Source organism: Lissotriton vulgaris, chromosome 11, assembly GCF_964263255.1.
Source record: "Lissotriton vulgaris chromosome 11, aLisVul1.2, whole genome shotgun sequence".
Lineage (NCBI taxonomy): Eukaryota > Metazoa > Chordata > Amphibia > Caudata > Salamandridae > Lissotriton > Lissotriton vulgaris.
The window spans coordinates 290,124,418-290,196,506 of record NC_141699.1 but is presented as its reverse complement, the minus strand read 5'-3'; the positions used below and the strand labels follow the sequence as shown (position 1 = coordinate 290,196,506).

At 49.0% G+C, this 72,089-nt stretch overlaps 1 protein-coding gene across 1 annotated transcript; it reads left to right on the top strand.

Annotated features, from left to right (window-relative positions):
- Positions 1 to 42,008: 42,008 nt before the first annotated feature.
- On the top strand, positions 42,009 to 62,996 carry TBX3 (T-box transcription factor 3). The gene is made up of 8 exons (XM_086943258.1): positions 42,009 to 43,016; positions 49,135 to 49,402; positions 51,516 to 51,662; positions 53,408 to 53,484; positions 54,621 to 54,778; positions 56,287 to 56,951; positions 59,523 to 61,481; positions 61,524 to 62,996. The coding sequence occupies exons 1-7, from the start codon at positions 42,625 to 42,627 to the stop codon at positions 59,982 to 59,984; spliced, it is 2,169 nt and encodes a 722-aa protein (XP_086799384.1). The 5' UTR covers positions 42,009 to 42,624; the 3' UTR covers positions 59,985 to 61,481; positions 61,524 to 62,996.
- Positions 62,997 to 72,089: the final 9,093 nt, after the last annotated feature.

Sequence of the window (72,089 nt, the reverse complement as noted above, 5' to 3'; positions counted from 1 at the left end):
TTCCTCCAGTGTGATAGGGCCGTCTAAGGCATTCCTTTGTTCTAAGTTTAAAACAGGAAGAGCAATCCCAGATAACCAATCCCTTGCTTGGCTGGGTTGTACATTCTTATCCTCATGATATATTTCACTGAAGAAACTTCTAAAAGCTCCACTAATTCCCTCATCTGTAGAGTGTAATACTCCATCCTTGCTGATAGAACTAATATTGTTTCGGACCCTATCTGTCTTCGACTTCCAGGCAAGGAGCTTGCCGGCACCTTCCCCATATTCGAAATGGGCAATTTGCTAGCCTCCCATCTCTCTAAAACCCGTGCACTCAGAACTGAGGAGAGATCTCCTTTTAAGACCATTAATCTGTCTTGCAACTCCACTAATCGGGACCCTGATGATACTGGGTTTGTGTCAATCTCTTCTTGAAGTCCTGCTATCTCCAATTCAAGAGAGGCTACTGCATCCCTATAGGTCTTGTTTTTGTATGCTGATATATTGGTTAGATAACCCCTTAAAGTAGCTTTGAATGCGTCCCAGGTAGTCCCAGGTGGGTCAGACCCCTGATTGATCTCCAAGAAGGACTTAACTTCATGATTTAATGCCTCTAGGATGTCGGGAGAGACGAGTATTGATCTGTCAAAAGACCAGTTTCTTAGAGAGGGCCTGGATGCTACCTCAAGCTCAAGAAGGATGGCTGTATGGTCAGAGAGATGAAAAGGTAAATGAGAGACTGATTTTACCTGTTTAACCAAAATATGGCTAATCAAAATGAAGTCAATCCGAGACTGGTGGTGAAATTTGTAGTTCTTAAATGTGACCCCCCTTTGAGACCCATGAAGTGTCCTCCAGATGTCATTATAGTTCAATGCTTTCATGTTATTTAACAGAAACATCCTAGTCTTAGATAGAGTTATAGCCCTTTTGGAAGATGACTTATCCAATATTGGATCCAAGACTATATTGTAATCGCCTGCTAGAATAACCGGCTCTGGGAATAGATATAGTTGCGAAAAAAGTGTGACCAAGACTGATGGATCGTCCTGGTTTGGGCCGTAGTATCCTACTATCGTAAATGGTGAACCCAAAATAATAACTGAAGCTATTGCCCATCGGCCATACGGGTCTACCTGTTTAGAGACTAGCCTTGCCCTGATAGATTTTTTTAAAAGAATAACCACCCCCCTGATATTTGAAGTTTGTGATGTAACAACCCCGAAATCTATCCATCTATTCTTACCCAACAAGTTTTGCATTTCGGTTTCTGCCAAATGTGTCTCCTGGAGCACTAATACTTGCGCAGCAGAATCTCGTAGATATTGCATGATGTTATTTCTTCTTGGAGAAGTCCGAAGACCATTAGTGTTCCAGGACAAAATGCGTAGGTTATGCATTATACTGAAATTTTTTTTTACAAGAACCGAAGGCCAATTCTGCCAAACTCTGGTAGATGAGCTATGTATTAGCTGACTCCTGTCTTTCCCCTCTAAGAAGTGCTTTAAAGGACGTTTAAGAGGACAATTTTTACTTTTTTCCCTCCCTCTAACCCCCCACCCACGGGAAACCCCCACTCTATCTATCTGGACTCCCAGAAAGATAGCACACCGCTATGGACCCCTGCCACTACCGACCAACAGCCAAATTTGGGGGAAAAGAAGGAAAAGAAGGAAAAGAAGGAAAAAGACCTAAGTGAGATTAAGTGAGATTAAAGTGAGATGATACCCTAGAATAAGACCCCTAAGTGAATGTAAATCCTGTCACCAGGTTTAACAGGAATGTGTTAACCAGTGTGAAACTGTTCCACCTATTTTTTATTTAGGTTTTTTTTTTTTTTTTTTCCTTTTTCCTTTTTGTTTTCTTTTTTCACCTTCCCAACACCACTTTACTCTATACTATAAGTCTCATAGTTCTTCAGAAAACATAAATGCAGATTCTAAACCTTTAAACAAGTTTTTAACAAAGTCTAAGTTGACTTTTAGCAAGCCAATAGTGAGCTCGTCAGAAACCTGGAGGGGAAGGAGGCAGATAACTAGCGTGGACCCAAGAACAGATGAAGTAGAAAATAGACCCAAACTACTTAGCAGACTCCGACCTCCTACTCATACTCAGCAGGAATTCATCAGCAGCCTGCACTAATCTTATGTTGTGCATAGTATTCTTATACATAACTCTTAGTGCTGCTGGAAAAACCAACTGGGCAACGGCCCCCTGATTCCTGAAGGCTTCCAACCTCTTACCGAGCTCCCATTGTCTATCGAGCGTAATTCTAGAAAGGCCCGATCTAATCTGGAAGTTGAACCCCTTAGCATTTACCACCTTCTGTTTCAGCGCGATATTCAGAATAGTTTCTTTAAGAGAATATGTGAGAAAATTGACCAAAACCTTTCTGGGTTTTGTTCTCTGGGGGTTCCTTCGAAAAGGCTCTCTGTGGATGCGCTGGATATCCATGGCAATTTCTTGTCATGTCTAGTCGTAACGCCTCCTTTAACAGAGAGACCACGAATTGTTTAATATCTGAACCCTCTTTCTCCTCCTGTATATTCAAAATTCATAGATTATTCCTCCGGGCATGGTTTTCCAAAGTCTCCATCCTGTCGGACAAACTCTGATTTTCTTGTCTAAGGTTCATTAGTTCTGCTTTTGTGGCACTTAAATTGATGTTCACTTCTGTGACAGAATCTTCAAGAGTTTCTGTCCTGGTGGTGAGAGCACCAAGCTTACTATCCAAAGATTGGCAATAGCATCGAATGTCAGCTTGATTTGATGCAGAAGTCTCAAAGCCCTTTTTAATGTCTGCAGCCAGGGTTGCAAACATTGCCTGAAAAGAAGCCTGCAATGTGGAGACCAGATCAGTATTCAAGGCATGAGTGGTGTCATAGGCAATGCTAGGATCTCCCCCGCCCCTAGTAGAAGCTGTTAAGCCAGCTTCTTGAAAAACCGACTGCAAACTCAAACCAGATGCTACACTCGGAGGAGCAAGAGGTAATGGGGGTGCCAGTGGGGTGAACAGAACCAAGGAAGGCACAGATTGCTCCAGATTAATGGGCATATGATAATCTACTGGATCCACTTGACCTGTTCCTCCTAACATAGGGGAGAGCAGTTGGTCCAAATTGCTGTCATCATCTTTCTTGCCCTTATCATTGTTATCATTGTTATTATAGTTCGCAATATTGCTGTCTTCGTTAGGTTTGGCAGTGGCGGAAGTACTGATTTCATTTGGCCCCTCTACATCTTCTAAAGTGAGATCCAGTGAAAAATCAGAAGTGGGGACATTCGTGCCCGCCGTTTCCTCCATAGGAAGTCCTTCAACTTCTTTAGCAGCCATCCGTACTTCTGGTATAGTATCCCCTACCTCCTGACTCTGTAGGGGGGAGAGGGGGTTATTGCCCAACAGCACCACTTGAGGGACCACTTTAAAGTAGGAATGCAATGAGGGAGTTATTTTTGAAGTGGTGACAAAATTCTTTGACTTATTTTTTGCTGACTTAGGAGTATAGGAACGCTTTGCCTTAACCTGGCCTGTTAGATATGTCGACAGTTTTTTATTGTCAGTACCATCAGTAGTACCAGCAGCAGTATTATTATTAGAGCTAGTATGAGCTTTTAAGCCCTTTAAGCCCGAGTCCCCCTCTCCAATGCTGACACTAGTTGATTCCCTCAAATCGCTTGTATTTATAGCTGTATCTGCTTTAGAAGCGGGAAGCTTGCTTTTAGATTCAGGTTTATGAAAAAAAGATGCCTTGTTTATTTCTTTTTTACCGGTGGTAGTGCATTTCCCTTTCATGCGCCCTCTCACCCTCCCTTTTCCTCTGCCTCCCCGGGTGGTCTCCCCAGTACATGCCGATGCGCCCTCAGAATTCAAGCCCACTAACTCATCCCCACTACTCCCTTCACCACTGTTGCCACTGTTACCGCTGGATCGTTTCTTGTTCTGATGCCTGCGATGTCTGTGTTGACATCGCTGCTGGGATTGGGGCTGCCTCTCCTCCAGAATCTCTCCCTCCTCACACTGCTCCGCCTGTGACGCTACTGTGGAGCCATACCGCCCAAGCAGAATACCTCGTGTACGGCAGCCTCTCCTGAGCTCCAGGGCGGCCAGCGACCAGATCCACCCCCGCTGGAAAACGCGGGGATTCTTGCACCGGCTGTCTTGCTGCTGCGGTATACAGTGGCTCCTGCACACCGGCCGGTGCTGAGAACGCTGATGCAGACACTGCGAACTCCGCGATCTCCGCTGCTGCAGACGCTGTAGTAGTCTCCTCCCCTAAACACATGGGAGGCAGAGGTATGGCGGAGGGACGCCGCCGTTACCGAAGTGGAGCTGAAACTTAGTTCGATCGGCAAATTTTGCGAATGGAATCGGCGGAAAAGTTATACGCCGTCCCGCAATAAAAGCATACGGGATTATGCCCAAAAGAGGTAAGTTTAAACCCCCGTTTTCAAAGCACTGCAGGAGCCCATAAGCAGAGTGCTGCCGCGGCTCAACCAGCCGCCGCCATGTTTCCCCCGTTAATTTGTAATACATTATGTAATAATTTTAAATATTATAGTACATTTTTAAATATGTTTATTACATTTATAAGTATTATTTTGTTAATATTAGATTTTTATTTTTATTTAAAAAACAATATTTTCCAAAAAACTATATTTCTGTCATTCTATATATTTTTTTCGATATATTTGTACTTACCTTGTTAGGGATAGGATTCCTATATTTTTGACTTCGATATTTTTGTTCTGATATTTTTGTATATCGATATTTGTGTTATCGATATTTTGTCAGATATTTGTCCTGATATCTCTTATCAAACATGAATTTTCTGTGTGGGATTTCTTTCTGCAGCCTGTGTTTGAATACTACTATTTGACCAGGGTTATTGCATTTTCCTGTAGGGTAAGGGCTGTTGTACCTTTCTATAAAAAAGGTTCGTAAAACCTCTCCTGCCAGTTTTAAGCAAATTGCCTCACTGGAGGCAACCGGGAAATTGTTTCCCAAGAGTATACTTCTTCACCTTTAGGATTAGGCGTTTGGTAATAATATTGTTCCAGTGGAGCAGGCCGATTTTTGCAAGAACTGTGGAATTTCAGATAATATCACGGCCCATCAGACATTGAAAGAAAAATACGCTGTGGGTTTGGGAAAGGCTTTATACTCTGCCTTTATTGATTTCTCCACAGCGTTCGATAGGGTTGATCATGGTACGATTTGAGTAAAACTGTCTACACTGCGGATCCATGCTCATCTGCTTAGACTAATCATTGCCTTGCACTTGTCTGCTTAGTCGCAGGTCTTGATGGAAGGAAATCAGGGTTTGTCTACGAAGTAGAGACCCACAATGGCTTAAGCAGGGGTGCTTAATTGCACCTCTTCTATGCTCCCTATACACCCACGATTTACCAGGCAAAGATGGACAGACTAAAGGGGATCCCCCTAAATTAGGTATTATGGAGTTTGAATGCCTACTATAAGTTGATGACGTATTATTGGATTTAACCCTGATAAGATTACAGAGCCATCTCTCTGTGTTGGGAAGTTATGCTGATGAACACTTTCTAAAAATAAACATTTCTAAGAAAAAAGTTATGGTTCTCAGGTATGTAGGTGTAGAGTTAGGCAAGATTTAAATTGGTTCTTGGGGAACAATAAGTTGGAAGTGGTGAAGGTTTAGCCATACCTTGCCAGGATTTTTTCCAGCAATTATTTAAATGAAGACCATATTAGCCAGTGTAGAACTAAGACATTGTCTCAAGCCTCAGCCATTCGAGGATTATATAAATGTTGTGGGCAAAGGCACTTTGCACATGGTCTTGCAGTCTATAACATTAAAATCAAGCCATCATTGAGCTATACCTGTGAAGTAATCGAGGAGCGGAATTGGTCCTTTTTTTAGAAGGTCGAAGGGCGTATTTGGCTCCAAATCTGTAACTTGAATCATTCAGCTGCTCCTTCCACCCTCCAGCTTGTTTTTGGGCTCCTCTCCATAAATGTGTTTTTTTATGCCAGCTGTTCTAAGATGGGAGAACAATTTATTGAATAGTGACCCTGGTTCTATTTGTGCTTCACTAAAACATTAAATATTTTATTGATTGAAGGGAAGAAGCACCCTTTTTTCAAATTATCTTAAAACACTTTTTGATTGTTCAGAATGAGGTGGCACCTCTCCCCAATCTTCATTTAAAAAACCTATTTAAAACATCTGGTCATGAAGTGAGACAGAAAAGGGACATCTTACGTTTACCAATCCTATATGCCCAATAAATTTCCATACATAAAGGATTATGATCACTATCAGAGGACTGTATAACCTCCATATCTACTAAATCAGTCCAGGATTGAGTGTCCAAAAAGATGTAGTCAATTCTAGAGGGGCAACCTAACCTATTATAGGTCATTGCCCGGTCCCTGTCTGAGATGGTTCGCCCGTTTAAGGCCCGTAGATTATGTTCAAGAGCTAAAGCATTCAGCTGGATAGCTCTGGCTGACCATTTCTTAATGGGGGAGGGTTAAGGCAGGTATAATCTGTCTCCAGTCCTCTGGGCTGAAACCTAGTTTATCATCGTCGTCTAGGGGTTCGAATGTGCAATTAAAATCCCCACCCACCAATATTTTAGAAGTAGTTGGAAGGTCGGACAGTCTTTCATCCAACAACTCTATTGTGGGCGAGATTAGGCCGCCCTGTATGCCTCTTGCGTAGACACAAAATAGTTCAAAAATTGTGCCCCCAGATGGACTTTTTAAAGAAATATGCAAGAGGTCATTTGAAAGGACTTTATAGGGAGTAACTACACAGTTCAAATTCACCTTAACCCAAATATGCATGCCACCTGAAGGGCGGCCTTTCCCCTCCGTGACTGCTGGCGTAAAGTAAGTAGAGTATCCATTTTTGTATAGTGGGGACAATGACCAGGTTTCCTGGAACATACATATGTGAAAATTATTGATGAAATTGTTCCAGTCTGGGTTGTATTTGTAATTTATATTTATATCTCGCATTATTACCAACGGTCTCTAAGCACTTGCTTTGGGAACCCATCCTGGTTCTTCCCTGTGAGATAACCCGTACTGGGCACCCCCAAGGTGAAAGCCAGGCATCCCGCCACAGGGGGCATAGTGGAGATTAAGCAAGCTATTGCCCGGAGTTGCAGAGTGTGAACCCGTGATTCGAGCAGGCACCGAAGAGAGAATTATCGAGTCCGTGGACACTTTGGGCTCAAGACCCTGCCGCGTCGGGAATTGAACCCTGGTCCCGGGTCTGACCTCTGCTTCATGGTCTGCCTCTTCTAACCATTGAGCCACACTTCGCAAGATTTTTTTTAGCCCAGCTATGTTCCAAGATAGAATCTTAATAGAAGAAGGGGTATCAGGTAGTTCCTTAATTGTGCCTGGAATACTAGATTCTATCACTCCCAAACTAGATCTAGTGGTCCCCAGGCTGGTTGTGGTCTCTCTACGGCTTTCACAAGGGGCAGCTCTCACCACACTATTTTCCATTTGTCCAGCAGACTAGGTTAGGAGTCAATCGACTGCTTCCAGTCCACTGAAATGGTTATGGCAGGGGATTAGAGGGTAGTTAAGCTGTGGACCGTGCCAATCCCCATTAAACTGTCTTTCACCTTGGACAGATCTCCCCGCTCTTCTCCGTACTGTGTTCCAGCCTCCATCGTCACCCCGTGCCCAATTTGTTGCATTCCAGGTTCTCGATGGCTCACCTCTCATCCCATTCCTCATGGGGTTAGGAACTCTCAACCAACTCCACCTATTATCTTGATGTTCTGCACGTGTGTAAAAGTATGACAAGGGTTTGCCCCTAATCGTAGAGAAGTTGTTACTTGGGGGGCCAAAACATATATGGTCCACCAAGCGTGGGTCCTCAAATATGACAACAACGCAGTCATCGTGTAGACTTTTCTTATTCTCGCCCACCCAGGGTGCTCTCTCTACCATTAGAATTTTACTATTAATGTTGGGAGGGGGGGAGAATTGCTATTTAACCAATGACAAACTTTGTTTTTAAGAGCCCAGAACGATTCATGAATTACAGGGGCAAGCTCGGGAACACCAGTTAGAACAATCACATAGGGACAAGCGTCGGGTGGAAGGTTAATGTTCCTACATGACCTCGGATCATCAGAATGGGAAGCGATGGAATTAGGGATGGAGGTGGTTGGGCCATCTATAATCTGGGTGTATTGATCACATTGGTTGCTGGCTTGGTAGTACTGACTTTGTTCCCCTTGGGGGTAGGGTTTATAGTAGAATGAGTTTTAGAGAGACAGGTCTTGGGGGTGGAGATTTTCGTTGCAGGTTGTTTCTTAGTGATGGGAGGAGGATTACGAGCAGGGACCGATGCAACGGGTGCACTTTGGATATTATTGCTATTCCGAGATTTTAGTTCTTGGTGAAGGGACTTCAGCTGTTGCTCTATGCCTTGGAGTCTACTCTCCAGTGGCATGAGGAGAGACTTCATAGGATCAGATAGAGTGCTTATGAGCGGGCCATACTCATCCTCCAGATCTTCTGACGTTTCCTCTAGGCTACTATCACCAGGAACACTACCCAAACTACTATTCAAAGTTATATCATCTGGAGTACCTAGTGATTGAAGGCCATGTGCCTGCTGTACCTCTTCTCTCCTAGTACTGATTCCCAAGTTATCCCTCCCCCTCCTCAGTGCTACCACTGCCACTAACCTTATCACTTAATCGTCCTGGCATAGCTTGGTGACCTGTATTGATGGTAACACTTTTCGATTTAGGAATTGCTCCCTCAAGTGTACCTCTTTGGGTACAGATGTTCTCATGACGATCGACAATAAGAGATGACAATGAGTTGTTATCCTGAGAGGTCAATATATCAGAGGACGGGACAGGGGGATCTAAGGTGACAGTGTTGATAAAAGGGGTAGAATGGGTCACATAATCGGCCTCCGTAGACTGGGTTTCAGGGATAATTGGGGCTTTAACAGGGGTACGCGCAGAGGCTATGTTGCCTAATGACGACCTTTAGGCTTGCGCTAAATCCAGAAAGACTCTTCTTTCCATAAGTACAATGCCTTGATCTATTAGGGAATTAGTACGAAGAATGAAGTTATCCAATGTGCCAGTCAGTTTTTTGGCTCCCGCCGCAGCCTTGCTACGAGTCTCACGTGTAGACATTGGCAGAGCCAAAGCAGTGGCAGACTAACAATAAGGTGGGGGCACAAGCTGCTAGCAAGAGGAATACAAAACAAACTGAGTACCTAACGTTTCAATGCCCCTCAGTAGGTACAAAAGAACATGCATACAAACAGGAAGAGAATAAGGGGTCAATACGATAATAACCACAGCTAAGGGGGAATGCTTGCTATATCTGTGACTTTGGAGTGGTTAGTCAAGGGGCCTGGCCCAGTCCAGTCTCTGCCGGCCTCGGAGGGCCTCAGAGGGCCCGCCCTTTGCCCGGGCTTCTCCCCGAACGCTCCCACGAGCTTCCGCGCAGCAGTATGCTATGCTGCTAATAAGGACTAAGTGACACACTGGGGGCGGGACTTGCAGGGAGAGCAGGCCAGGTGTCGACAATTGGCCAGGCAGGGACTCCTGGGAAATGGAGTCCCTGCAATAGTGCTCGCAGCCCTGCAGCGATGCCCCTCAACTCCCCTGCTGCCACGCAAAGTCCAAGAGCCCCGCTGCCTTCTCCGATGAAGCGGGACCCGCGGAGCGGGTCCGTAAAACAGTTGGTGCTAAATCCGGGGAACAGCCCAGCTCGAAATCCAAGGGAAAAGGGTCCTCTCCTGTCCAAAATCAGAAGCACTGCGGTGAGCAACCCACCAATACAGGGGCTAAAAGGTTCTTTAAAACTACCTGTGTACTGGGGGCGGGGCTTGCAGGGAGAGCGGGCCAGGTGTCGACAATTGGCCAGGCAGGGACTCCTGGGAAATGGAGTCCCTGCAATAGTGCTCGCAGCCCTGCAGCGATGCCCCTAAACTCCCCTGCTGCCACACAAAGTCCAAGAGCCCCACTGCCTTCTCCGATGAAGCGGGACCCGCGGAGCGGGTCCGGCGAACAGTTGGTGCTTAATCCGGGGAACAGCCCAGCACGAACTCCAAGGGAAAAGGGCCCTCTCCTGTCCAAAATCAGAAGAACTGCGGTGAGCAACCCACCAATACAGGGGCTAAAAGGTTCTTTAAGACTACCTGTGTACTGGGGGCGGGGCTTGCAAGGAGAGCGGGCCAGGTGTCGACAATTGGCCAGGCAGGGACTCCTGGGAAATGGAGTCACTTCAATAGTGCTCGCAGCCCTGCAGCGATGCTCCTAAACTCCCCTGCTGCCACACAAAGTCCAAGAGCCCCGCTGCCTTCTCCGATGAAGCGGGACCCGCGGAGCGGGTCCAGCGAACAGTTGGTGCTTAATCCGGGGAACAGCCCAGCACGAAATCCAAGGGAAAAGGGTCCTCTCCTGTCCAAAATCAGAAGCACTGGGGTGAGCCAGAAAAGGGACATCTTACTTTGTGCCCAGTATAATCAGAATGGAATTGCAGTTGAAAGAAGTATTTGTAAAAAAAAAACTTGTGACCTTTGTTTGAACGGTGTCCAAGATTTAAATCATGTGATCTGTGTGTGTTCCTTCCTACACTCATTGCAATGCCAAATGTTAAGACCATTGTTCATAAAGTATCATTTAACTTTCTGCAGCAGAAGCTCATCCGTGTCCTTTTGCCAACCCCCCCCCCCCCCCTCACCCTCCAACAAAACAGATTGCACAAAATGGTTTCCATTTCTTAAACATGTTTTAATTATTTGTAATGTGTTTTATTTACTGCAATTTTAGTATTACCTGTATCTGACTTTGTACCTGTCTGAATAGGGTATCTTTAAAGTCTGTGTGTCCCATAACAAAAGTATTGTATTAGTATTGATTTGAAAAGTCAAATTAATTTATGTTCTATTTGTTCAGCTATTCCCATGCCATTTTGCACATTTTATCTATTGTAAATCAAGGATGCATAAGTTCCTGTATTGTTCAAGAATTGCATATTATTGTTTAACTGATTCCCTTGGGTATCTGATTTGGGGGGTTTGAAGCAGAGCACGGTACCAAGCCGTATGGCATCTTTTGTACTTGTAAATGTGTGTACATTTTATTGAATGTGTCACTGGATTACATATTCACTTCTCATTGTGGACCTCTTTTGAGCTCCAAATCATAATAATTAAATACTGAAATACTGGCTGGACATTAACAGTTACTGTGTGTGTACTAAATGTGTCATTTAAGTTGATGAACCTTCGCATCACTTGCTTTAGCTATGACTGCTCAACCTGAAGAGTCAAGGGGGCTGTTATTTATTTTTTATTTATTTAGTTCCTGCTATTGCCCAGTCAAAATAGTGTACAAAAGGGTGTCAAGATGCTTTATATGTTTCAGAGTGAGAAACAACCAGTGTGCGTCAACACAATCAAGTCAAGTCAAGTCAATAAAACCTTTATTTCGGTCGATATGACCTTAAAAGTACAATTAACAGTACATGCAGATGCATTCAAAACTACAAGGAGAGTTGGGTGCATGTAATGAAAGGCAATTGATTAAAACAAAAGTAGGCATTGCTTGACACCCTGGTTTGTAGATGGAGATTGCCTGCCACCGTTTTGAGATGCCCTCTGTTCAAGTTACTTCACCAAGAGATAATAACATTAAATATAGCAATGGATTGATCAAAACAGGAGACAGTACTCACATTTGAAAGTGCATAGTGCAAAGTAAATAAATAATTTTAAAAAAATCACTTTGTCCTAAAACATAATCACAGATACTACCTATAAAACATTTGATTAAAACGGTGCTAGGCATTGCCTGGCACACATGTTTGTAGATGGGTATTGCCTACAACAGTTCTGAGGTGCCCTCAATTCAGGTTACTCCACCAAAGGATAATCACATCTGATATAGCAGTAAAATGTGCAAGGCTGGAGGCAGTACTGGCATTTCAAAAAGTGCATAATGCATGGTGAGTAACTAATTAAAAAGTTATTTTCTCCTAAAGCATGGTTACAAATACTACATATGTAACTCAGATACAGCTAGTCATTGGGCAATAGGACCAGGATGTTAAAAAGGTCCATGGATGCATACTATTTGCAGATAGTTGGTGATATAAATTGGTCCAGGAAGGAGCCCCATTTTGTTTGTGCAGAGCCATAATCTATACTTTTTAAGATGGTTTTAAATGTGCTCTGCGGGTACACCACATAGAGAATAAGAAACCTGCTACTGAGTATACTATTGGGATGCTACAGTCATGTTTCAGTATCATGAAATCTACGGAGCAGCGCCTAGTTCCCAAGTTTCTACAAATCTGTACCAACCATCGTTTTCTTTTCTTATGATAACCAGGGCAGCTGAAGAACACATGAAGGACTGACTCTACAGGGCATTTGCATGCCGGGCACTTTAAAACTTGCAGACCCCCCCACTTGTGTGTAAAAGAGCGAAGAGGCAAGGCCACATGTCTAAATTGTAGATAGAACTTTCTTGCAGCTGCCGGTTTAATATCATCCAGGGCCAGCTCAAGGCTGTATCTATCTTTAATTTCTAAAAAGGCTGAGGTCAACTTGCCTGCTAGGGGGTTACTATGAAGCTGTGCTAGTTTGAACTCCCCATAGTGGTCCTTTAGTGATTTCCTCAAAAGTGAGGCGCAAGAGAGCCCCGGGTCACCTCAAACTAGCTGTCATGTGTTGTATGCATGCAAGCCACTGTAGTTTGCCCGCTCCCCGTAGATTCATCACCTCTTTTAGTTCCTCCCTGTATACTGCAAGTTCTGAAGTGACCCACAGGCGCCGCCAGTATAAAAGAGGTCTGAGATTAAATTCGTCGGCGATTTCCCTAACTCCCAGGTCTAGTCAGAGCGGGGTGAGAGGGGTGCTCCGTTGGAGGTTGAACAACTGCCTGAGAAAATTGTTTTCTGTCTGGGTGAGGCTCTCAGGCTCCCAGAGCTACAGTGGCCCTAAAATTCTGCGCCGTATAACGCCCCTCCCCTGACTTGAACCTTATATATTTCGATAGCAGGGCTGACCGGTTTGTGACTGGACTTATGAAAAACCTTCAGTAGGCCACCTGACGATTGCACCAATTTCAGAGTTGATTTTTGATTTGTGCCCCCCAGTCCATAGTCTCTGTGATGGTGATGCCGAGATAATCGAAAGAGGACACTCTCTCGAGGGGTTTACCGTTTAAGGATGGATTTGCTCAGGTACTTTTGGTGGTGTTAAACGCCATAAATATGGTTTTCTGTAGATTGATTTCTAATCCTCTTTCGCTACAGAACGCTTCAAATCTGTTGAGTACCCTCTAGGTCCACATGGGTGATTTAGATACTAGTAAGGTATCGTCAGCAAACACCATTGCTGGAATTTTGAGTGATGCCAACTTAGGGGCATCAAGGCCTTTCTTTGCAAGCAGAAAGTCTACTAAGCCATTTATGTACAGGCTGAAGAGGGTGGGGCAAGCACACAACCCTGTCGGACGCTGCGTCTTATCGGGATGGGGCTGTTAGCTTTCCCTCCTTGCTGAACCTGATTTGGGAATAATTATCCTCATGGAGCCACTTTATGATTTGAGATAGGTATGCTGGAACCCCCATCTCGTGGAGAACTGCCCACAGCTTTTCACTTGGGACCAGATCAAAAGCAGAGATCAGGACTACAAATATTAAGTAGAGGCTGCCACCCTTCAGACACACGGTCTTCCAGTGTAATATTTGTAGCCTTAGGATTTGGTCCAGTGTGAACATCTTTTCTCTAAACCCTGCCTGTAGGGGGGTGAATATCTTCTGTTCCTCCATCCAGCTATGCAGCCAGAGCAACTGCACACGTGCAAAGATTTTTTGCGTAATGTCTATGAGGCTAATCACCCTATAATTAGTTGGCAATAGCGGTGAGCCCTTGTTGTGGATGGGGATTATTTCAGCTCCAGCCCAACTGGCAGGGATCTTCATACCTTGGAGTATGGCATTGAATAATACCCAAAGGTTTTGGTGCCCATACAGTCAGTTCGCTATGAAATAGATCCCCAGCGATCTTATCTAATCCGGGTGCTTTGCCTGGAGCTATTTTAGAAAGAGCGAACAAATCTCGTTTAAAGTTATACTGGGAATATCGCCATCATAATTTCATTGGTATGCTTTGTTGCGGTCAAGTGGTCGGAACCCACAGGGCATCCCTTGGTGGTCTCATCTTCCAGTGTCTCTCCCCTTGAATAGAGGGACTCAAAATGGTCCTGCCCAAACCTCTGCCTCCAGGTGCTGCTCTATCGTTCATTTGGCCCCAGAGCTTCCTATATTAACAACTTTCCAAAAGTTCCTCATGTCCCTGGAACCCAGAGAACTTCTCAAGGTATCCCACTTATCAATTTCCCATCCTTTTTTAGCCTCGGTAACTGTGGCCTTATAGGCCGTTCTTGATGTTTTAATTAGGGAACGGTCATTGGCCTTGATGGACAGTACCAATGTTGTTTTAGATTTGTAGCAATGTTCATTATACCAAGGATGGGGGGGCTTCCGGTTTGGCCTGATAGTTTTTGTGGGTTAAAAAAATCTGATGTGACTTCTCCTAGCTTGCCATGGTTCTTGGTAACCATTTAAGGATCAATTCTATCACCATTGGGAGATATTGAGTTAGATGCAGTCAGAAGCACCGGAATCATGGCTTCGTATAGGGCGCTGAGTCTATCTTGTGACTAATATCTGACCATCGCACTCTTCTCCTACAGTTTGAGAGTGTCAACCTGTCATCAATGGGGGAATATTTACTTATGACGCTCCTGTGATTAAGCTCATTTATTTCAAGTACTAAAGCATTATGGTCACTATCAAACCGTGGCATAACTTTAAAGTCAATTAACCTGTGCCAGGATTTGGAGTCAATTAAAATATAGTCCAATAAGGAACTTCGCTCATTTCTATCGACGGTGTAATTACTAGATGTATCAGACAGTGTTCTACCATTACAAGCTCTTAAGGAGTGTTTCAGGACAAGACAGTTCATCTGCATCACCAGAGGGGACCATTTTTTAACCGGTGGGCACCTAGTCTCCGGGATAGCCCAATATTTATCCTCATCATAAAGGCTATAATATAGCATTCCCTCCAGTTGCTCAAACTGACAATTAAAATCCCCTCCTATGATCACCATGTGATTATCTGCAAAGGTCGCTAGGAAGGTCATTAGATCTTCCAGTGTTTTTGACTCCTTGCCCTGAATAGCTGTTCTGGAATACACATTTAGAAGGGCTATAGAGGTCTTTGGTGGGAAATCCAGAATGACACACAGAATATCGTTAGATGCTGAGTCAATCTGTTTGGCCGTACAGCATAGAGGGACTCCCACCCATGTGCTGAGCCCTACCGATGGTCTCCCTTTTCCCCCTGATGTTGCAGGAATTTTAAAAGTGGCAAAACCCAATTTTGAGACATCCTCTCTAGCCCACGTCTCCTGGAACATGCAGATCTCATGTTGATCAATACAAAGGCCCCAATTGGGGTCATCTATTTTGCTATTTAGACCCGCTATATTCCACGATAGGAGGACCTGTGTCCTTGGGCCATTGGGGCAGTTGGATTTATTAGCCTCTGCGGGGGTTAGTTGTGATGGGGCCTTACTCGGTCCGATGTTTTCCTTCAGATCGGTCCCTCTGGTTAATGGAGGTTTTTGATTACCAATCAGTGCCATTTCACAGCCATCGTGGGTGGGACCTGGGGAGCCGGTCATGCTCCCACGAGGTTCTTCTTCCCCACACGGCATGCAGGGTCCTGTATCGATAACCCTGTCCCTAATTGCCATTGGAGAGGGCCGTGGTTGGGCTTTAATATTGGGGGCCTGGTCCTCAAGTCAATCTACTCCTTCTAGGCTACTGTACCGATTTGCTGTAGGAATGTTAAAAATAGGTTGCCTTGGCCAGTACTGACCTGGGGGAGCTAACTCACAGTTGTTGGTGTCATCTCTCCAACCCCGCCCATAGTACTTTATATCTTGGTGGACCCTATTAGGGAGATAAAAATAACCCAATGGGAGGACTTGGGTAGTGCCTGATTGTCTCCCATCCTCTCTAATTAAAATTTCTTTGGCCATCAGAGGATTTCTAAAATTAATCACTATGCAGTCTCCATGCAGATCCTTAGGTCACCTGTCTATTTAACCCACTCTACATGTGGTTAAAATCTCTTCCACATGTTCATACCTGAAGTGCCTGTGATTGACAAGCCAATGTACGCATTTATTCTTAAGTTCCTGATGTGATTCAAATTGGTCCCTTCTAAGTTTGGGTATGTGTGCAAGGATTAAAACATAGGTAGTTGATGCAGGAGGAAGGTTAATGACTGGGAGAGGGAGGTTGTCTTTGGTGGCTTCAGTACGTGTGGAGGCATCCGCCCCTGCCTGCTGTCTATTTGGCTGCCATTGTCTTCTGGGTTGTTGAAGTAAAGTTCGACAGCTGGCTTGGTTGATTGTGGCAGTGGGTGGCCTCACATTACTATCTCTAGTAGAAACTACTAGTTGCTGTCTCTCTGTATTAGATACTGGTAAGGGGGTACTCAATGAGTTTGGGGTCAGGAATGGCCACTGCTGTAGTTGCAGTGGTCTGGTCTCGTATTCTAGCTTCGGGACCTACGTTACTGGGTATTACCCCCCTAGTGCTTGTCCAATCATTAAAAAGTAGAGTCAACTAATCAACCCTTTATAGAAGTGGTTTGAGTTTATCCTTGACTATATCCCTCATTTGAATCTGCAAGTCAACCACTAACTTTGTGACCCACCCTGGCTGTTCGCTTGTTGTTTCTATGCTATCTTCTAAATCACCAGTCCCAGACTTCCCATTGTCAGATGTCTCTCCTGCTGCCAGTTTGGCTTTTGGTTTAGGTTTCCCTTTTTTACCAGGTTGAATGGGTATATCTGCCCTAATTTGGTCAGAGTTGACTACTTCGACTATTGATGTTTGATCCCTAGGAGAGTCGGTTATAGAGATTTGTGAAGTGTTGGGTCAGTCATTGGAATTTCTAAGTTTGGTGTCAAGTTTAGTCGTCTCTCTGTCCACTCGATTTGGGTGGCCACAGCTCCTAAAGCCTTTTCTAGCATCCTATTGATAGAAGTGGGTTTGGTATGGATTTTAGGCATTGGTGGGGCCTGTTTCTTTTCAACGCAGACTCGTCTCCCCATTCTACAAGGTCTCAAAGTTATTTAGTTTGGGCACTGGCGTTGATTAGGAGCTCAGAATGAGAGTGGGCACTGGTGTTTGATATTGAAAATATCCACTGCAAAACTCTGTGGGAATACACAACCAGTGTACACAAGGCTACTGGACAGAGATACCTATAATAGGGGGCTCTATCTGAGACCTACGCGCTTAAGGCACCCGATTCTATAGACAGAGTATTTCAAGTCCAATGTGGGAGGCCAATCATAAAATGTAAAATCAATACATAACTCAATAAGAAAACACTAAAACATATGGAATCCAAAGCTATTCAATTTCTCCAGCGAAAAAAGTTTAAAAAATAGCAATGGGACTGTAAAAGGGATCAAGCGTGCGCATACAAAAATAACTGCAAAATGCAAAGTCCAAATTTGTTAGCAGCATACAGTCATTTGGAGTGCAAACTGCAATTGGGTTACATGCTTCAATGTGTATCAAGGTTCAAGGGGTTCAAATGCCTACAAATTAGCCACACTCAAAGGGCACAGTCACCGTGCCTTACTCGTTAATCCCAGATTGATCCCGGGACTTGAAAATTAGAGGGATGGCCCAGCCCAGCCTCCTCCGGCCTCTGACGGGCACAGAAGGGCCTGCCCTTGGCCTGAGCTTTGCCCGGGCACGCCAGCGCGCGTCACGCGCTTGTGAATCCTGGGCCGATAATTGTGAACATTACCTGCGCCATCTTGCCCGATGGTCCCTTTCTATGAGCGCATAGGCCGCAGCCATTTTGATCGACCGCAACTATTTTGTGTTCTGTTGTTCACCTTTGTTTCACCTGCAATCCCACAAGTATCTGTATAAACCTCTGACCGACTTGGTATGTGTGCTAAGGGCTATAATCTAGCGGGCATGCCCACATTTGATGTTAGCTTCAAAGGGACATTCTATTGCCACCACAAACCTCTGCCCTCCTTGTTCCTTCCAATCCCTGTGCAGATAATCAAAGATTGTAAATAGCAAAAGACCCGGCACTAACCTGGTTTATTGCACCCCAAAGAATGCACCTCCCGATGGACAATAGAACTTGTTTTACTATCAACAGTAAAAGACGTTAAAACCTGACCAGACTAACATGTTTTCGACCCTGAGGCAAAGGCCAGCTGCCCGATAAGCATCATACGTCCGACTGTTTATGATTGGGAGGGTACGAACTAACTTGTCCGGAATGTATGGCATCTTGTCCGGGGCGGGGGGTACTGAGTAAAGATTGTATTGTCAAAACACTGTATAAAAGTGGTCCGTTGAAGAGATGAAGTTGGAACACCTCCCTGAGAAACATCCCGGTGTCTGCAATAGACGTGCTCCCCTCTTGAGAAATAAACCTTGTTCTTGTCTTTCAGTTTCCAGCGCCTCGTTATTTTCATAGAATCGAAGGTGAATTAGAGGTGACAAGCCAAGAAGTTTCGGGGGTCTCAAAAGAGGCTGCTTTTCCATACGCTGCTGGAGAGCCTCAGTGATTATGAGGGCCTTTGGGGCCCTCGGGTGACGTGCTTCACCTGCGCCGAGCGGGGCCGTCTGGGGATTGTGGTTTGCTTCCGTCTTTCGCCTAGCCCTTCCCCTCAGGGTGGTAAGGTGATACAAACAGCGGGGCTCCAATGGCCGTTCCCCTTGCGGCGGAACGGAGCAGGACAGATGAGTGACAGGCCGTTCCCCTCACGGCAAGCTGGTAAAAGAGTGTTGAGTCATTACAATCAGTTTCAATCCTTGTACTCTCACAAAGGATGACATATCTTACATTTTAGGGCATGGAGGCCGTCAATTCCACCGGCAGTCTTATTCAGCTTGTTTTACTATCAACAGTAAAAGACGTTAAAACCTGACCAGCTTAACATGTTCTCGACCCTGAGGCAAAGGCCAGCTGCCCGATAAGCTTCATACGTCCGACTGTTTATGATTGGGAGGGTACGAACCAACTTGTCAGGAATGTATGGCATCTTGTCCGGGGCGTGGGGTACTGAGTTTACATGACACCACTCATAAAGATTGTATTGTCGAAACACTGTATAAAAGTGGTCCGTTGAAGAGTTGAAGTTGGAACACCTCCCTGAGAGACATCCCGGTGTCTGCAGTAGACGTGCTCCCCTCTAGAGAAAAAAACCTTGTTCTTGTCTTTCAGTTGCCAGCGCCTGCCTCGTTATTTCCATAGAATCGAAGGTAAATTAAAGGTGACAAGCCAAGCAGTTTTGGGGATCTCAAAGGGGGCTTCTTTTCCATAATTGGCGTCCCAAACGTGGGGCCCATCAGCGACTCGCCGGTCCAAGTAAGAGAGGTCCCAACGACGGAGTGAACAACTAACTGATTGGGGTCAACCTGCCTTGAGAGGACCCTCGTCTGGCTGACGATCAACCTGAACTTCACCGGTTCAGAACGGACCTCTCTCTCGAGTGACCTGCGGTCCTGACTGGGACCCTAAAGGATTGCTGTATCGATATCGGAGTGAGAGGAGAATCAGGCGCTGGAAGGGGAAGACGAAGAACTGTCCATACAGTCCGGGTAAGGTCGTAAAATACGACAAAATTGACTGTCTGATTGTATTGAAATTGTTTGGTCGAAGACTAGTATTCCGCTCTTTGAAGTTATTGGTAGTAATTGAGACATTCCCTGCTTGCAAATAACGTAGAATAGGAATATTCCCTCTTTGCAGGGAGCAAAGGGCAGGTAGTGCGGACCTTTGTCCATGACCTATTGAGATTTTTTATTGACCGTTTGTACGTCATGCCTGTCTTCTCAAAATTGTTTGATTGTTTTGGACCGGACCGTTTGTTAGAGGTCAGTCTTCCAGCACCGCCGGAAGGCACCCCTAACAAGGACATGTATGTTAAATATGGAGTAACTATCGTTGCTTATAGCAAACTATGGCACAAGTACACTAGGAAGGACCAGGTAAATCAGTGGCCACTGACGGGATCTTTTGATCTCGCTAAAATAAAAATATTAGAAATAGCGCTCCACAAAAAGAAAGCTACGCTAGCCATGCTTGTCAACTTTGGCCTCTGGCGAAAAGAAGCAACGCAACGAAAGAAAAGAGATAAAGCAAGGCAGGATAAAGAAATACCAAAGTCTGCTTACCAGACCTGTAAAAAGCTAGAAGATGAAATAAAAGAAAGAGAAAACGATAAAAAAGAACAAGAATCGAAAATATCAGGCCAGCACCCTGTTAGAACGCCTTCAACTCTTTACCCCGATTTACCGGCTAAACAGAGAATAAATGATGACCTCTTGTTGTGTCCTCCGATCATCTACATGCCACCTCCTTATGTCCCTACTCATCCCGCAGTACAGCACCAAGAACAGCCAGGTACCAACGGAGACGCCACAACAGTTTCTGCTCCAGTCGAGCCACTTGCACCAAGTGCCTCATCAACAAATGCATTAGTAGAAGTAGGATCAATAGAAAAGGGGTTGCCCAGCGTTCCACGATTAAGTACGACGAGCGGGCAAACATTGGCAAAATAGTCAAAACACTTGTGAAGAAAAAAGAAATGGCAGAGTATGTGACTGACATATGCAATTCTTATGTCGATTCTTCATTGTGCGCTTCTGCTACTACACACTTACTGCCTATGAAGAGTAATATCAGGATGTAGGGCCCAGGAGACTAATGGCTCTTTATAGAAAACTTGACATAGGAGACAAAAACGACAACGGTGTAGCAGAACTCTTTTCGTCCACGTTAGAAGTATTTCGCCACCTCATAGAACAAGGGCGGATAGATACAGACAAGTTTTGAAGCCAGTAACACGCCCAATAGAGAAGCTAGATAACATGATGCCGATAATGGAAGCCGCTCCGTATTGGGTTCCCCCTAGAGGACAAGGGACTAATGACGACATAAACCATCAGGACGCTAAAGGGAGGGTGGTCCACAATTGGGTGTATCAGCCATGGAACAAACAGGACATCCTGACGTTCCGTAAATCTCTGCCAGATTTACGAAAGAATCCCACCACCTTTTACACAGAACTAGGTACCGCTCTGGAGTCCACAATAATGACGCTTGCCGACATCGACTTGTTCTTCAGGTTATGTTTGCCAGACGATGTGTGGAAGCAGATTAGGAGGATAGACCACACAGAATTGCTCGGTCATACCTGGGAGCAACTCAGCACATTAGACAAACAGCAGAATCCTGGCCAAAAAACAGTTAAAGCTATATTGGACCTCCCTGATAAAATAGTGCAGAAGGTAAATACACTGATACCGGAGAAAAAGATAGACTGGTCCATAGTAACAGCGTGCTGACAGAAACCACAAGAGGATGTCTCTGAGTATTTCTCGAGATTCAAAACAGTGTTCTCCGATTACAGTGGACAGGACATGTCCACTGCAACCGGGCACCAATTATTTGTGCAAAATTATGTCAAAGGACTGCTGCCGGAGGTTTTACAGAAACTACAAATTAGCGAAAGTAGTAGGGCAGCATCTAAGCCAGTGGCTATTCTCCAAATGGCCCAGTATTATGAACATCAGAAAAACGAGAATGACAGGGCTACAGAAAAGAAAAAGAAGGACTTGAAGGAAAAAGTAATGATAGCCCAACTCCAAGGGGTGAATACAGGATGGGAACAATATAAGGGAGGATACCAACAGAATGTCTCTAGAGTACAGCCTCTTAGAAATGACTCATTGACACCATATGTGCGACGCCAGGACTTAGGACAGGATCAATGCGCATTTTGCAAGGAACATGGACACTGGGAATCCCAATGCCCAGCCTTATCAGGAGCTAGTAGGGGCAGAGGGATAAGGGAAATAGCAAATTAACAGAGAGGAAGAGGACGTGGGAGAGAGTACGCAAGTGAAGCTAGCGAAGGAAGGCCGGGAAGAGTGAACGCATTTGACCGCCCTAGACAGAACCAGTGTCAACAGACAGATTACGACAACATGTATGACTTTGCATAGGACAGCCAGGGGCAAGGGAGGGATCCAGTCGAGCTCTATGTTGATCAGCAAGGCCCTTATGTTACCGCAAAGGTCCTGGGCACAAAGTCGCCATTTTTGGTAGACACAGGAGCAACACGTAGTGCACTAAACAAACAACTGATTCCAAGGGCACCCTTGTCTGGCTCACATGTGACCTCAAAAGGATTTGATGGTACACCCTCCACCAACCCTTTGTTCAGACCGATCCCTTTCAACCTTGACAACAATATCGTTGAAACAACATTTCTCCTCTCTTCAAACACCCCAGACGCCATTATGGGTCTCGACCTTTTGAAGCACTTCCATGCGACAATCAGGTGATCGCCAGACAGAGTGCGTGTCATCCTATATGACAACCGCCAGCACCATAGAGATAGCCCTTCCCAGCACATGTATCCCATCTCTGAGACTGACACATCCCTACTGGACACTTTGCCATCACACTTATGGGTTAGAGCTGATTCAGACGTAGGACGAATGATGATTGACCCAGTGCACGTGACAATACAACCAGATGCAACCCTACCAAAGGTACCACAGTACAAAATCTCACCGGAGGGTGAGAAGGCACTGACGGACATCATACACTCTTTGATGGAGGCAAGGGTGGTAGAGGAAGTAGTGAGCAACGTTTGTAACAGCCCCATACTACCGATAATAAAGAGACAGGGAGAGGGAGATGGAAAAGCCTACCGCTTCCACATTGACCTGAGGGAAGTGAACAAAATTGTAGTGCCACAGTACCCAGTAGTTTACGACATCACTACCATTCTGACCTTGATTCCCTCAACTGCTACCACCTTCACCGTAATTGACCCTAAAAATGCGTTCTTCCCCATACCTATTCACCAAGACAGCCACTATCTATTCAGATTTACCCTAAATTCTCGCTCATATAGATTTTGTAGAGCACCCCAGGGGTGCACAGAAAGCCCAGGCATCTATAGCCAAGCGCTCAAAAGACAGTTGGACGCCATACAATTACCAGACGGCGTAACTCTAACACAATATGTAGATGACACCCTTCTAGCGGCAGACACCACACCCTTTGCTGTCTCAGCCACCATCAAACTGCTCAATGTTCTTGCCGAGAATGGTCACATGGTCTCCCAAAAGAAATTGCAATTTTTTAAATCACAAGTAACCTATCTAGGCCACCTCTTATCCAAAGAAGGGAGGAAACTCACACCTGACAGAATACAGACAATCCTAGACACTCCTGTCCCCAGAAGTCAGAAGCAGGTCCGTTCCTTGATAGGTCTCACCTCCTTTTGCCAACAGTGGTTGCCGAACTTCAGCCTCATCGCCAAACCCCTTCTCTCCCTCCAAGCTAAAGACATCCCCTCACCTCCCGCCTGGACCACTGAATGTCAAACTGCCTTTAAAGAGCTACGTGATGCACTCTGTTCAGCCCCTGTCCTAGGAACCCCAGATTACTCCAAACCATTCTTCCTCTAAGCACACGAGAGGGAGGGATGTGCATTGTCTGTCCTAACACAATCAATTGGTAACAAAGAGCACCCTTGCGCATATTTCTCTGCCACCCTCGACCCAGTAGCCAGAGCTCTGCCAGCGTGTTGTAGCAGCCGCAGCAGTATCAATATGACAAAGCAAAGGAATAGTGCTCTCCAACCCCATCACTGTGTTAGTACCCCATGCGGTCGACACACTCCTGAACCAGACCAGGACCCAACACTTGACTAGCGCCCGACTGACAGGATATGAGCTGACCTTGCTGGCACCACACATTACCCTGAAACGATGCACCACCCTCAATCCGGCCACTCTGTTACCACTACCTGAAAACGATCCTGGTGTGACTCCACTACACGACTATGTGACACTGACAGACGAACAGACCAAGAGTAGAGTAGACCTTAGGGACACTGCCTTTTCAGAACCAGACGGAGAACTGTGGGTGGACGGTTCCTGTATCAAACTCCCTGACGGCACCACCTCAGCCGCATACGCTGTCACCGCAGCCCGAACCATTCTAGAGACAGCCCGTATTGCTCAATGCTCTGCTCAGGCGACGGAACTCATCGCACTCACACAAGCTTGTATTTTAGCAGCAGGTACGACAGTCAACATATACACCGACAGCCAGTATGCCTTTGGGGTGGTTCACCATTTTGGGATCCTGTGGAGGGAAAGAGAGTTCCTGACTTCACATGGCACACCCATCCTACATGAAGGTCTAGTCTCCGCATTGACAGAAGCAGTCCTCCTCCCCAAGCAGCTAGCGGTGATAAAATGCCAAGCACATAAGAAAGTGACTGACCTTATTGGACAGGGAAACGCACTAGCTGACATTACTGCCTGAGCCACAGCAGAAGACAGGACGACACGAATGTATGTGACCAGGTCACAAGCCGAACAGTGAACGGACGCTAGAACCACTGTAAGAGACATACAAACGACAGGCACACAAGACAAACTGACTGAGTGGGAAAGGGTGGGGCTGAAGGACGAGGAAAATTGCTGGAGAACTAAAAATGGGAATAAATGCCTGTTGCCCAATGCCTACTTAATCCCTATATTGACCATGGCACATTCACCCACACACATAGGCTCCTTCCCCAAGACTGAACTGATCACCAGAGTGTGGCATAACGCCAAGATAGCAGAATCTGCCAAACGCCTAGTGCAGCAATGTATAGTCTGCCTACAACACAACCCAGGGAAGGGGACGGTAATACCACGGGGAGGGTTTGGAGTCCCTGACCACCCCTTTGAAGTCCTACAAATGGAATACATCCAACTAGAAAAGTGCCATGGTCTGAAATATGTCCTAGTGGTTGTGTGCACCTTTAGCAAATGGGAGGAGGCATACCCCACCCGCGACAATACTGCCTTAGACACTGCAAAGGTATTGCTCAAAGAATTCTTCCCTCGCTATGGCCTTTGTAGAATTTTATGGAGTGATAATGGCCCCCACTTCGTAGCCGAGGTGATACAGAACATCCTGAGAGGGTTGGGGGTAAAACAGAAGTTTCATGCCGTCTTCCACCCCCAATCAGCAGGCCTGGTAGAAAGGCACAATGCAACCCTGAAGCTAAAACTGGCCAAAATAGTTGCCACAACCGGGTTAAAATGGCCCGACGCCCTCCCATTGGCATTGCTATTGATGCGCTCCACCCCAACAAAGCACAGACTAATTCCTTATGAGGTTGTCTTCGGCAGGCCTATGAGCATTTGGACAGCTCCAAAACCAACCTCCTTTAACGATGTCCCGGATATGCAAATGTCCGACTATTTGTATAAACTGACAAACGAGCTAACACTTATCCACCAACAAGTGCAGCAAGCCTTGCCAGATGTATCCAGGGGCCCAGGACATGAGATAAAGCCCGGAGACCACGTCCTCGTGAAGAACTTCCAGAGGACCAAGAGACTGGAGCAGAGGTGGACGGACCCCTGGCTAGTCTTCATCACCACCCGAACTGCCCTTCGAGTGGAAGGAAAGAGAAATTGGCTGCATGCTCACCATTGCAAGAAGATCCCTCCGACGCTGGCAACCCGCAAAGAGGTGGAGGTGCTCGAGTAAGTTCTAACAAAAGTCCGATCAGCCCTGAGTTGCTATCCATAAGAAGACACACTGCAACTCACAGAAGTTCCTGACCCCACAGTGCCGTCCAAAAAGGGGTACAACCTGCGATCAACAAAAGGAGGGTGCTCCGACAACCAGGCCACTTACTGAGTCAAAACCTCAGATCGGTAGCACAGACAACGCTACCGGGGTAAAACGCTAAGACAAAGTATGTGGTCCTGCCAGTCACTGAGACCCTTGAAAATGATGGAAGATATCGAACAAGGGAAGAACAATCGCAAAACCTCCAAGACCGCCAACTTGCCCAGCACAGACAATTGTATTTGCGGCAGCATTTCTCACCTGTCTCCTGCTAATGATCGCAGCCTGGATCATTGAAGAGAATGCTCCTGCACACAGAACAATGTTTCCAACCTTGCAACCTACCACCCAGAAAGAACATTATCTGGTATCACTGTCGCCGCACCTCCGAGAACGGCGCAAAGAATTTTGGAGCAACTTATTTGTACAAATGTTGCACCAGCACAGTCTTGCAAAAAACACCACCAATCGCTGGGTCTGTGGACTGCTACCACATGCCACTGAACGATCTATCCCATTCATCCCTTCACCCTTTTCCGTTCACGGATCTTGCCTTGCCTGGATGATGCTCCTCAAGAAACTTACAGAGACAATGCCACTTCCGATGAAACAATTGCTCATTTCTACACTGAGTTCTGGCTGAACAAAACAGGAAGAACAGCAGCTCCTTTCTGTCCTCACTCCACCAGCGTGACATTCCCAATGAATGTCCCTTCCAAAGAGCAAGTGGAAAACCAAGTTTTCAACAATTCTGTCAGAACAACCTTTTCCTACCTCAAGAAAAGAACCGCTGTAACGCTGACTGTGGCCCTATCAGTGATAAATGTTTCAGGCCTTGTGTGCATCAAAGGCCGTGAGACTAAAAATATGGAACACAGCACGTGCAATATCACAAGGACTCTGAACACTGCCGACCCTCCAGCAATTGTGGCCTCACCCAACATGAATGAATGAATGAATGAACCGGTTCTTATCGCGCGCAAACTTAGCCCAATGGGCGTCAAGGCGCCTAAATCAAATAAAGCAGCAGTGTCCCCCCTTCTACAACCTTCTCTCATTGGTAAGCTCTCTTGAAGAGGCAGGTTTTAAGAGCCTTTTTAAAAGTTTCAATTGAGGGAAGGGTTTTTATTTGGATAGGGATAGAGTTCCAAAGCTTCGGAGCAATCACAGAGAAAGCTCTGTCTCCCCATCTGGCTAATTTAGCCCGAGGAACAACCAGTTGGCAAAGTCCCGAAGTGCGAAGATCTCGTGTAGGGACGTAACATGTGAGAAGGGAACCAATGGCGCTCGAGGGGCCTTCTACCAAAGCTTTGTAAGCCAGGCATAGAATTTTAAACGACATTCTGTAGTGGACAGGGAGCCAATGGAGTTCTTTCCTGGCTGCAGTGGCGGAGGAGGATTTAGGGAGAGCCAGAGCAAACCGAGCTGCCGCATTCTGCACCATCTGCAGTCGGTGAACAAGACTTTTATTAGCTTCCGCATAAAGAGAGTTGCAATAATCTAACCTTGATCCTACCAAGGCAACTGCGACCTGTTTACGAGCTTGGGGGGAGAGATACCCTCGGATTTTATTGAGTATCCTGATCACACTCCAGCAAGTAGCCACGGTTCTATTGGCTTGAAGGGTCATTGAGAGCGAGATGTCAAATATTACACCCAGATTCCTGGCAGATTGGGAGGGGGTGGGGCAGATGCCAAGCGAAGATGGCCACCACTCATCAGACCAAGCATCTTGGTCCTTCCCAAAAATCAACACCTCCGTCTTTTCGCCGTTCAGCTTCAGGGAATTTACAGTCATCCAGTCTGCCACCTACTGCATGCATACCCTGAAGCTGGCAGCCGATGACCTGACGGAGGAGTGAGCCAGTGACACCATTATCTGGGTGTCGTCTGCGTAGGACACCACCTCCATCCCCTGCGATCTTACTAGTCTTGCCAGGGGAGCCACATAGATGTTGAATAGGGTCGGACTTAACGCCGACCCTTGTGGCACCCCACATTGCAGAGACTTAGCAGGGGAGAGGTGGTTCCCAAGCATCACTCTCTGTTCTCTTTCCAGCAGGAAGGAGTTGAGCAAACTCAGGGCCGACCCCGTGACACCAGCTTCCCTAAGCCGAGATGTAAGAATGGCCGGGGATAGGGTGTCAAACGCGGCCGTGAGATCCAACAAGACCAAAACCGTGGTAAGGCCAGAGTCCACTTTGCGTCGGATGTTGTCGACTACATAGGTGAGGGCGGACTCAGTACTATGGTGTTTTCTAAAACCATGTTGCGTGTTGTCAAGGTATCCGGATGACTCAAGGAAAGAAGACAAATGCAAATTAAGATGTGCCTCAAACATCTTGGCGGGGGCAGGCAGGAGGGAGATCGGCCGGAGGTTTTTCAAAAGGGCCGGATCGAGGGACGGCTTCTTAAGGAGAGGCTTCACAATAGCCTTCTTCCATACCGATGGAAAGGAACCCTGGATAATAGCCTTATTCATTACCTCAAGCATGGGAGGAAGAAGGCAGTTTCTACATTCTTTAAGTTTTTTCAAAGGTATAGGATCCTGGGGGGAGGCAGATTTAGTCTTGTCTAGCAACAGATTAAGTCCCTCTAAAGATAGAGAGGGAAATTGAGCAAGGGAACAGGAGGAATCTGTAGCTAGGCAGTCCAGGCTGGAAATAACAGATGGAACAGTTTGATCCAACGCTTGGCACTGAGCTTCCAAAGAGGTATGGATAAAAAAAATTTATTGTGGAAGAAGTCGGAGATGTTATTACAGAGTTCTTGCGAACTAACTACGGGATCAGGTAGTTGCAGGGAGCAAAGGGTGTCTGCGATTTTAAAGAGCTCCCTAGAAGAAGAGAGGGAGCTTGTGAGATTGGAGAAGTATTCCTGTTTCTCTGTCACCACTCTCTGTTTGTATTCCCGCAGTGCAGACTTGTGGGCCTCACGATCTTTAGGGTCCCAAGATTTCCTCCAGGCTCTCTCACTACTCCTACAGCCCCGCCTCAAGAGTCACAGCTGGTCAGAAAACCACGGTGCTGTAGGTTTTCGGCGAGCAACATAGCGCAAAGATGATGGGGCAAGTTGTTCCACTGCATTAGCAATAGAGTCTGTCATGTACTTTGTCTGCGGAACCAAGGCCTACACCTGGCTCCCACAAGGCTGGGGAGGCGCTTGCTACATCGCCTTTGTTCTACCACCAACCTACACGGCCCCTGCAGGGCATCATCGAGAAAGGCGTTCCAAAGACACTGACCAAGCAGACTCTGCTGCTTCACAATTCCTCAACGCCGCGAAAGGGCTCGTTCCACTATGGGGACCAATGGCAAACAGCCGAGCCATCAGGCACCTGACCCAGGCAGTTAAAACTGCCCTGAACATCACAGCTGGCATCCTCACTGTTAGACCCGGCTTCCTGGGCACCAGGGCACTCAGGGGTAACTGCGCTCCTATTGCATCAACTGGAGTGTTCCCTCACTGGTGTCCTGGGGCCTCAGTACTAAGGGACCCAAAACTGGATACCCAAGTACTCCTCTCCAGCACTTGACTCTCTCAGGGTAGAGAGACAGAGCAGTCCAAGGCTTACTCAAGGAGGTGAGGTGGGGTTAGACATTCAGAATACAGTGTAAACCGTACCACCAGCCTATAAACTCAATGTCCAGTCAGTGCTTTACTTTTCATAAAAGAAAAGTACTTTAATACAAAAAAGATAATTATACTACACATAAAACTAGGATAAACAGTGAAAACCAGAAGTCTCTACAACCCTCTGGGACAGAGTTCTGACCACAAACAGTATTATAGCACCTAGACGCCAAGCACTATAAAAACACAGTTAACATGAAAACACACAGTAAGCATTGCATATTACAGATCATGTTACATAGGGCTGCTCTCATTTACTAGAGCCTTGATACAAATCTTTGGATTGAAAGGATATAGTTTCAGCATATGATGTGAAGTCAAATTTTCTTGATCAGCCCCATAACCCCCCACCCAAAGCAACAGAAGTGCCCTCCCGTTGTGAGTGAGGACAACGCTCTAGTGGTGTCAGAGATATGATCATAGGTGTCTGATATCTTGGCACGGTTTACTGGAGTCACACGAATCCAGTAGCCACTGGCTAGCTGTAGGAGGGTAGTGGCTGGGCAGAGTGCCAGTTTACCCTGATACCCTCAGAGATCACAAAAAGAAAGTTGGAGGCCTGCTTCACTGGCCTCTATTCCCAGTTACTGCTTGTACAGGCTCCCACAGCGCAAGGGAGGAGCCTAGAGGGGATTTGATCTCACCTTCAAAGACTAGAATCAAGCATCCTCCTCTCTGGCTCTAGTCATGTGCTGCAAGCTTCTTTCCACCAGCTTTTCTTGATGTGCCGTAAGCTGCTTTCCACACCTTGGGTGATGTGCCGCGAGCTTCCTTTCCACACCTTGGGCAGCTGTCTGTAATTTCCTTGGTCCAAAGCGCAGGCTCCACCAAGCCTCACAAAACAGCTGGTCCTTAATGTTGCTGATGCCTTCCTTCCAGACCGCAGTGAACAGAGTCTTATCTCCTGCCTTCACACTGCGAGGTCATGGCTGGCTACCTTCAGAGGGCTGTGGTGTGGCTACCTCGTCAGTCATAGACCAGTCTTAAACAACAGCTGACCACTCAGGCCAGACTTTTATCACCTCTGATTGATAGGCTCATCCAATCAGAGGGTCTGCTACTTTTGCATCCTGAATACACCTCCAATCACAAACCATTCACCGTGTGTTCAATGCATGGGTAAAGCATGTACCAGGTCCCTTCCTGGTGTCAGGCTGTGCAACTCCCTAGAGAGGAATTTTAATTAACTCCAGCCCAGGAGGCCCTAACCAGTGGGGGAGGGTCCTCTCCACAAAGTTAGTGCAGCTAAACCCAGATAAGAGCAGAGTGTCTACCCCAGCCCACCAGGCCTTTCCAAGGAAATAGGGAGGGGCACGGGGGACCTGGGATGTCCAGCAGAAGAGCTTGCATTCCTCACACTGGCTCAAATCCCCATTCCTCCCCTGTACACCCATGGGCTCTCAAACACACATCAGTCAGACAAAGGCAAAAGGCCCACACACATGGCAAACTGCACAGACTTGGTCAGGAGGGTGCCTAGGGACTCACCCCTCCTGACTATAGATTTATTGCTGCCACCACTGTCAGTCTACCACAGCCTTAATAGAGAGGGCAGTAGCCACTCTCTGAAAAATAGGGGTGCACTAGGCATGCCCTCTCGACATCAGAGCCAAGCTTTAGGGTTCCAATCCATGTAAACAGGGAGACCACCAGTGGACATGTATGATTGTCATGCTCACTGAGGTAGGGATCTAGAAACTATACAATAGTTTTGGAGCGACTTGCCTGGAGATTAGCATAAGGCAGGGGAAGCACTCTCTCCAGAGACATGCAGGAGACTTCCCGTCCCAACACTCACCAACAACACTGCCCAGCTTCAGGCAGTCCGTCTGGTGGCCCTACAAAATCGTATGGTCCTAGACGTGGTACTAACGGACCGTGGAGGAGCATGTTGCATCATCGGTGCCAGCTGTTGCACATACGTCCCTGACACTTCACCTTCTGTTTATGAAGCTATTGAGCATCTCCACAGACTGTCTTCGGAAATCCATCAAGGAACACAGACTTGGACACTCTGAAATTGGCTTTGGGGTATCTTAAGGGAATGGGGTTGGAAGTTATCAAGCATTGGCAATATGTGGTTGTTGTTTATGTGTGCACTGTATACCGCCTCTGTGTTCCCTTTTTATAAGCACCTTGCGCCCTAAGACTACGGACACTCAGCTGACTAAAATGAGAATGTTATATGAACAAGAGATACAGGACATTATGAAGATCGAAATAAACTGACAAGATGGCAAATCATGTTCAAAGGGCGGACTGTGAAACCTGGGCCAATAATCGTGAACATTACCTGTGCCATCTTGACCGATGGTCCCTTTCTACGAGCGCATAGGCGGCAGGCATTTTGATCGATCGCAACCATTTTGTCTTCTGTTCACCTCTGTTTCACCTGCACTCCCACAAGTATCTGTATAAACCTCTGACCGACTTGGTATGTGTGCTAAGGGCCATAATCTAGCGGACATGCCCACGTTTGATGTTAGCTTCAAAGGGACATTCTATTGCCACCACAAACCTCTGCCCTCCTTGTTCCTTCCAATCCCTGTGCAGATAACCAAACATTGTAGATAGCAAAAGACCCGGCACTAACCTGGTTTATTGCACCCCAAAGAATGCACCTTCCGATGGACAGTAGAACTTGTTTTACTATCAACAGTAAAAGACGTTAAAACCTGACCAGCCTAACATGTTGTCGACCCTGAGGCAAAGGCCTGCCCGATAAGCATCATACGTCCGACTGTTTATGATTGGGAGGGTACGAACTAACTTGTCCGGAATGTATGGCATCTTGTCCGGGCGGGGGGTACTGAGTAAAGATTGTATTGTCGAAACACTGTATAAAAGTGGTCCGTTGAAGAGTTGAAGTTGGAACACCTCCCTGAGAAACATCCCGGTGTCTGCAGTAGACGTGCTCCCCTCTTGGGAAATAAACCTTGTTCTTGTCTTTCAGTTTCCAGCGCCTCGTTATTTTCATAGAATCGAAGGTGAATTAAAGGTGACATGCCAAGCAGTTTCGGGGGTCTCAAAAGAGGCTGCTTTTCCATACGCTGCTGGAGAGCCTCAGTGATTATGAGGGCCTTTGGGGCCCTCGGGTGACGTGCTTCACCTGCGCCGAGCGGGGCCATCTGGGGATTGTGGTTTGCTTCCGTCTTCCGCCTAGCCCTTCCCCTCAGGGTGGTAAGGTGATACAAACAGCGGGGCTCCAATGGCCGTTCCCCTTGCGGAGGTACGGAGCAGGAGAGATGAGTGACAGGCCGTTCCCCTCACGGCAAGCTGGTAAAAGAGTGTTGAGTCATTACAATCAGTTTGAATCCTTGTACTCTCACAAAGGATGACATATCTTACATTTTAGGGCATGGAGGCCGTCAATTCCACCGGCAGTCTTATTCGGTTCATCAATTTGACATAAATTTCATATACATTCCATATAATTGTACTGAAAGCCAATAACTAGAGTTGCAGCAAAATAATGAAGAGAGAGCGAGAGGAAGTGAGCCCTAATAGGGGTGGAAAGAATGTGTGAGAGGGTGACAATAGAGGAGAATGGAGATTAGTAAGGAGAGCAGTTCATAGGTAGAGCTCAATCCATCAGTGGATGTGTAAAGCGCTTCTTGTCACTCTTGGGTGTATCTAGTCGCTGTCCAAAGAGGAGCAGAAGGCTTACCTACAATAAAAAGGATTAGGGCCACTCTGGAATAATAATGAGATAGAAAAGGACGTTTCTGGTGAGAGGATCCCACCTGTCTAAGTAAGAAGACAAGTTTCTTTTGGGTGTTTAACGATGTTGTACTGAAGTTAGGTGTCTCATTCAGGGTATGATTTTAGGGGCTTTTCCTGCCGAGACCTGGAGTTTCTGCATAGGATTTCATGGAAGTTCTGTTGGACTGCTTTCCATGCTGTAGCTAGCAGGTACACAGGTGAAATCCTGCGAGAGAGGCCAGGACACCTCTAATGGCCTCAACCCTTTCTGTATTTGTGATGAACAGCTGCTTGTCTGGGGCAGACTCCATCTCAGGCCACTGTTCAGCCACCTTCGTAGGAGAGGCCATGATGTCTAAGCTTTGATGCAGTTAGACTTCACGGACAATATCAAAGATCGAATAAATAAATTAATTAAAAAACAAAATAGTCTGGAAACAAGGAAACAGGAGGTGATGGGGAGAGCGGTGGGACAGATAGAGTGAAGTGGATAACACGCATAGGGTGGGAGATGGGTAATGAGTGACAGGGACAGTGATAGGAGAGGGATAAGGAGATTTGTTATCTTATGTCATCTTATGTTCTTATTTTTAGTCCTTTCAGCCACATCACCTTACCTGACCTTATGTTGCCATTGTTTACTGTGCTGTGATATTTCACGGTGGTTCGTTATTTAAGAGAGAGGCGTGTGTTGCTTTGTGGTCTCTGCACATTTGAGTGTGTGCTCTGCTTCTGTGTGTCTCCCAGGTTTCCGGGCTGGTGTATGTTGTGCTGCTGACAGGTGGGTCGTTTGGTCTTGGGCGCAGGGTCATGGAACCCATCACTGGTTATGGTAAGAGGTGACCTGCAAGTACTAAACTGGAGCGGAAGTAAATGTGTTTTACAAGAAGTGTTATGTGTTGGCCACCGTCTCCGTCTGCCTCCTTCTATATAGAAGATAACAAAGGACCTGATGGCATCATTGGATTGTCCTATTCTATTCAACATGGAGCCGTCAGGGCTTTAAGGGGGCCGGGTCTCACCGGTAAAGGGTCCTGGAAACGGGCTCTGTTTTGTGCCCTGGCACAGGTGGTCCGTTTTTTTCCGGACGGCAACGACAGCAGGCACATCATGTGCGCCTGCTAACACTGCTCACTTCTCACTAGTGGAGAAGTTACGGCATGACTGACGTCATGCCAGGTGAGCGTTGTAGGGCAGGGAAATCCTTTCAAAGGAGTAATTTTCTCTCTGGATTTCCCTTCTCTTTTGAAACCCAGGAGCAGCAACTTTGTCGTGGTGTCACCAGGGCTTTAAGTGGAAGCTTTTTCAATATTATATACTACCCATAGTTACTGTTTATTTATCTCTATGCAATAACAACCATTGACAAAGCCAATAGTCCTGAGTTGCTGAAGGTATGATGTTACTTGTATCATATATCTGGATGCAATGACAGAAACGGCAAAAAAACAAGTTGGGCAGCACAATATGCTAAACACAGATTTTTAGCTTATGTGTTTTTAAGCCACGCTCTTAATTACATTAGTCACGCCCCTTTGAGAGACCTAGTTTTTTTCATCCCACTTAAATCACTGGGAGTAGTAGTAAACTTCAGGGGTTACCTCCACCCCAAGGTAAGGCCCTCGGGATGCCGTGGTGTCAGCAAGACTCATATTGAGTGACACCTCCTGCTGGCCTCGAATGATCTGCTCATGTGAGTGACAGTTTACTGGAATGGGGTGTGATGGTCTTCACTCACACCTCAAACACACTGCGAAGAACTGCCCCTAATGTGCCAAATTCAAGACCACCCGCTGGTGTAATGAGCGAACAAGGGGGCTCTGTCCAGTGGGACTAAAGGAGGGTTAGGGAATGGTCTTGGTTATAGCTCATAGAGGCGTCAGATATGGGTATTAAGCGCTATGTGAAAACAAATAAACATAATTAAGTGCAAGGCCAGAGAAAAGTTGCCCGCTGAAGTATTGGACAGGGGGAAGGCTGCAGGGGCTCAAAGATAAAACAGAAAGGGACGCAGTGCTTCCGAGGATGAGGGGGAACCCCGCAGGAATGTGTTGCAAGGGATAGCGTCGCAGTGTTGCAGGGAAGGAGGCCACATCGAGGCAGTGGTGCATGGCCCAAGAGTGTGGCCGTAGCTGTGCAGCCCGCGAGGCAAGGGGGGCCACAGAAGTGCACATCACAGGACAGTGCTGGCATGACGCAAACGGATAGTCCTGCCAGGAGGGTTTGCGTCATGCCAGGAGGGGGGAGGGGTTCCCAGTGGTGCAAAGCCCGAGAAAATGGGCTGCTCTGGTGCAAATATACACAGAAAAGGTAAACAAAGAAAGTATATGGGTGGCGAACAACGCAAAGGACGCAGGGAAATGGCCAAAGTGGCGCAGAGCGCATCTTCAGCATTTCTACAATCTAGAAGTGCATTGTTATAAGAAGTAAGCCACATATACAACGCAAGCCCTTAACTATACATTAATGACCACGGTTAGAGACGCATTGTATCGCCTTGGAAGCTAACATATATCTCAGGAAGGGGCACGTGTACTCACTCCTGGGTACTTTGTGAGGCGTTTATCTCGAGGAAAGACAAACTGACTGTACCTGGGTCGGACAGTGCGCCGAGGTTCAGCCCGAAGTACTGTCGTCACCGGAGTCCAAACCCCGAGCGAGAGGCTCTGGAAATATGTCTCCGTGCAGGAGGCTATGGCGAAGCTTGGGTAAGGAAGTCCCAGAGAAGTGAGTGTTGAGCAGTATACGGGTGCTCCAGCGCTTGGAAGGGGGCTTGCGCTAGCGTGGGAGGCTAGACGGACACCAAGAGCAGCCAGCTAAACGGAGCAGTAGCACTGCCATATTCAGCCCGGACCATTTAAAGAATGGGAAGACCAGGCCAAGGTCCCGTGCCCTCAGCCTGGATGTCACATCTCTCGCCCGCTTTTTGGAAGATTTGCCGGCGCAGGAGCGTACCAACCCCCAGCGAGCACGGGGACAGGCTTGCAGGCCACAGCGCTCCAGCAGCAGTGGAGCCAGGAGTTCAGAGAGGGGACGAGGAGCCGGGGTCTTGTGGAGTGACGCATAACACATGAGGCGAGAATGAGGAAGGCGCAAAAGTACCGGAAGATACAGAGGGAAGGGACCGAAAGGAGGGCGAGACGAGCGGATGGATGAGTGGTATGTTTGGCTTAGTGGGTGGAAGGGGTGAAACGGCGAACGCCTGGATTCTTCGATAGACCTTTGCTTGGGTGGGCTGTAAGAGCACGTGGACGGACCGATAGGCCTGAGTGGACGAAAAAACTGCGGATGGACAGACGAGTGGGCGAATTTCGGAAGAATCGAAATGGATGGGATGAATTTGGAAGAGACCGAGATAGATGAGGGAGAGGCTGGATGGTGGATAAATGGGTGAGTTTGGTGGGGGTAGAGAAGGACAAGCAGGAACAGGGATTTGTTCGTTTGCGGATGAGTGGAAGGATGAAGAGGGGAGGCAGCATGAATTCGGACGCACAGAAACAGAAGGACGGGGAAGAGGTCGAATCGAAGCCCATGGATGGACTCACGGGTGGACAGTAGAAAGATGTAGTAATGTGTTTGACTGGAAGGATGGATGGGGTGGGTGGATAAATGGATGGATGGATGAATGAATGGATGGCCCGTCCCAAGGACAGATGTATATCCAGGGACAGGGTGGTGGATGCATGGATGGATGGATAGCAGGGGTGGACGGGTGGATAAGGACCGGCTGGTGAACAGGTGGATGGATGAATAGAAGCACTGAGAAATGCAAGAGGCATTGTAGTAAACTGACAGAGACATTCAGTAAATGGAGGGAGAGACACGGTGAGCTTTAAACTTACGAGTTATTTGGCTAAATAATACATTGGTCGGGAGGTGTGTGCGGTGCAGAGAAGTAGTTTGTGCAGCGAAGTAGTGTCATCACCAAGGGAGGGGGGGGGGGCTACGGGGCAGTTATCCAGTGTCGCGAGTTATCTGTGCCCGCGCGCTGTGTGCAACAGTGTACCGGGTTTCAAAAGAGAAAAAAATAAACGGCGTTGTTAAATACAAAACAATTCTCTGACTTCTGGAAAGGACGGCGCTCCATCCACTCCCAAGTAATGAGCTGGCACTGCAGCCCCCCCCCCCCCCCCCCCACCCCCCTCTCCCGGCCTTCGCAAACTGCGATGTTCATTTACGTTTTAATGCATGCAAAAAAAGCGTGCGTGGGGTGGCCCCCAAGTAGCTGGAAGCACTAGCCAATATTTAACTCAGATGCTTGGCCATCAGATCTTCTTTTGTTTGCCTGCAAATGAATCACGGTGCGCGCAGCCGGCGCCAGTGTAGATTTATCGCACTCTGGAGAGGGAATGAGGCGGCCGGGGCAGGCAAAGCCAGTTCGCACCTTCCTGCGTTTGATCCCAGATTAGAGCAGCAGGCCTCCGCCACGCCAGGCTCCAGGGGCCGGCAGGGCACCGGCGGCAGCCAGGCAAGGCTTCCGCGTGACTTCACTCCACCCGGGCCCAGTGAGAGCGAGGGGCCCGGGCCCGAGAGCGCGCTCGCGCTCAGTTCACTGAGGATTTCATCTTTACCTGTATGCGTTCTTGTCTTACATCCGAAGGCGTAACTGAAAACACATTTACATCGACAAAACAAAAGAAACTGGAATGTTTTTAAAAAATGTAACCGGACTCTGCTTGTTTTTTCAATTTACAAGATGTGGGCTCAGTGGATATATATACACACACATATAAACACAAACAGCACAACGGCATGCTCACACATTTACTCACGCGCACACATACACTCACACAAATTCAGACACAAGCACTTGAAAGTACTCGTCCTTCAGTTCTAATCTAAGCAATTTAATGTTAGAATACAGGCCACAGACTGTATCCTTTTGTCATTCGCAAATCCTAGAACTAAGCACGCACAACCACAGCATTCCCCAGTATCACCTTAATGCAATTTCTGGCCGCCGTGCCTGTCTCCATCTACACACTCTGACTGCTCCCCCCAGGATGGCATGGGAATACCGTCTGTAACCCCCCTCTACCCTCACACACCGACACTGGAAAGCCACTAAGGGACTAAACAACTACGCAGGCATACGAACACACGCGGTGTCACACGCCTGCATCTGGCTGCCTACTGCAGCTATAGCCCGATTAGAAGAACATTGATTCCCATAACACCCCTCGGTTTGATTGACAGCAGACATGCCTTGCACGAGCTTTGAATGGGAAAGTCTGCGTGTATTACAAACAGTTAGAAAGCGCCGGCGCTCCTGCGAGGCCTGCACACAGGCAGAATGGTTGCTGCCTGTTCTGTAGGGTCTGATCCATCTCGCTCCTCCTACGGACCCCAGAGCACGGAAGAAGGGGCGAGGCCTTGTCTCAAGCACTCTTGGAAGCAGAGTCCCGCTGTGTGTGTCTTTAACCTCCCGGGGCCATCACCGCCCTGTCTGTTTGTTCCCGCTGGGAGGACCAGGCAGACAGCCCCCCTTCCCCCCGCCCCATAGAAAGGGGCAGTTAGGAGGGCGGATGGACGGGAGCTGGGCCCATTGTGGTCTGAAGGAGCTGCCGCCGCTGGGAACCGCTCAGGGACACCCAAATGACTGGGGCTGTTGGCATTGCAAATCAGTCCTTAAACTCCAGACAGTCGGAGCGAGAGTGGGCGAGGAGACGGTGCCCCCTCCCTGTTTCCTTTCAACTCCCTCACAGGACCTTTTCCCTTTCTCTCTGAAGAGGGCGTCCCCACCCCCATCCCCGAGAGAGAGAGAGAGAGAAAAAAAAAACCTACAGGGCTGTATCCTGGTGAATGCAAAGTGATTTTAGACACTGGCTACTCCCGGCCTGACCAGCCTGGCGCCACAGCCTCTTAAGCGTGTGCTTCAAAAATGCGACGTTACAGCGGCTAATCGCCTCACATGTTCCGCTCCTATCTTCTCGCGTTTAGATCAGAATGCAGATGCGATGTTGGCGCCCCCCGCCCGCCCGCCTGCCTGCCCAAGACATGCCCCTGCCTTTCTTTTAACAGCTTTTAGGCCAGGGGTGTGGGAGCGTGGGGGGGGGAGCAGACAGACCTCCTTGCAGAGGAAGAAGAGACGTGAAATGCAACAACTATTCGGCTTTCCTCTTCGCCCCTATCCCGTTGGTGTAAAGACAGGGCCGGCACCTCGGACAACAAGGGCGGCATTTCACGGTTTGTTTTTACAAATTAAGCCCTGATTGCTGTAGCGATAGGGAGCGAGCAGAGAGCGGGGCTGTAGGCTGTGCAGGTTTCACTACGGATTCCATGTCCCGACAGCGCGCCAAGAAATGCCTCCCTCGTTCATGTTTACAACGCGCGCACCTCTCTCTCCCTCGCACGCACACAACTGACTGATATTCCATCTGAAGAGAGCCAGGTGGAAGCCTGCACAGTGTGTGAAGGGAATACACCTCCTTTCCACTCAAAATCCGCACCCCGCACACCAGACGAGATACCCCAAGGAGAAAGAAATGCTTCTCTCCTTCTCACACCGACATCCAAACAATCCGAGCCGGACAGCCGACTTGCAGGGGCAATACAGGCACACACCGTGGGTACAAAAGCCACCCCCTCTCTCTACTTACCTCTGTGGTGTAGTCCATGCACGGAGAGGCATGCGGAAACGTACACGGTGGACGGGCACACACAAGAACAGCAAGGGGGGTGCACTCTGTATGAGAAATGTTAATTTCTCCCACTCTCTCATACACACACATCTAGATAGACACAAGGCCAGATAGCGGACTAACAACGAGAGCGAGTGGAAATACACACTAACTGGACAATAGTGTATTCTCTCTCACACGCACACCGAGAAAGCCCGGCCGAGGACAGCATGGTTAAAATCCACACACAGACACAGAGTGCCAGTGAGCCCACATAGAAAGGCGCAAATGAAATATACACGATTCCATAGAAAACTATATTTCGCACACAAGCAGCACGTAGCGCCTGCGGTTGTGCTGCGTGGAAATATGCACGGTGTGTGAGGAATGCCCCCTCTTTCTCCCTCGCACACGCCTGTACAGGGACAGATATCTCATAGGAAGAGTATGTGAGTGCATACACTCCTGCACGCCTGGGTAGCCACAAGTGGTAACATGGGTGTTGCTCGTGTGGTGTCAGGTGCGGCTACGCACTGGATTGTCTTGTCCATATGACGAGTCCCCAGAGAAGGGCCCCCGGGGAGTTTGTGCAACACATACAGACACAAACAAAGACGCGCGCGCACACACTCACACACACCCACCACACAAATTAAAAGTGCGGTGGGAGATAAAGCTATTCAGCCAGTTCACCCACAAGATTTATGGAGCGGCCTTTCCCGTCACACACACGCACACAGAGGAGGCAAACACATGCACGCACGCGTGCAATGTTCTAAGGGCTTTCTGTGTAATATCTCTGCAGGAATATGGTACTGTTTGCCCGCAGAAGCCAACAGTAAATGCTTAACATACATTTTTAATGTTTTCGCTCCTCATAAAAGTTCCCAGATCACAATGGCGGGCTCTGCTCTAGAGGCAACACGCTCAAGTCACAGAAATGGCGTTGTTTACATATGCAAAATGGCAACCCTTACAGAAGTGCACCATGGTGTGTTTACTATACAATTGGTATAGCTGGCATACACAGATTGGCAGCTCCTCCAAGAGGAATTATATATTCATGAATTTATTTGCTGTTGTTGCATTGCAACCTCCCTCCCGACACACCCGAGGCGTCGTTGTGCATGTAGCAGTTTGCTTGTGGGGTAAGAGGTGAGAGATGGCATTGTGGGAGGTGACAGGTTGGCACAGTCACTGAGGCTTTAACGATGATTCAGGCGGGTACGGGTGTTTTTAATTTTCAATAATTGTGACGTGTAGAAACGGACCGCTTTGCACTATGTGTGTGTGTATATAGACGCATGTGCATACATCCGGGCCTCTGCAAAATATTACTCATCAAAATGCTGGCACTATATACTGATATTACCAGAGTCTGTAATTGTGGCTGTAGAATTGTGTGTGTTGTGCATGCGCATGTGAGAGGGAGCGGGTTGTTTGGTGGTGTGTTGTATGTGTGAGATGGGTAGGTATGTGTGAGTGTTTAGTGCGTATGTGTGCTTTGTGTGTAGTACGTGGCAAGGGTGTGTACAAGTCAATGTAGTTGTGTGCATGGTGTGTTGTGATTTGTGTATGAGTGTGGTACATATTATCTAGCTCATATATTCATGCACTCTATAATGTATAAACACACCATGCGAGTCTATTACGCGTACACGTGGAATGGAATGAGTGGTTTCCATGTAATAAAAAAAAACATTGTGTATGCAGCCAAAGGTCACACTGACTTGAGTCGCAGTGCACAGACCCTCACTTCTGATCCCTGCCAATGCAAGACTTTGACCCCCCCCCCCCCCCCCCAAGTGCTTGGCTGCCCAAACACCTTGAAAAGGCCGGGTGGGAGCCCGGGCATTGGGTGTTAAAACACGGGTCGGCCTGCGCTGGAGGTGCAGGGGGAGATAAAAAGCTGCCCGCGCTGCCTCCTCCCACCGCCTTATCTGCCCGGGACTTGTGAAGAGCCGGCGCGGGGTGAGAGCTGAGCCTACGTCTGTACCGACCGGGCCGGGCGCGGGGTGTGCTCCAGCTCCTGGGCCGGCCTCTCTCTGCTCCTTGCCCCCCTCTCCCTCCTCCCGCCCCTCCCGCGCTCCTCCCCCCTCCCCCGATCATGTTGACATATTCATAGAGTCGCGGTGATGCTGTGCTGCGGCGCTACAGCTTCCGACACCTACTTTTTATAACCCGGCTCCCCCCATGGCGCCCGACCTGTCACAACCACGCCTATGGAGCCGCACAATTGGTCCGGGAGCGTGAAAGAGCCAATCAAGTGTTCCAGGGCAGCCTGGGAGCGCACAGCACATCCATAGAGGCCGGTGTAAGAGGAGCTCCCCTCTCACACGGGATCCTCGACGCCGGGGCTGCCTCCCTCGCTCCTGCTGCTGCTGCTGCCTCGCTCCGCGCCCCCTCCTCGCCGCCTCTCACCCCACCCGTGCTGGAATGCGCTGCAGCAGAGGTGCAAGGCAGGCGCTCCCTGCCCGACTCTCACCCAGCTGGAGGCAGTGACCTGCGCCTTGGGGGGCCAGGAGGCTGAGCTGTCCGGGCGCAGCGTTGGGGCGGCTTGTGCTGAGACCAGACAGCCTTCACTTGCTCTTCTCGCCCAGCTTCCCAGAGCACCCTCTGCGCCCTCGAGGGAGAATCTGGCGGACTGAACTGGCACCTCGAGGGGCGAGAATAGGACCTGGTGGACCCCAGAGGGACCGGCTCACGTAGGAGCACCCTACTCCTGGACCTGGGCGCATTTCATCCATTTGGACACTTCGACCACTTTGTTTCCTGCAGACGATGCGCCCTGCCCGGTGAATCTTCAATTGTAAACAGACGTTCTTGGCACTGCCGGTTCAGCATGACCTGCTGAGGCCCTTCCACCCCGCACCGCGCGGCCGCCGCACAAGACCCAGGCTGGAGTGGATGAACATCCAGATGCGAGATCCAGCCTTCACTGGGACGAGCATGGCTTACCACCCCTTCCTGCCGCACCGGGCGCCGGACTTCGCCATGAGCGCCATGCTGGGCCACCAGCCGCCCTTCTTCCCGGCATTGGCGCTGCCCCACGGCGGGACGGCCCTCTCTCTGTCCGGCGCCCTCACTAAGCCCATCATGGAGCAGCTGGTGGGGGCGGCCGAAGCCGGCATGCCGTTTTCCGCCCTGGGCCACCAGGCAGCCGCGCACCTCCGGCCGCTCAAGAGCCTGGAACCCGAGGAGGAGGTGGACGACGACCCCAAGGTGCACCTGGAAGCCAAGGATCTGTGGGAGCAGTTCCACAAGCGGGGCACCGAGATGGTGATCACCAAGTCCGGCCGGTGAGTGTCTGTCTGCTCAGAACCACTTTCTCTTTCACTTCCCCCCGCGCCTGCACGCCAAACCCACACTCGCATCGCCCACTCCACGCACTTCCCTAAACACGACTAGCAAATCTGGCACCTGCGTTAGCGGAAATGTTTTCTCCTCTCCTTAGCTACGCCCGGAGTGAACGGGGAAATAATCTGGGGCCACACAACCCCGTAATTCAGGCAACATCTCGCTAGGGAGCAAGTTCGCAGTATGTGCCCACAGCAACCTACTAGCTTCAAAATCCCTCAATACATTTCTGTTTTCTGCCTGCAGAAGGTTCGACAGCAGCCACGGAATTGTCATACTGCTACATAATTTACAGAAACGTATCTTGTGCTGCAATAAACATCCGTGGGTGCCTCTTACAGATCTGTCTATTGCTTTTGCCCCACAAACTTTCCTAGATCTTGCGGCTCAACGCTACAATTGTACACACACACACACACACACACACACACACACACACATACATATATATATATATATATATATATATATATATATATATATATATATATATATATATATATATATATATATATATAGCAGAGTTCTCGCCATGCACACGATTCCATTCAAAGAAAAATGACGATGAGTGGAACCATATACTGGTTCACTTTCTCAGTGCTTTATTGTGCATAAAGTCTCGCCCAGCAGTCCGCCATGACGCGTTTCGCCTCCTGCAAGAGGCTTGATCACATGACATATATATATACATATATTTGTGGGACTTTGTGTGTATATATATATATATATATACATATATGCAGAGTCACATACATTTGTGTATGTTTCACTCGTAGCTGCATATCATTGTAATTAATCTATGCAGAAAATACGAGGCGGCGCTTCGGCAGACTTCACTCGATATTATGTATTCATGAATGCTGCTTACTGGAGCAGAAGGGCATTCTAGAGGTGCCCGGTGCCAGGGCGCGAGGCACACGCCTGTTTTATGGCTCCGACTGCAGATTATTAAACGATAAACTGTCCGGGCCAGAGGTGAACATGGCCTCCGTCCTCGCCATCTGGGCGCTATTTATGCCCTGGAAGTCCGGAGGGGCCGCGTGCCCCCTCGTGTTTGTTGCTGGCATATGTTTCCTTTTAGGAAAGCATAATTTAAAGCCACATGATTGACAAAAATAAACAGGCAAGCAGTGGCGTTCCGAGGCAGATTGAAAGGAGATGGCGGGGCGCTTCTCTCAGCAGCTCTGGCCCCAAACGAACTGGCACGTGAGGCGAGGGCACAGGTGTTCGCGCACATGTGACACTCCAAGAGGAGGCCCCGGAGGCACACGTTACAAACGGGAGAAAAAGTACAAAGAAAAACGTTTCTGCTTAAAGCTTTCAATATAAAATACTTTAAGCGGAAAGTGTGTAATTACAAAATTTAAAAAAGTGACTTCAGAAGACAGCTTCAACAGATAAATGCGTGTAGGAATCAATGTCTGGCACTGTTCGAGGCCTCGCATATTGTTCAGCTTTTGAAGATAGATTTATTGTAACCATCCCATATAATCCCTTCGACCTTTCGACCCTTTTTCTCGCTTTAGATAATATTTCATGAAAAGTCCCGCGTGACCTTTAAGAGGAAGCATGGATGGGAGCTGCAGTTCTAGTGTATTTCTTAGAGTCTGAGGTCGAGACCCTCCGCTGTTTTCTCCATCACAAATTGTGCTCCCCCCTCTCGCTTCCAGACCTAGGTGCTGCTTACCTATGCTTCCAGGCCACGTGGGTGCTCATGTTTACTCCTGCTTCCAATCCCCGCATACGTCTTTCTGCTCTGGGCCACTGTGATTCTGACCCCGTTTAAAGGGGTTGTCAACTCTTCGTCAGGCTGCTGTCCCTGCTGCCTGCCCCTCTTTGAGGGTGCTGCCGCTGGTGTCTGTCCCTCTTTGAGGGTGCTGCCACTGGTGTCTGTCCCTCTTTGAGGGTGCTGCCGCTGGTGTCTGTCGCTCTTTGAGGGTGCCTCCGCTGGTGTCTGTCCCTCTTTGAGGGTGCTGCCGCTGGTGTCTGTCGCTCTTTGAGGGTGCCTCCGCTGGTGTCTGTCCCTCTTTGAGGGTGCTGTCACTGGTGTCTGTCCCTCTTTGAGGGTGCTGTCACTGGTGTCTGTCCCTCTTTGAGGGTGCTGTCGCTGGTGTCTGCCCCTCTTTGAGGGTGCTGTCACTGGTGTCTGTCCCTCTTTGAGGGTGCTGCCGCTGGTGTCTGTCGCTCTTTGAGGGTGCCTCCGCTGGTGTCTGTCGCTCTTTGAGGGTGCTGCCGCTGGTGTCTGTCCCTCTTTGAGGGTGCTGCCGCTGGTGTCTGTCGCTCTTTGAGGGTGCCTCCGCTGGTGTCTGTCCCTCTTTGAGGGTGCTGTCACTGGTGTCTGCCCCTCTTTGAGGGTGCTGCCGCTGGTGTCTGTCCCTCTTTGAGGGTGCTGTCACTGGTGTCTGCCCCCCTTTGAGGGTGCTGTAGCTGTTGTCCCTGCTGCCTGTCCCTCTTTGAAAGTGCTGTCTCGGGTATCCCTGCTTCCTGCCCCTTTTTCAGGGTGCTGTCACTGGTGTCTGCTCCTCTTTGAGGGGAGTCCCTGCTTCCTGCCCCTCTCTGAAGGTGCTGTCATGGTGCCTGCCACTCTTTGAGGGTGCTGTAGCTGGAATCCCTGCCCCTCTTTGAGGGTGCTGTCACTTGTGTCTGCCCCTCTTTGAGGGTGCTGTCCCTGCAGCCTGCCCCTCTTTGAGGGTGCTGTCTCTGCTGTCTGCCCCTCTTTGAGGGTGCCGTCGCTGGTGTCTGCCCATCTTCGAGGGTGCTGTCACTGGTGTCTGCCACTCTTTGAGGGTGCTGTAGCTGGAATCACTGCCCCTCTTTGAGGGTGCTGTCACTGGTGTCTGCCACTCTTCGAGGGTGCTGTCCCTGCTGTCTACCCCTCTTTGAGGGTGCTGTAGCTGGAATCACTGCCCCTCTTTGAGGGTGCTGTCACTGGTGTCTGCCCCTCTTTGAGGGTGCTGTCCCTGCTGTCTAACCCTCTTTGAGGGTACTGTCGCTCTAGCTGACAAATGCACTACGTTGCTGACCTCTAGAGGGACTCCCTTGTGCCTCTGTGCTGTGGAGCTCACCTTAGTCAGCGCCTCCCCAGCCGAGAGCTGCTCGCCCTGTCTCACTAGCAGAGGGTCCTGGCCAGTCCTGGCTTAGGAATGAGTTTGCTGCTGATGCTCTGCTTCTGCATAAGCGCTTTAGGTCACTCACATGGTATGGCAAACGCTATAAAATTACCCATGCAAGGGTGCGCCCAGAGGCAGCCTCTAACCCAGGGTACCCCTGCCTCGAGATGATCAGACGGTGCTCCCTGGTGCCTTATGGTGACATCTCAGCCTCTAAACAAGAGAGTGCTGCTTTTTTCAGGTACTAAACAAAAGAGAGTGCTGCTACTATCAGCCTCTAAACAAGAGAGTGCTGTTTTTTCAGGTACTAAACAAAAGAGAGTGCTGCTATTATCAGCCTCTGCACAGATGAGAGTGCTGCTGATCCCCAGCCTCAAAACTAAAGAGAGTGCTCCCTGTCCCCAGCCTCTACACAGATGAGAGTGCTGCCTGTGCCTAGCCTCTACATGGATGAGAGTTCTGCTGATCCCCAGCCTCCCACTCCATATTTCGAGCTGAGGCTGCAGCTCTCACCTGCCTTTAGGGATGTCGTTGCCCTTCCACTTTCTGTCTTTTGCTGAGTTGTTTCTCCCTCCACCCCCTTCTTGAGACTGCTTCCTACAGCCTGTCTTTAGTTGAGAGTGCTGCGCTCTCTTCCTAGCAGCAGTGCTTCTCCTGAGTTGTGCATGGCCTGCTTCTATAGATGGGGTGCCCATCCCCCCGTGCCTCCAGGTGAGGCCCCTCCTGTAGTTGAGGATGATACTGGCCCCTGCCCGTAGCGGAGACAGCTGCCCTCCCATGCCTCTGGGTGAGACTCCTGCCCCTGCCTTTATATGGGAATATCCTCACCTGTGTGCCTAGCAGAGACTGGTCATCCATGCCTCTGTGTGGCGTTGCTCCCAACCATCCATGCCTCACTGACTGATGCTCATCCATGCCTCACTTACTGATGCTCACCCATACCTCACTGACTGATGCTCATCCATGCCTCACTTACTGATGCTCATCCATGCCTCACTTACTGATGCTCACCCATACCTCACTGACTGATACTGATGCTCACCCATACCTCACTGACTGATACTGATGCTCACCCATGCCTCACTGACTGATACTGATGCTCACCCATGCCTCACTTACTGATGCTGATGCTCACCCATACCTCACTGATACTGATGCTCACCCATGCTTCACTGACTGATACTGACGCTCACCCATGCCTCACTTACTGATGCTCACCCATACCTCACTGACTGATACTGATGCTCTCCCATGCTTCACTGACCGATACTGAAGCTCACCCATGCCTCACTGATTGATACTGATGCTCATCCATGCTTCACTGGCTGATACTGACGCTCACCTATGCCTCGCTGACTGATACTAATGCTCACCCCATGCCTCACTGACTGATACTGATGTTCATCCATGCCTCACTGGCTGATACTGATGCTCACCCATACCTCATTGACTGATACCGATGCTCACCCATACCTCACTGACTGATGCTCATCCATGCTTCACTGGCTGATACTGATGCTCACCCATGCTTCACTTACTGATGCTGATGCTCACCCATACCTCACTGACTGGCACTGCTGCTCAGCCCTGGCTGGCACTGCGGCTCACCCCTGCCTCCCTCGCTGGCACTGCGTCTCTCCCTTGAATGACACTGCTGTTTACCCCAGCCTTTACGCTTGACACTACTGCTCACCCCTACGTCCCTGGCTGACTCTACTGCTCAACCCTACACTACTGTTCCCCCATGTCTCATGGCTGCCACTGCTGCTCACCCCAGCCTGCCCGGCTGACACTGAGGCTCACCCAGGCCTCAATGACTGACACAGCTGCTTCCCAGCCTTCCTTAACTGTCTCCTGTTCACCCAGGCCTCGCTGCCACTGCTGCTCTCCCAGGCCTCCTTGACTGCCCTGCTGCTCACCCAGGCCTCACTGACACTGCTGCTCTCCCATGCTTCCTTCACTGCCCCTGCTGCTTACCCAGGCCTCACTGACACTGCTGCTCTCCCATGCCTCCTTCACTGCCCCTGCTGCTTACCCAGGCCTCACTGACACTGCTGCTCTCCCAGCCTCCTTTACTGCCCCTGCTGCTTACCCAGGCCTCACTGACACTGCTGCTCTCCCAGGCCTCCTTGACTGCCCTGCTGCTCACCCTGGCCTCGCTGCCACTGCTGCTCTCCCAGGCCTCCTTGACTGCCCTGCTGCTTACCCAGGCCTCACTGACACTGCTGCTCTCCCATGCCTCCTTCACTGCCCCTGCTGCTTACCCTGGCCTCGCTGCCACTGCTGCTCTCCCAGGCCTCCTTCACTGCCCCTGCTGCTTACCCAGGCCTCACTGACACTGCTGCTCTCCCAGCCTCCTTCACTGCCCCTGCTGCTTACCCAGGCCTCACTGACACTGCTGCTCTCCCAGGCCTCCTTGACTGCCCTGCTGCTCACCCTGGCCTCGCTGCCACTGCTGCTCTCCCATGCTTCCTTCACTGCCCCTGCTGCTTACCCAGGCCTCACTGACACTGCTGCTCTCCCATGCCTCCTTCACTGCCCCTGCTGCTTACCCAGGCCTCACTGACACTGCTGCTCTCCCAGCCTCCTTTACTGCCCCTGCTGCTTACCCAGGCCTCACTGACACTGCTGCTCTCCCATGCCTCCTTCACTGCCCCTGCTGCTTACCCAGGCCTCACTGACACTGCTGCTCACCCAGGGCCCCTGACACTTCTTCTCACCACTGTCTCACTAACACTGCTGCTCGCCCAGGCTTCTGCCCCTGCTGCTTACCCAGGCCTCCCTGACTGCCCCTGATGCTCACCCAGGCCCCCTGAAACTGCTGCTCACCCCCTCTCACTAACACTGCTGCTCGCCCAGACCTCTGGCTGAGACCGCTGCTCCCGAGCTGATCTCGCCGAGGCCTTGGATCCCCGTGGCCTCCATGCTCACCCACCACCTTGCCTTGCAGGAGGATGTTCCCCCCTTTTAAAGTGCGCTGCACCGGTCTGGACAAGAAGGCCAAGTACATCCTGCTGATGGACATCGTGGCGGCCGACGACTGCCGCTACAAGTTCCACAACTCGCGCTGGATGGTGGCGGGCAAGGCCGACCCCGAGATGCCCAAGCGCATGTACATCCACCCGGACAGCCCCGCCACGGGCGAGCAGTGGATGTCCAAGGTGGTCACCTTCCACAAGCTGAAGCTCACCAACAACATCTCGGACAAGCACGGATTCGTAAGTGCCCGCGCTTTCTTCTGTTTGTCCGTGTGTGCGGCTGCTTCCTGGTTCCCCTGCCTGTGTGTGTGTTTCGGGGTTAGCCCTTGGCACCGCGCATCTCGCGATAGTAAATCACCTTCACTGGGGGCTCGAGGTCTGCCTTCTTTATTGCGGGCCCTTTGTTCCTTTAAACGCTGGCGCCTGCCTTGTTACTTACTTCAGTGCGGTTTGTCTGTGCCCACGGCTGCTGCATTTACTTTCATTTCAAACGCATGAAGGGCTCTCGCCGTGGCCTGGGAAATATGGTGCAGCAACCATGGGTGTCCCTGTGCGCACTGTACACGTTACAATGGGGGATTCTAAGTTAGATTAAACTTACAGGCAATAGGCAGAAACAGACAGTTTTAACGAGAGTTGTCTCCCCCGAGTCAGGGGAGGGTAGAAGGTTTTGGGCTTATTTGAGCAGAACCCTGACCAATTGCTCAGATGTCCAACGCTGGCAGTGAAAAGTCAAATGATGGAGCTAGTGTGCCTTTCCCTCCACAGCCCCGATTTAATTCATCCCCAGGTGGATTTTTTCGTAAAGAAGACAAGGGCTATTACCAGACGAAAACACGCATTGATTTTCCAATTTGTAAAAGCTTCGTGATGGGTTTGAAGGGCCGCATTAAAGAAATATTAATCACGGCCATGCGAAGCAAGCCAGGGAGCAAATGGACAGAGAGTAAAGATGGGAGGAGGGGAAAGGCTGGGGCGGCTGACAGCGCTCCCTCAGCAGAGTAAGGCAACTGGTGGGGGTCCTTACAAGGGACCTGCTTGGAGCTGCGTAGGGAGCCCTGGCATGGGTGGGGGTGTCTGGGGACCCGTATGAGGGACAGGGCGCCCACAGAATGAAATGACCGCAGTGATTACATTGCGAGATCCAATCTAAGCTGGATGTTTGCCGGACTCACAGTCCTCACGAAAAGTCGGGCTGTCAGGTGACCTCGGCAAATTCACAGGAGGAAAGTCCTTCAAGAATATATATATATATATATATATATATATATATATATATATATATATATATATATATATATACACCACTGACACTCTGAAACTGATAACCTCAAATGTTTATTTCTCTAGCAGAGTTTTATTAATAATTAAATGAAATTGAATGTATTTTATATATAGATAGATAGATATTTAAAATGGTAGTGTCTGTGTGTGTGTGTATGCCTATTGCGGTGCATAGAATGATGTAACACGGCAACAGTGTTGCATGTAAAGTACATTTAGATTATATAAAATACATATATGTAATATATAAAATGGTATGTATATATATATATATATATATATATATATATATATATATATATATATATATATAATATTCGCAAACTACAGCGAAAAGATTAGTGCAGATATTTATGGAAAAGCGTGGTTCTATGTATACGCTCTTGTATGTACTGTATGTGTGTGTGTATTTGCATACATATAATATATATCATTATGTGATATATAGATATATATATAAATGTAAAATACATTATATTGAATTAAAGAAATATTAAAAACTGCAAGAGATACAAACATTTGTGGTGAGAAGTTTTAGAGTTTCGGCGAGGTACTATATATATATATATATATATATATATATATATATATATATATATATAAATATATAATCGGGTGAAAGGTCACACTATTAAAAAAGAGTTTTTATTAAGGGCTAATGTACAGAGGCATAACTACAAATATAAGTTTGCCTTTCAAAATGGCTTACGAGAGTTCCTTAGACTCATAAAGCAAAAGTATTGAAAACATGTAAACATGTTCACCAAACTTGTCTTGAACAAGGAGGGCCCTTTAACTTCTGAGCCCACATCCAGTTTCAGCGAACGAGAAAATGTAGTTTAGGTGTTGCTCTGGCGTATTTCTGCACTTTTTTGAGCCCAAATAGTTCCACAGCTATAGTTAATTGCAAAAGCCTTTTAGACAGCACTGGCGCTGCGCACTCCTCCCGGTGGTACGGCACAGGCCCTCCGCTGTGCCGCCTTAGGAGCAGGGCAGGGCAGGGCGGTGCGGGTGGACTGGAGCCCGGGTCAGACTCTTCTCAGCTCGCTTTCACTTTGCCCCTTTGCAGACCATCCTGAACTCCATGCACAAGTACCAGCCGCGCTTCCACATCGTGCGGGCCAACGACATCCTGAAGCTGCCGTACAGCACGTTCCGCACCTACGTCTTCCCGGAGACGGACTTCATCGCCGTGACCGCCTATCAGAACGACAAGGTGAGGGGTCAGGGCCCCCGTGGGCGGGTGAGAGGGCGCACCGAGGCCTCGATGAGACGAGATCCGAGGCCCGGGTCTGTCCGCCGGAAGCAGAGCCTTCGTCTATCGAAGCGCCGCACCCAAGGGAAAAGAAACTTTATTGTTATTTTCTGAAGTCGAAGCACTTATTGAGGGCCCCAGGGAGTGCAGAAGTATTCTACGTTTGAGTCACTTTTCAGGAAGAGGGGAGGGGCGGTGGTGGGCGATCCGATGTTCTGAAAAGGGCAAGAAACTCTCAGATGCAGATTCAAATTGTAATTTTCAAAAATATGTGCAAATTGGCAGCTTGTGGGTATTCGATTACCTGGTGGTTTGCGTATGGGTGAGTTTATTAATGGGACCGCTGGGTAAGGGAAGTCATATGTGATTTTTTTTTATGTGAGTCTTTCTTTTGAATTGTTTGCAGTGGGTAAGATTTTGCACGCGTAAACAACACAGATTGCGAGCAAGGCGCTCACAGGGAGGGGCCGCTGTGCGTAGCATAGTATGTGAGCGCTCCTTGTTTTTGCACCCGGGCTTTCTGCAACGAAAGGGGCCTGCCAACGGGTCAGATATATGTCTAAGCGTAGACGTAGACGCTCTCGAGCGGCCAGTAATGCGCCCACAGTTACGTGCCAGCAGGCCAGCGCGAGGGCTCCAACACACGGTTTTATTTCCTGGTTACTGCACACAAGAAAAGCGATCCGATTTAGGAGATCGGAGCCGCGCTGCATAATTTTTATTAAACTATCTGTACTTTTCTGGGGATTTCCTGCAGGCGCGGCTGCCTCGGTGAGGTGAGCCGGGCTTGAGAGAGAAGGGCTGGCTGGCACCGCGGCCATATTTAGGAGAATTCCGACTCAAGTCCCCAAGCATAGCTGCGTTAACAAATTGATTGAGATTGTTTCCATTGTGCTAAGAAATCTTTTATTTTTTTGGGAGTTGGCGGTAAAACAACTTTTTCTGTTTTAAACCACCATATTTTTATAACGAAAGAGTTGTATCGCCCTTGTGGCCTGGTGGCCGTTGTTGTAGCGGTTTCTCCAGATGACCCCTCGTTGCCCCTAGAGGGGCACGTGCCTACGGGGTGACACTGTCCCCGTGCTTAGGGACACTGCTTCGAGGCGCCACTTGCCACGACTCCAGCTGCCCCATAAACGGAAACAAATGTTAGGCGCCGAGGCGCGCGGTCTCCTTTCATAATTCAAAAAATGTTTGTCCAGTAAAACACTTTTTCTAATGAAATCAATTCGCCCTTTCCCTGGCAGGCAATTTCATTACCGGGAAAAGTTTACGGCGGCTGTAATGCGTTTATCCATAATTGTGGCGTTATGAAATGTTTAGATTAAAGCTTGAATTTTAGAGACGGGGAGTCCTAATTGCGCCGTTCCATTTAAACGCCCATTACTCAGTGTAAGCAGATTAACTGCGGGCAGGTAAATCACGGCCATTAATTGCCTCGGAAGTGGGATCTCCTGACATAGTTGAGATTAATAAGAGGGAGAGCGGCTAGGGAGCAAAGATGATGAATGACAACATCGGTGTCTTTTCAAGTGAATGTGTGTCTTCAGTTTTTTTGTGGAATTATCCGAGCATTTCGGTTTTGTGTTTGAAAATTCCTGGGTTGTGTTCCTGCTCCGAGACACTGCTCGGAGATAAAAATGACTTTTTTTTTAACCATAAGGTGAAAGGCGGTTCTGACCCCTCTCCCCTCCTCTTTCTTTCAGATAACCCAGTTAAAAATTGATAACAATCCATTCGCCAAGGGCTTTCGTGACACAGGCAACGGCAGGCGAGAGAAGAGGTGAGCTTGGGGGAGATCAACGTATTCCAAGAGCCTGTTCCACCCTCCAAAAAAAGAAAACCCCCACGAAGATATGTGGCGGTCGTTGAGCAGACCGCCCCCACCGTAGGAGACCGCGGGAGGGGGCAGAAATTGCAGCGCATGGCGGTGTCGGTGTGGAAGGCGGTGCCCTTGCCCCTGTGTTTATGCCCCAGTGTCCAGAGAGGCTTTGTAGATAGGAAAGGCCATGCAATTCCACCGAACTCTGCGAGAGGAGCCCCCGCCTCCCTTGTCCATTTAGGCTATGTGTATGTGTGTATAGGAGAGGCCGTACAATTTCACTCATGCCCCCACCCAATGCTCCTTTTCCATGTCCTTATAGGCTATGTGTAGCGGAAAGGCCATACAATTCCCCTGTGCGCTGCGGTGTGACCCCCATCCCTCCCGCAGCAGTGAATATTTATTTTAACAAAGAAAGGAACTTTTTACAGTATTACTCCATTAGCTTTCAGCCCCCCCACCCCCACCCCCCAGTCACCCGTGGACACACGCTGCTCGGCGCGCTTTAATTACCATTATTATTTCAGCCCGCGGTATAGTACGGGGCCATGGTGCCTGATCCAAGCTAAGAAAATGGCTCCCCTTAACCCCAAGTTAGGTATGAAACCCAACCATAGCTGGGTGCAAATGGCGCTCACGCTCTCCAGCCCTGGTGCCACTTCACCTGCTGTACCCTCAATAGGTACGACCCTGCTTCTCTTTTTCAGATGCTTATAAAAAGACAAACAATAATAGGAAACGAAAACAGATGGATTACAAGCCCGTCTGTCAACGACTCCTTTAGTCTGTTTCAGAACAGGAATGCTACAGAAACTTTCTCTGATCTAGCTTTCTAGCTATTATTGAAAGCTGCCAATTTGGGGCTTAGAGTTTTATGTTCTCTAATAATCAGACTCATTGAAAAGGTGTAAAAAACAATGCATACAAAAGATATATTAGTCACTGTTTTCCAGGGAAGAAATCCTCCCTGGTCAGTCCTAAGCCCAGAACAGATCTGTTCCTTTCGGCGCTGGCATTGTACTTGGGATGGTAGTGGTGAAGCTGTTGTATGCACACAGCCCATGATGTATGATGTAACAACCATGTTGTGTTCACAGGAAGCAACTGACCCTGCAGTCTATGAGGGTGTACGAAGACCACCAGAAAAAAGACACAGCGACTTCTGACGACTCGTCCAGTGAGCAGCCCTCCTTCAAATGCTTCGCCCAGCCTTCATCCCCCGCAATCTCCACCGTGGGCACCTCCACTCAGAAAGGTGAGTCCCAAAATGCACACCCTATAACTATATAAGGTAGCTCCTTCCCCAAAAATTGGAACCTTGAATCCTCGTAATGTTTACTCAAAAAGTAGAGTATGCTGCTAGTCCAAGTGGATTCATGTGTCACAGGTTCAAATCCTAGTGGGTCCACTCAGCCTTTCATCCTTCTGAGGTCGATAAAATCAGTATGAATGAGTTGTATAACTATAAACATCTGTGATTGAGCGCCAAGATGCCCATGGGTGAACATATGCATTACAAATACACTATATGTTATTCACTCCCATAGCTTACCCCTTCCCATTCATTCCGATGGGTGACCTCTTCTCATTTGCTCCATTGGTGTACCCGTTCCATTCACTCCATAGATGACCCCTTCCTATTCACTCTAATAGGTGACCACTTCCAATTCACTGAAACAATGACCACTTCCTGTTAACACTGAAAGGCGCAGCCCAGCCGTCCTCTTAGAAATGTTGCCTTTTCTGTTGCTGGCACAGAACTGTGCACCGAGAGCCCTCCCTGGGGCCTGTGTCAGCACCATCTCATGTCGAGCAGGCGAATGTGTGCTATTATTTATTTATTTCCACATATAAAACATTTTTGAGCGGGACCGGGAAAGGCCATGCAATCTCTCAGATGCTGGGCGACTCTTCTAAAGGGGTCGATTTCCAATTAAACATCCACTGTGGTCCCTATGTTTATGTATGTGGTAGGAGTGGTTGTCCACTGCTGATAACGAGGCTTGGCGAGACACCGATGGTAATTGTTGTGACGATCAGTGTCTGTAGGGACGACTTTGTGTGTCACCCATAAGTCTGCAAAGAACGATTTAATTGTGTTTTGTAATAATTCGGCAAACTGGTAGCCTAAATTCGTGGGGAAAACTTGTTTGAAATAATTAGATTGCTCAAATATGTATGTAGAATTGTATAACATGTGTTTAGAAAGAGTTTGCGGTATTTTATCATTGCTTTACTACTGTTTAGATCTCTTTTGGGACTGGAGAGGTTTCTCAGGGTGTCTCAGTAGGGTTTAAGAGCTCGGGGGAGCACTCTTCTGCTAGGGGTCCTGTGCCCGTACCACGGGAGAGTAGTCTCAGGGGGTGACACGAGCGTTTACCCGTTCGGGTGGGCCCTCTCTGCTATGGGTACAGTGCCAATGTGACTGGAAACAGGTCTCGGGGTGCGCCATGAGGTTTACGCGTTCGGGTGAGCTCTATCTGCCAGGGGCACGGTGCCTGTGTGACGGGAGAGGGGTCTCAGGGGATGACACGGGGGTTTAAGGGCTCGTGTGGGCTCTATCTGCCAGGGGCACGGTGCCCGTGTGACGGGAGAGGGGTCTCAGGGGATGACACGGGGGCTTAAGGGTTCGTGTGGGCTCTCTCTGCTAGGGGTGCGGTGTCCGTGTGACGGGAGGCTGTTATTTTTCTCAGTTTGCCGAGATGTGCCTGGGTGTCCTCTGCAGCGAATCGCTAAAGTGATACATTTGTTCATTTCTTTCAGCCTCGTGCCACAGTGAGGACGAGAGCGACTCAGACAGCAAAGACGACCCCATCCTGGAGACCCAAGAGTCGAGCAAGATCTCCACCACCACCAGGGAGGAGCCGCGGGAGCGGGCCAGCCCCCCCAAAGGCCACCACCCCTACCTCCTGGACTCGGGGAGCAGCCGCAGCCGGGAGCACGGCGGCAGGACTGGCAAGAGCTCCCCGGACTCCAGGCACAGCCCCGGCACCATCTCCTCCAGCACCCGCTCCCTCCCCACCGACGACCTCCGGAGCCCCACCCGGGACCCCCCCAAGGCAGAGGAGCCCCGGCTGCACCCTAAGGAGCCATTCTCCCCCCTGTCGGTGCAGACGGACAGCAGCTCGCACTTGAGCCAGGGACATATGCAGGGACTGGCCTTCCCCCACGCCCTGGCCGGCCAGCAGTTCTTCAACCCCATGGGGGGCGGCCACCCTCTCCTGCTCCACCCCAGCCAGTTCGCCATGGGCGGGGCCTTCTCCAGTATGGCAGCCGGGATGGGCCACCTGCTGGCCTCGGTGTCCGGGGCCTCGGCAGGCGTCAGCGGCTTGGACAGCACGGTGATGGCCACAGCGGGCCAGGGACTGTCCGGGGCCTCGGTGGCGGCGCTGCCCTTTCACCTCCAGCAGCAAGTTTTGGCCTCTCAGGTATTCCATCTTATCTATCTTACCCCCGCACAGCTGCGGCCTGACCTCTAACACGGCAGCACTAATCACCTTCACTTTCTAGTTCTTTTTCACTGGTACATGTTTCCAGCCAGCCTCAGTATAATATTAACACCAGGCCCTGGCAGCCAGCGTGTTCCACAGTGGGTGCAGTCTCAGTGAACCCATCTGAATGCGGTGTATTAACTGCAGACAGTTTATACAATGTCCCTCTGGCTGTCAAATGTAGCCACACCTGTCTGTACAACATCTAGTGCTCCAAAGCCATAGCGCATGTACTTTAATCTGGCTTTCCCTACAGATTGGATCTATGTTTATGTTTTTACAAAGGTAGAAGAATATGACGTTTAAATGCATGAATCGTCTATTTGAGATGAGTGAGCAGCCCAGGCCTTATGAGTGCAGACTCTGGGACTCACTGTTTCTGTCTGCCTTTACTGTGTATGTGTGTGTGTGGGGGGGGGGGGGGGGGGGAGGCTCTTAAGATGCATTCCTCACCCCTCTGAGACGTACTGCTACTGTCTGCCTTTACACTGGGAGATCTTGAGAAGAGGGGGTGGGAGATCAGCATTCCCCACCTCTCTCGGACTCACTGCTGCTGTCTGTCTTTACAGTGGGGGATCTGGAGATGGGGGAGGGAGTCCATTCCTCACATTTCTGGGACTCACTGATGCTGGTTGCCTTTACAGTTAGTGGATTTTGAGATGGGGGGGGGGGCATTCCTCACCTCTCTGGGACTCACTGCTGCTGTCTGTCTTTACAGTGGGGGGTCTGAAGCCTCACCAATCTGGGACTCACTGCTTCTGTCTGCATTTACAGTGTGGAGATCTGGAGAAGGGGGGGGGGTTGCATTCCTCACCTCTGGGACTCACTGTTGCTGGTTGCCTCCACAGTGGGGAGATCTTGGAATGGGGGGGGGGGGTGCATTCCTCACCTCACTTGGACTCACCTCTCTGGGTGCCTTTACAGTGGGGAGATCTTGGGATGCGGGGGGGGGGGGTGCATTCCTCGCCCCCCTGAGACTCACTGCTTCTGTCTGCATTTACAGTGGGGAGATCTGGAGGAGAGGGGGGGTCTGCATAACTCCACCACTCTGGGACTCACTGCTGCTGTCTACCTTTACAGTGGGGAGATCTTGAGCTGGGGGGCGGGGGGGGGGGTTGCATTCCTCACCTCTCCGAGACTCACTGCTTCTGTCTGCATTTACAGTGTGGAGATCTGGAGGAGAGGGGGGTGTGCATAACTTCACCACTCTGGGACTCACTGCTGCTGTCTACCTTTACAGTGGGGAGATCTTGAGCTGGGGGGCGGGGGGGGGGGGTTGCATTCCTCACCTCTCCGAGACTCACTGCTTCTGTCTGCATTTACAGTGTGGAGATCTGGAGGAGAGGGGGGGTGTGCATAACTTCACCACTCTGGGACTCACTGCTGCTGTCTGCCTTTACAGTGGGTGGATCTTGAGATGGGGGGGGGGGGTGGTGCTGCATTCCTCACCTCTCTGGGACTCATTGCTGCTGGTTGCCTTTACAGTGGGTGGATCTTGAGATGGGGGGGGGTGCATTCCTCACCTCTCTGAGACTCATTGCCACTGTCTGCCTTTACAGCGGGAGGTCTGGAGAAGGGGAGGGGGTTGCATTCCTCACCTCTCTGGGACTCACTGATGCTGGTTACCTTCACAGTGGGGAGATCTTGGGATAGGGGAGGGGTGCATTACTCACCTCTCTGGGACTCACAGCTACTGTCTGCCTATACAGTGGGGGCATCTAGGGTTGAACCTGCACTCCTCAGCACTCGGTTTCCCTTTAAGAGCCGCCAGAAGAGAGCAAACCAAGGCCCATCGCAAAGCACTGCCGGCCACACCGCCTGAACAGGCCCACAACAATAACTGACAGCATATGCCCTTCCACCGCCCATGAAAACCAGTCTCTTTCGTCTATATAATCTCAATCACTTTTTTCCCCAACCATTCAGTCTGCCCTCTGGCAGGGTAAATTACTGCATATTTAAAATGTTTTAGTGATTTACGAGGGTGGGGGGGCAATGTAGATGCCATCTTGTGTATCTGAGACTGCTGTACATGGTGGGCGCACTCCACATTCCTAGTAGGGTGGGCCTGATTTGTGACTGGTTCTGCCCTGCCCCACCCAGACCTACCTGCCTGTTGCTTTTTTATAGGACTGCCAGGTACGGCTGATTGCAGAGATAGATGCTGTGTGTGAGAGGATCATTTACATGTATGTGCTTCGGCTGATACCAGTTAGGTGCTGTGTGTGAGAAGATCATCTACATGTACTGTGTGTGAGAGGATCATTTACATGTATGTGCTGCGGCAGATAGCAGATGTGTGCTGTGTGTGAGAGGATCATTTACATGTATGTGCTTCGGCTGATAGCAAATAGGTGCTGCCTGGGAGAGGATCCTTTACATGTATGTGCTTAGGCTGATAGCAGATAGGTTGTGTGTGTGTGAGGATCATTTACATGTGTGTGCTGCGGCTGATAGCAGATATGTGCTGCGTGTGAGGGGCTATTTACATGTATGTTTCTCTTGCAGGGCCTGGCCATGTCTCCCTTCGGTGGCCTCTTCTCCTACCCGTACACCTACATGGCGGCAGCGGCGGCGGCGTCGACGGCGGCGGCAGCAGCGGCCTCCAGCTCGGTGCACCGACACCCCTTCCTGAACGCCGTGAGGCCCCGGCTGAGGTACAGCCCCTACTCCGTGCCGGTGCACCTCCCCGACAGCAGCAGCAGCCTGCTCTCCACGGCCCTGCACGGCGTGCCCGGCAGCAGCACGCTCCTGGAGGCCAAGGCAGCCCACCTGGCCCCCAGCCCCTCCTCGGGCCCCCTGGACTCGGGCTCTGAACTGACCAGCAGGTCGTCCACGCTGTCCTCGGGCTCGGTGTCCTTGTCGCCCAAGCTGGGGCCGGACAAGGAGGCGAGCAGCGAGCTGCAGAGCATCCAGCGCCTGGTGAGCGGGCTGGAGTCCAAGGACAGAGCCCGCAGCAGCTCCCCCTGAGCAGCCTGTCCGTGCCAACCTCTCACGGGAAACTCTGCTGCATCACCCCTCCATGCCCACCCGCCTGGGCACTGTGCTCGCACGACCCCTCCGTGCCAACCACTCCTCCAGGAAGAGGGATTACATGCATCGAGGAGATGGTATGGGAACGGTGCCCCCCAGTTCTAACTCCCAAGCAAGCTCCTTCACCCAGGAAGAAAGAGGGTGCACAAGGGCAACTGTTCTTTCATTACTCCTCCATGCCAACCTCTCACCAGGAAGCCTGTGCTTGCATTACTCCTCCATGCCAATCTATCACCCAGGAAGAGGGGCACCTGGGCAACTGCTGGCATCACCCCCACCGTGCCTACCACTCTCCAGGAAGACGGATTACCGATGTAGAGGAGATAGTATGGAAAAAAGGTGCCCCCTAATTCCCACTCCCAACCAAGCTCCTTTACCCAGGAACAGAGGCGCATGGGGAACTGTGCTTTCATTAATCCTCCATGCCAACCTCTCACCCAAGAAGACTGCTTGCATTACTCCTTCATGCCAATCTATCACCCAGGAAGGTGGGCACCTGGGCAACTGTGCTTGCATTACTCCTCCATGCCACGCTCTCGCACAGGGAGAGAGACACCTGGAAAACTGTTGTTGACTTTACCTCTTAATTGCAACCTCTCACCCTGGCAGAGCGGCGCGCGGGCTTCACTGTCAACCTCACCTAAAGGACAATGAAAGCCCAGAGTTCTCCCCATGGCACCCTGGCATCAAGAGACGTGGACACGAGCAGCCAGCCCTCGTTTCAGAAGCACTTTGTTTTCCTTTGTACTAAGATCTCGGCTCACATCTGTTACGCCAAAATGTGTCTGTGTCTGTTTAGAAGTATGCTGATGCCACAGAACTAATGTCAGTAGTTCCTGAGTGGAAAGGAAGCCATCCCCGCCCTCCCACGGGAGGGGCCACGAGGGACATGTATGCTGGGGGCGTGGACCGGCCTGTGCCCTGGAGCATGTCTGTGTCACTGTAACCATGTTGTGCAGATGGGTGCATTGGCAACATTTGAACACATACACACGCTCACGTACGCGCACACACTTCATCTACCCACCAAAGGGCCACTAAAATATTTCGGGCTACCTGGGTGCCCTCCTGAGGCCAGAAAAGCCTGTAAAGAAACAGTGGCTTATTTACAAGTCCCTTGCGCCGCCCATAACTCACATTTCCCCCATATTAAAAGTGAGGCTCCGACGGCGCAAAGGGCTTATAAATACGCCTCACAATCTGTGGTGTCCAGTTTCCACTGATTACATCGAATTGAGGTCGCACTTTTCTAACTGGCAGGGAGCTTGAACCACATACCTCGTGACACACACTCACACCTTCAATGTTGTGCAGAATACACCCCTGGCCCAGGATGTTATTTGGAGTAGTACACTTGCTCCAACACATCCCTTTCACTGTTTGGAACCACCCCTGGTAGCATTAACGCAGAAGATAACGACCAGGCCAATATTGGCATCAGTTAGACTCCGCAGCCTTCCCGTGCCCCTTTGTGAGTCCCTCCCTGTTCACTCTGATATGTTTGCTGGGGTCCTTGAAGCACACAGCACTTGTATAATGACAGGCACAGACATGGCGGGGGCCGCAGAAGACTATGTAAACACCTTTGCTACTCTGCTGGTGCAAGGTGCCTGGTGCAAACGAGGCATGTGTAAGGCCACTGACCGGATTTTATAACATATTTATGGTAATTGCATTGATTTTAACATCCATGAATGGGTGTGCCCCTGTACACCTCAAAAACCACGCCTTCAGCAAGGTTAACTACAGACACGGATGACTTGGAGAAACAATTTTTTTTCCAAAGCTGCTAATTCCATTCTCTTTCAACACACCTAATATATGCAGAATATTTAAGTCACGGGACACCCGCATGAGAATAAAATACAAGTAGCAGGCAATGCATTCACCATTTACTGGTGTTCAACCTATGAAGGCGTTGAAACAGCCCATATAGCTCCTAGAAGAGGAACGGTGCATATAGTGATTTTGGACGCCTACCGACCCCATGCTCGAGCCTAGTTTAAGAGACGCTTTGTCTTTCTATAGCATTGTGATGTTCTGAGAGCCACTGTATGGCCTTTGCATGCTGCAGGGTGGCGGATTTCTTTTCTCATTGCTTGTCCCAGGCCCTGGGAACATACTCCCTGCCCCGCTTCTACTCTCTTCTCACCGACCTTTTCTCAGTTCTCACCTTCACCCAACAAGTGACATTAGAAATGTTTCAAACAAAAAGTGAAGTCTTTTTTTTTCGGGTGGCACCCTGGTATATTTGCAGAAGCTTTTCATTTTTTTCCCCACATTTCTGTTAGTGTATCGCAATAACAAGATTTTAAAACACACACGAAGACAGAGGTTCTAATAAAAAACAAAGTATTTATTGTAATTATTTGATATCTACTGTAAATACGTGAATTATTAACACTCGGACGTACACTTTTAATTTATTGATCTTGTAAATATCTGTAAATAAGGTTCCTGCTGTTTCTTTCCCCTCAGTCATTTTCATTTCAAACGCATTCATGGTAGACCACTGCAGGGAAAGGGAGGCCACCACTTGTGTGTCGGGGCTGATTCTAGTGTGTGTTCAGCCCCCACAACCCAACAGTTAAATCACTGCAGAAAGAACTCTGACGAGAGCGCCACCCGCAGCTGTGTACGGCCCGGTCAAAGGCCCCCGTCCATCTGGAATGACGAAACAGCAACGCGACAAGGGATGTGAAAAAAAGTGGGTGCTCCTTTTTTGAGTGTTTGAAATGGGTCCTTCTTGTGTTGTTCTTTGTGCTGTTTTCTGTTTTGAGTTGCTGCAGAAGATCATAACCGGGTGAGGCAGGAGGTTTGAGCTGGCAAAATAAATGCAACATGAAGGTATATGTTATGTTTTAAAAAATGTCGAGAAATCTCAGTTTCATGTATATATATTTTTTTCTTCAACGTCGCTGAGTTTCAATAAATTTTTATTGAAATGTGTCTGAATTGTGCCATTGAATATTTACTTGGTGCTTTTGAATGTTGATGCCGTGGACCTCGTCGTTTGTTGTTAATATGTTTGTAATGATAAACCCATTGACTGGCTGTGGCCCCAGAAAAAAATGTGCATTAGGGTGAAATCCAGAGTTGTGCGTGGGCGAGAAGCAGTGAGTTAAACAACACTCGAAACAATAGTAAAATATACAATTTCCCTATCGGAGGCAGTGGTCGAGCTTGCAATGGTATCACCATTATGCTTGGAAACGCCACAAATAAATAGATTTAAACTGATGAATTCTGAAATTGGTGCTTTTGAGACCATCTCACGATAATAGAAGAAATCGGACTTATTTATAAAGTTCCGAAATACTGGCAAAAAAATAATATTAGTGTTAGGACTGTCGTTTTAACGAAATGCCAATTGCTTTACCTACAATACAGATCTAGAGTTCTGCACTGTGTGTCAAAAACGTTTTTAAATTATACATTTCCGCGTGAGATTATTTTAGGGGCTCTCTGTAAACAGGAGATAGTAAAACAAATAATAACTTTTCTAAAAGCCCTCTCCATTTCAGGAACTAGGAGTTGCCGGGGCTTTCCACTGCCGACGCTTTTAGCATGGTGTCGAGACAGTAACACCGCCGCAATTTGTTCTAAAAAAAAGTTTCAAATCTGAAATGCTTTTGCGGAGATGAAATCAGTTAATTGGTCGCCCTCCAAACGATAGTCCCTGCTGTGGGTTTTAATCCTCATTTCGCGCCTTTCTCGCGGTTTTTTTTCTCCTGAAAACTGGCACACGGGTGTGCAACGGACCGTGAAACACTATACTTGTAGCAGAAATATCTAACGAAAATTCGAGGTAAAAGGGGCAGATCCGGGGGGGAGTTTATATCTGTGCGGACTTATAGGGGGCGTTGTTTAAGAGACGAGAACGTCAGACAGGACCCTGTGCAGATAGGCACCCGAGAAAACACAACTCACCCGAAAAGAGCGTCCGTCATTCTTCCGAGCTGGTAATAATCCCTTCTGCGGTGCACCAGCTAGGTGAACACAGGTCTGCAAGTATCACAGTGACCCGGAAATCTGGGCGGTAACATCCCGTACAAGACCAAGAAGCACCCAAAATGTCATTCAGGCAGACACACAGGCACCCGCTGACAGCCAAACTCACCCAAAGCAAAGAAGGCTGGCTGGGCGGCTGCCTTCAAAGTGCCATCAAAGCGCGAAAGCCGCGCAATTGTCTTTTACCGATGTGTTTAATAGGAGTTTCAAACTGCACGCTGTAAATGCTGATATGTGCTTTAGCCATAAAGGTGGGCATTACGTTTAACCAGAGATCCCCAAGTAATGTTTTATTTTTAAGTGCATGTGGAGAATTATGAACCTATGTAATTTAGGGGCAGGGCTCCTGTGTTAGGTAGTAACTAGAATCTGTGCGTGAGTTTAGTCGCCATCTTAGAACGGGAAGTTCGGACCATCATTTCTTGCTTCTGTGTACTTTAAGCATGTCTACCAGGTGTTCTGTTTTGTCTGTCTGTCCCTCTTTATATATTTATACATATATAAATAACACACCACGGGACTTTGGAAAACAATGCTTAAGGCCTCAAATATTCCATTTGCTAGATTCACTTTGCCCCTTCTTATAAGGCCTAGTTATTTTGATTTTACCTCGCTCCACAAATTTAACCCCGTGTTCTAGTTAAGTTTACAATATTTTCGTTGGCCATATTGGTAATAGTATTTGTATTTATAACGAGCTTACTAACCCTGGCCAGGCGTCAAAGCGCTTTTCTCAGGCCACTGGGGACCCAAAAAGGATAAAAGGGTTAGTGGTGTGGAACTACCACAATAATATATGTGTGTGTTTGTATACACACACACACACACACAAACACACACACACACACACACACACACACACACACACACACACATATATATATATATATATATATATATATATATATATATATATATATCTACAGAGATAGATAGATAACGATGACAACTGTTGTAAAAGAGTAACATCAGGGGTTACATTTACAGATCCTGACCCATCATGCTAGTCTCGAGTCGAATGTGAGTGTTTGTGTGTGATATTTACCTACAAGCATTGTTTAACATGCACAGCTAAAGGTGTTTCTTATGCTTTGTTCTCCTATTGGAAGAAGCAGAGTGGGTAAATAAGGGCTGGCCCTGGGTGCAGGACAAGTGATTCTGAGAATTCAATCCACGCTCTTGTGAAATGCACAATTACATATTTAGTGGCACGTGGGTATTCACGTTAAAGATACATATTGTGTATCAGCGGCAGGCAGGGTCCTTTGTGTGATAGGTACGTGCACTGGGTTACGTTTTGCTACCAGCAGGCCAGTTCTTAAAAGAAAGAAGATGGGAACACACAAGGAAGCAGGGAGGGTGAAATAAGTGGTGTAGAGAATATTCTTCAAGGGCTTGGCCGGGGGACCTTGGAGCTGGGGAGCCGGGTTCGACTCTTGGCAGGGACCCTCAACATTCTGTGATTGTGGGCAAATCACCTCCCCATGCCTAACAACAACAAAAAAGAATGTGTCATTCTGTAATGTAGCTGGTGCTCAAGTAAAGCGCTCTGATACCTTGGGGTCTAGTTGGCGCACTATAAAGCTCCACACAAAAATAAAGAAACATGTGCTCATTGACTACAGCAATCACAGGCTGCCAGGGCTGCCCCCATTTGTACAGCAGCCCAGAGCCCTGGCTGTGTACAGCAGGAGCTGTGTCCCAAGTATACAGCAGGGACCAGCTGCAGCTCTCACCCTTACATGACACGGTACAGAGGTAGCAATACAGTAGACACGAACACATCTGGAGCGCAGAGCCGTGCCCCTACACCAGTACAGGAGAAGGAGGCGGCAGTGTACATGCTCCGTATCACAGAAGGAACCTGCCTTTGTCAGTACACAGTATTCCAGGAGGAAACTTCTTTATCAGTACACGGTACACCTGAAACACTCTGCTGTTTCTGTAAACCAATACCGCACAAGAATGCAGCTCTAACACTACAGTGTACAAGACAGAGCTGTGTCCCTACAACAGTACACGAAAAGAGCACAGCTGTGTACATGCACCAGCATCACAGAAGGAACCGACTTTATCCGTACACAGTATACCAGAGTGACTGCGGTGCATACCTTCACCGGTACAATAGGAGGGGTATGTAAAACCGTAAGACACAACTCAATACACAACGGTGTACTGTGACACAGCTGCAAGTGCAAACCAGTACATGCCAAGTACACTACGGAATTCGAAAACCAGAACGCCAGCAGTCCACAGCTGTTCCCATCCACTACTAACAGCAGGACCGAGCTGCCTCATAGGCCAGAGGTGCACAGCTGAGGCCGTACACTACAGTCCCAGAAGGGCTCAGCTGTGTCCTAAACCAGAGCACCGGAAGTACACAGCTGTACCCATAGAGTAGTACACCAGAGGGACAGAGCAGTATCCCGATACCAATATGAGGTGTACAGCTGAGTCCGTGCACTCCTATTCTAAAAGTGCATAGCTGTGTCCTAAACTAGTACCCGAGAGGTACAAAGCTGTGTCCTAAACCAGTACCCCAGAGGTACACAGCTGTGTCCTAAACCCCTACCCCAGAGGTACACAGCTGTGCGCGTGGAGTTGTACACCAGAAGGAAAGAGATGTGCCCTGAGACTAGTATGCCAGAGGTGTACAGCTGAGGCCGTCCACTACTATTCCAGAAGTACACAGCTGTGCCCGTAGACTTACACTTCAAGGACACACCTGCTCCCGTACATACTCCGACTTTATTCCTCGTCTTCTATTTAGGGCCAAAGATTGTGTGGCAGATACTTCTGGACGTTTAATGCCATATTGCAGCTGCGCGCTATTTATGCGGTAGACACTTGTCCTAGATAAGGGTAGCAGGTCGTGACGTGGAGGGGCAGCTGGATAGGGCATTTCTGAAAAGATCGCGACATGGAAGGACTCCAATTGCGACGGGTGTGTATGACACACTGAAAGACCCTTCCACTTCTGGGGCAGGAAGACACCCCGGCCGACAGCGTGGAAGAAGACGCGTCCCTGGAGTAAGGCGTCTGGAGAACGCCTTCGGCAGGGAAGGGGCTGCGCCACAGGTGTAGACTTCAAACTGGGCTATCTGCTCTCTATCTCCTTTGTATATCGCACCGTTAATGAGTAACTCCTGTGGCGCTGGTGGGTAGTGGTAAACAGCCCGCAATCTCCCTGGATTATCCCGTCTATTACTCACCTGGCGCCTCACTTGATACCCACGCTGGTTTTATGGCCTCTGTTGGCTGCTTCGCAGGCTGGCTCTGGTGGACCGTCCACATTAGGGAGGAACGCCCCCTGGTGGCGAAAGGGAGACGCGCGTTCCCGTGTCCAGATTTAGGTCCTGCACAATCCTGAGTGGATGTATGCATAGGGAGACCAGACGTCCCGGACAGGCCCGGTTTTTGGTGGACCGTCCCGACACTTTCCTGCATTCGACGTACATGTCCCGGTTTTTGGAAGTGAGGTCAGCTAATTCAGCAAAGCATAAGTTAAGAGTACGATCTCCTTTCACAGGCGCCTCCGAAGACTGCAAAAAATGAGCAAAATATATGTGTTTCTGTCAGTCAGGACATGAGGAGGCCGGCTGCATGCTCCCAGCAAAGTGGAGACATGGTGTGGAGGAGGGCCGGGGGCTCGGGGTGGAGGTCCTGCCACCCTGCCATAGATAATGTTAAACGTAGCCTTGTAAATGTATGTGTATGTGTGTATATATACGCACACATACATACTGGCACATATTTACAAGGCTACGCAAAAGCCGGGACAGACCAGATATAGAAGTAAGAATAGAGGCTTTAGTCATACTTTTATTTCTGGCTGTCCCGGTTTTTGTTGGTTCTCAACATCTGGTCACCCTATTCAGAATGCAGGGACGGTTACTGCAAGGAACAAAACCCTTCGAGACAGAAGCATCAACAACGCAGGAGGGCCACACGACTAGAGTGAGCCACACTGAACAATCCTCTCAGCTGCAAGACGGGAAAGACACAGGTAGATAGATGCTCGTTTGGCGCAGCTCACTCTTTGGGGGCTGAGGGGGGAAGGGGGGGGGGGGGCTGGGGAGGGTCATTAAACAGACATCTCCACTTAGGTTTTTTCGAACTCGGGTAAAAAGGGATAGTCATGGATGGTTGCATCTCTCTGCCAGGCACCCTCCAGCTCCAGTGAGGGTCGATATGGATTTATCTCTGTGGGTCTGTGCCGTCAGGGCGCATGACGTCGGGGTTGGCACAGGCCGAGATCCACCAGTCCCAAGCTGGGTCCGCGTCCGACGTGAGGGCAAACAACAGAGCTGCACCAGTCCCAGACCCCTATGTGTACACATAAGGGTACATTAAAGCAGATACTCGCAAGACTCACGCCTTCTCTGTCTACCATGCAAGGAAATATAGAGGCAGACAGTCTCCATGGACACGCTGTAAGTTTTATGTGTAGGATGTGATGGTAGATAGAGGTAGACACCCACAAGTCCCACACTTTCTATATGTACCTTGGGAGGATAGATAATGGCAGCTATCCACCAGTCCCACATGGTGGAAGTGTATATGATGGCGAGTGTGGATGCAGGCAGAAATGCACCATTTGCTGTTATGTGTGTCACTTGGAGGAAGATGAACGCAGGTATCGTCTAGTGCCACGCCTTATGCGTGTATGACCCTGAGTATAGGTAAGTCCATGCAGATAACCACCAGCCCCTTCTATGCCTATGATGTGAGGGTAGATAACCGCAGGTACCCCTCAGTCCCACCCGTATGTTTGTATGACCCCTAGTGTAGGTCCATGCAGATATCCACCAGCCCCTTCTATGCCTATGATGTGAGGGTAATAACCGCAGGTACCCCTCAGTCACACCCTTAAAGGCGTATGACACTGAGTGTAGGTCCATGCAGATATCCACCAGCCTCGTCTATGTGTATGATGCAGGGTAGTTAACCGCATACACCCCTCAGTCGCACCCTTATAGGCGTTTGACCCTGAGTGTAGGTCCATGCAGATATCCACCAGCCCCTTCTATGCCTATGATGTGAGGGTAATAACCGCTGGTACCCCTCAGTCCCACCCGTATGTTTGTATGACCCTGAGTGTAGGTCCATGCAGATATCCACCAGCCTCGTCTATGTGTATGATGCGAGGGTAGTTAACCGCATACACCCCTCAGTCGCACCCTTATAGGCGTATGACCCCGAGTGTAGGTTCATGCAGATATCCACCAGCCTCGTCTATGTGTTTGATGCGAGGGTAGTTAACCGCATACACCCCTCAGTCGCACCCTTATAGGCGTATGACCCCTAGTGTAGGTCCATGCAGATATCCACCAGCCTCGTCTATGTGTATGATGCCAGGGTAGTTAACCGCATGCACCCCTCAGTCCCACCCGTATGTTTGTATGACCCTGAGTGTAGGTCCATGCAGATATCCACCAGCCCCTTCTATGCCTATGATGCGAGGGTAGTTAACCGCATACACCCCTCAGTCGCACCCTTATAGGCGTATGACCCCTAGTGTAGGTCCATGCAGATATCCACCAGCCTCGTCTATGTGTATGATGCCAGGGTAGTTAACCGCATGCACCCATCAGTCCCACCCGTATGTTTGTATGACCCCGAGTGTAGGTCCATGCAGATATCCACCAGCCTCCTCTATGTGTATGATGCGAGGGTAGTTAACCTGCATATACCCCTCAGTCGCACCCTTATAGGCGTATGACCCCGAGTGTAGGTCCATGCAGATATCCACCAGCCTCGTCTATGTGTATGATGCGAGGGTAGTTAACCGCATACACCCCTCAGTCGCACCCTTATAGGCGTATGACCCCGAGTGTAGGTCCATGCAGATATCCACCAGCCTCCTCTATGTGTATGATGCGAGGGTAGTTAACCGCATACACCCCTCAGTCGCACCCTTATAAGCGTATGACCCCGAGTGTAGGTCCATGCAGATATCCACCAGCCCCTTCTATGCCTATGATGTGAGGGTAGTAACCGCAGGTACCCCTCAGTCCCACCCTTATGCGTGTATGTCTGCGAGGTATTTACAGGCTCACTTTGTGCAGGATGTGAGGGTACAGTAGATGAAGGCAGGTATCCCCTACACTCACACCTTCTGTGTGTATGCCTGCATGTATAGGTACAAGCAGGCCCCGTCAGCCACACACCTTCTGTGTGTACGAAGGTAAGGGCAGATCCCTGCAGCCCCCTGGCTTCGAAAGGCCGGAAAAGGCACCACGAGTGCTGCTAGTACCAGCAGCGCTCGCTCTGACCCTCCCCAGTACAGGCATATTGCCCATGAGGGTGGAGCAGATCCTTTCCACCAGGCCAGTACAGTCACGCGCCCAAGAATGGTGGCAATGCAGGCAGATCCCTCCTGCCCAGAAGAGGCATGTGCATGCAGACATGTGCTGGGACAGAGGCCCGCTCACAGCGACGTGTTTTCCCCACCACGAACGTGCAAAGTTCCTCCTACTTTTACCCCTCTACCCGAGCCTTCCAAAACATCGGGTGGAGCGGAGTCCTACAGTAATCTGCCCCGCACCGTTTTTGCGGTGCAGATTTTACTTTTATGGTCTCTTAACGCGCTAGGACTAGTGTCTGTAAGGTGTAAACACCAGGCAATGTGACCTGCCCCCTTCGAATAATACCCCCCCACCCCCCACCACCACCACCCCCGGGACTCCTCTCTGCAGAGCCCAAATACGTCATCACCCACCCCACACACGCCGCAGTATTACCTAATTATTATCTATTGATCAGAACGGATCATTTATCACACCCGGCTCCAGTGCTACAAATCTTCATGACGAACGGCACATGTCACAAGCAATCTGCGCAGGAGGGCTTTTCTATTCAAAAGGCCTGTGTCTCGCTGTTTTTGGATTTGTTTGTTTCTCCGTCCTCCAAAGTAATGGCAATTGGAACGTCTGTGACACTTGCCAATCCGTTTGTTATGTTATGTACACATGTTATATTCCTAAATGCCCTCCCTAGTGTCCTCCTACCCCCACCACACACACACGCACACAAACAAACACACACTCACACAGAGGCTGCGAACTATCCCTGTGTGCACAGGTTTCGATAAACCCTGGGCTCTGCCTGCCTGAAAGATGCTGGCACATAATTAATTGTAAGAAAGGAGCACCGACAGGGCCGTGAAGACTCCCAGGGATTAGGCCGGCTGAGGACGAAGCCGAGCCAAAGCTACTAGCCAGCACAGCTTCCTTCCTGCAGCTCTGCGGACATTTGCGTCGGGTCCCCAAGGTACTCTCCGGAGAGAAAACCCCTGTAATCATGAATAATACAGGAGGAAATAGGAACGAGGTCTGGGGTGAAAGCGATATCGTGTTCAACCGCGGACGAGCGTTTCTCTGCAGGATGCATTCCTCCTAAATAGCTGAAAGCAGACTTTCATGAACAGGGCAACATGGCGAGCGCTGGTGACAATAGCTCTCGGCAGAAGGTCGGGCACCCTAGCCCGTCGCGAGCAGGACAAACGCGCGACGCAGGCGTAAATACGTAAACGTCAGGACACGTAGGAACTGCTGCTTGGTGTCAAGGTCTACAGAAGGCAACACTGCCGCCATTCGTCTGGAATGAATGAGGGACTGAGAGTGGTCAGCAAAGCACAACGCGACCAGTGACACACAACAATCATACAAGTACAACATATAAAAACAGCGCAACATAAGACTACGCTGTGCTTTAAGCAGTGTCATGATTACTCTTTGGCGAAACTGTGTACAGTATTTTGGAGATTTCATGACTTGTAATTCTATTTAGCCTCACACTTCCAGGTCTTTTACTGACAGGCAGTAGTCCCTCTACACTCAAATTCATCAGCGGATGGATGAATGAAGGAATCAATAAATAAACAAAGAAATAAATAAGTACCTAAATACATAGATACATATATTACTAAATAATCAAATAAGGATATAAATAAATAAATACCTCGCAGCGGTATTTACAAACGCAAATTCGCGTATTATTGCAGTGTAAAATTAAAACCGATTTAAGAAA

Excerpts from the sequence above, each read along its gene's own strand:
- TBX3 (XM_086943258.1), top strand. The coding sequence starts at position 42,625 with ATGAACATCCAGATGCGAGATCCAGCCTTCACTGGGACGAGCATGGCT. Across the intron at positions 51,663-53,407 it reads CCGCCTATCAGAACGACAAG|ATAACCCAGTTAAAAATTGA; the intron begins GTGAGGGGTCAG and ends TCTTTCTTTCAG. Across the intron at positions 53,485-54,620 it reads AACGGCAGGCGAGAGAAGAG|GAAGCAACTGACCCTGCAGT; the intron begins GTGAGCTTGGGG and ends TTGTGTTCACAG.